The 72,089-nt window shown below is 41.7% G+C and overlaps 2 protein-coding genes across 3 annotated transcripts in view; both read right to left on the reverse strand.

Annotated features, from left to right (window-relative positions):
• COQ2 (coenzyme Q2, polyprenyltransferase) overlaps positions 1-7,157 on the reverse strand; it is a 19,246-nt gene extending 12,089 nt beyond the window's left edge. For both annotated transcript variants that reach the window (XM_032400690.1, XM_032400691.1), the window contains exons 1-2: positions 6,893-7,157; positions 2,301-2,467 (exon numbers count right to left, since the gene is read on the reverse strand). In XM_032400690.1, the coding sequence (XP_032256581.1) occupies positions 2,301-2,467; positions 6,893-7,139 (414 nt within the window). In that variant the 5' untranslated portion in view covers positions 7,140-7,157. The remainder of the gene's footprint in view (positions 1-2,300; positions 2,468-6,892) is intronic.
• A 10,123-nt stretch (positions 7,158-17,280) lies between these two features.
• On the reverse strand, positions 17,281-53,549 carry HPSE (heparanase). The gene is made up of 12 exons (XM_032400692.1): positions 53,241-53,549; positions 40,115-40,260; positions 38,242-38,367; positions 32,905-33,078; positions 30,836-31,004; positions 30,473-30,520; positions 29,657-29,750; positions 28,693-28,799; positions 27,451-27,565; positions 24,787-24,905; positions 23,821-23,967; positions 17,281-18,853 (listed from the first exon to the last, which is right to left on the reverse strand). Exons 1-12 carry the CDS (start codon positions 53,456-53,458, stop codon positions 18,694-18,696), a joined length of 1,623 nt encoding a protein of 540 aa, XP_032256583.1. The 5' UTR covers positions 53,459-53,549; the 3' UTR covers positions 17,281-18,693.
• Positions 53,550-72,089: the final 18,540 nt, after the last annotated feature.

Here is a 72,089-nt window from a genome sequence, read left to right on the forward strand (position 1 = left end):
AAAAAAGAGAACAGGCTGGTGGTTGCCAGAGGCAGGGGCTGGGGAGGAGCTGTGTGGGAGAAATGGGTGAACTGATTTTTTTTTTTTCTTCCATTTAAATAAATGGAACAAAAATTAAAAAGAAATTAGATTTTAAAAAGAGAGAGGCACATAACATTTTAAGTCATGTTAGTAAAACCTCCTCAATAGCTATAAAACACTCATTTAAGAGCTTTGTTATATGTGTATATAGAATCTGGACTCTTCTAATCAGAGAAAAATGTCATAGGGGAGATAAAAGGTATCTAATCAATAACCTTTTACCTAAGGAGAAAAAGAATCACTTAAGGGAAAACTAAAATGGTCAGATTTTGTTAATTAAAAGTTGGTTGGTTGGAATATATTATTTTTTTAATTAACCTTTTTCTTTTGAGATAATTGTAGATTCACATGCAGTTTTTAAAAAACATCTTTGCATTTTAAAAAATATAAAGATCCCACGTACCCTTTATCCAGTTCCCCCCAAGAGTAACATCTGCAAAACTTTACAGTTCAATAAAATATTACAACCAGGATTTTGACATCAGCTGCTCTAAACATGTTCAAGAATTATTTTGAAGTGATATATACCAGAAGCCTCAATCATATGATTATGCAGAATTATGAACCCCAAATCAAGAAAGTATGCATCTCCTGGCATGAATCGACTTATCCCAACTGGGTCAGCGGGGTAGAGAGATGTGTTCAGCATCAGTTCCTGCCACCTGCCACAATCCTATCCTCCAGGGACACACAAACCACAGCCCTGCGGTCGTTAAGCTTTATACTTTATCTCCCAGCCACGCCTCGTTATGTGCTGTTCCCTCTGCCCAGAGCCACCTTCACTCTCCAGCCCACGCTTTTCTTGCCATCTTATTCTGACACAGTTCATAGGTCACCCCCCTGGAAAGTTCTCTCTGCTCCCTTCAGCTGAGATAGGGGATCTTCAGTAAGTTGCCCTGTGGACACCACTCTCATAACAGTACTGCTGGAGTGTAACTATAAAACTGTGACGTCAGGAATACTGTCTTTCATCCATGAAATCTTTGAAAGCCTATCACTATGTCTCACACACAGCAAGTATTCAATAAATATTTTTTTTTAATTAAAAAAGGCATTGTGATACTGTTCTTATAAACTAAAAATCATTACAGGTGTGTCTTGCTAAAGGAAAATTTAGATCAGTATGAAAGGCAAACAAGGATGATTATTATTCACTTTATATACATGTATATAAGATTATTTATTTTATATAATTCACCATGGGTTTCTTTTAAATTGAAAGTTTACTTGATTATTTACTCAAGCATTTAAGGAATGATCTCATACTTTTTTATGGGAGAGTCGTTAGGATAAAAGGCAAACAAGATGGATGCTTCCCTTGAGAAAATAACTGTTGAGGAAGAAGTAATTATACACATGCATTAGAATAAGCATAGAAAAGGGGCGCCTGGGTGGCTCAGATGGTTAAGCATCTGCCTTCGGCTCAGGTCATGATCCCAGGGTCCTGGGATCGAGCCCCACGTCCGGCTCCTGGCTCAGCGGGGAGCCTGCTTCTTTCTCTGCCTCTCCCCCTGCTCGTGCTCTCTCTCTCTCTCTGTATCCCTGTGTCTTGAGTGAATAAATAAAATCTTTTAAAAAAAAAAAAAAAGAATACGCATAGAAAATAATCCAGAGAAACATAATGCATCAAACTGTTAAGTGAAGCTTCTCTGGGGGTTTGGAAGAGGAGATAAGAAAGACTTGCACTCTCTATACTTTCTATTTCTGTACTGTCTGAATTTTTCAGATTAAACAAGTACTATTTTTCTAAGGAGAAAAAAAAGAACAAAAATTACATTTTTTAAAGAAACAATTATAGCAAATGCTAATAGAGGCTTCCTTGGCTTATTTTAATTAAGATTTGATTTATAGAAGAATAGTTACAACTCCAGTATATATCTCAAAGGAAAGAGCGACCGTTCTTTTGGATGCGCAAAGGTTCAGGATGAACTTTTCACTTTGCTCCTAACATCCTTCCCTTGGCCTTCTAAGTTCTAATTCATTCTGTAAGAATGAAGTACACGCCCCACCTGCAGGGCCGCTCTCGTGCGGGGAAAGGAAAGGACGAGCGCTGCACAGTGCAATACCAGCTACTCAACTGAAAAACGGCACTTCTCATGCTGGATCTCAGTGAGTCCACTAAATGATCCTTTGCCACCTGTGGACTTCAAAAGTGATGCCACCATGTCACTCTGCTGAATTGAGAGGAGCCTCCCTATTCCTTTTCAGGAAGAAACTACCTTTTTATCATAGTCCCGGTCCCACATGTCATTAATAGTACAGCCTGCTCCGCGCATCAGAACAGCTCCAGTGCCAAAGAGGGATAACATGTACCAATCTGGAAAACAACCTGGTTCAGCTGCTAGCCCAATGCTCCAAGTACACGGCAGATACAGCAGCCAGGTGCCTAAGCAAAAATACAAAGACAAAAAAGGTACACATTCGAGTTAGTTAACTGTCTTCCTTTGTTCAAACACTACATCCCAAAGAAGTAAAGAACACAAAATCAAAAACACATGACAAAACTGGGAAAATAAATGAACAACTCATATCTTTGGCCCAATACGTAGGGTTCCTAGAAACTAAAAAGAGATCAATAGTCCAACGGAAAAACAGACCAAAAAGATTACAGAAGTTCACACAAAAAGAAATACAAATGACTCTTATTTATATGAAAGATCAACTTTCAGAATAACACATCAAAATTACATTGAGGTAACATTTTTCACATGTCAGACTGAGTCTGACAACACACCCTGGGGAGTCAGATACTCACACATTTCTCATGAGGTTACAAAGCAGTCCACCCCTATGGAGGGCAACCAAACTATTTTTACCGTGCATATGCACCCCCAAACACCAAATACATACACTTGAATGTCAGTATATTCATAGGCCATGTCAGGGAGGATACAGTAGAAACTGATACTTGCCTCTGGGGACGGGAACTGGGTGGCTGGGAGACAGGGGAGAAAGGCTTAGTTTTCACTCTACACCTTTGCACTTTCTGAATTTTGTATCATATGCATATATTACCTGCTAAAAAAAAAGTTAGCAAAACTTTCTTCTATTGTTAGTACAATAAAAGAAAAATGGTCTTGCAGGAAGGAGGTCATTAACCTACTGTTTTTTAAATATTTTGCAGCTCCATGCTCAGGTGGCATTAGTTCTTGGTCCTTAGCCCCTAAACTAGATGAAATTAAGCTAAAACCAAATAGATTGTACAGAAAAGAGATTTCACATGTAAACTTTGATATTCTACTTTCAAAAGAAAGTCTTTCAACAAGTGTTTGGATATGGTGCCTATTACGATAAATTCTGATCTTTACTTCCCAATTTAGATACATCAGAGAAAAAGGAGATGTGGCTAAATAAAGATGAGATCTTATACAAAAATGGCCAATTGACAAAGTGCCTATAATCATATTTAAACTTTGTAAGTTTAAGCTTTATTCATTTACAGGTATTTTTAAAGCACATACAGAAACTGAGAATACAACAGTGACTAAGGGAGAGAGGCTTATAAATAAAAAGGAAGAAACACGGTTAAACAATAATAAAATAGATCAATTCAAAAACAGGGCAAATACAGGGTCCTACAAAGGCATAAAACAGTGCCACCCAAGTCACTGGGGGAGGGACCACGGAGGACACAGCAAAAAAGACAAGGAGAGGCTGAAAACAAGAAAGGGCCAGTTCAGACTTGAGTTCAGATTCAGATTGTCCTGAACAGACTCCTATTTGGTGTGTCCCATAGAAAACTAAAGCAACAACAGCTAACATTTACTGAAATGTTAGCTACTATTCTAAATGCTTTACACACACAGACTCATTTAATCCTCCACCACACCCTTACAGAGTGGGCACCAGTACTGTTCCTATTTTACAGATGAGGAAGCAAACGCCCAGAGAGGTTAAGTGTTTAACTACTTTCTTTTTCCTGGATCTACCAGTATAGCTCAGAGGGACAGAGTGACCCTGCCCTGACAGGAACAAAAGAACACCACTTCAAAGGCATGGTTTTCCTGGTGCAATTAGAACTGAAGGGTCTATTTAAAAAAAGAATTCTGGACAGAAAAGATGTGTAGTCACCTACAGCATTTTTGCGTTAGCAACAAAATTTCCTTCGCCATCAGTCTACATTACAGGTACTATACTCACTTACCTATAGGAATCTGTAGGGCACTCCTATAGATGAGGGGGGCTTCCTATAATGAAGGGGAAAGTCAGACATTCGATTTGATATCTGCCACTAAGAAATGGAGTGATGCTAGACACTAAAGTATATTAAACTTTAAGGTTCAGTCTTCTTCACATATAAGTGAGGGGAAAGACTATCTACCTCAGAACTGCTATTAGCAAAGGATACTGGCGATGATGCAAAAACAGTAAGAGCAAACATGTACCTGTTACTATGTCCCAGGTGCTGTCACTGAACACTTTTGATTCTCATTACAAATCTACGAGATAGGCAGTTTTTATTATACCCACTTAACAAATACAAAAACTGAAGCACAGAGGAAGTAATTTGCCCAAGATCACAAAGGCAAAAAGTGGCAGAGTTCAAATTTAAACTCACGTAGCCTGGCTCTCGTCTGTCTAAGGCCAATACTATCACTGAGTATACCTAAATCTCTACATACACTTAAGGTCTTATTGCTCCTTTGCGCTCCTGATTCTCAGCCACAGTTCTTGCCTCTCTTCCCTTTGGTACTTTCATTATTCTCTCTTCCGTGAAGAAGGATGCAGAGGTAACGAGGATGCAAACAGGTTTCAGAAAGAAATGTCTATTGTAGAGAAAGGAAAAATGCTCTGAGAGATGAAATAAATTGAACAAGTTCTGAGAGGAGGTGGTGGGCAGACCAAAAAACCTGTGAAAATGGAACCTAAGATTCTTTTAATTACATATTATCTTCAAGACAACATAATCACCCATAAATGCAGTAAAACAAAAATTACACCACCAATTTAGTGTAAAGAGTGCCACCTGCTGAAACTTTCTGAAATACCGTAGTTTGTGACACATTTGAAAGAAGTTGTAATCCATTCTGAAAAACAATGAATTCCACTTTGGCTTACAAAAACAAGATCCAACTTCAACAAAGTAAAACAATGAACGTAAAATTGCCCCATGAAAGAATAATTTAAATAAAGAAATATCAAACCTGCAATTCTACTGTCAATTTATTGTCCCTGGCATATAGTAGGGGCTCAAAAAATGTTTGTTGAATGAATTGTAACATAGTACTATTAATTAGTAAATTGTCTAAAAAACCCCGCAATCATCATCTTATTTAGAACTAAAGCACGCAGGCTGGTATCCTCTTAACATACGTAAGTATTAACCCAGTCTTCTTCAATTCCCACTTCTCGAGTACTAATGCCTAACATTTCTTGAGCACTTATTATGGCAGGCACTGTTCTAAGGACTTCACACACATATGTATAAATGAATTCTCCTGACAACCTTATAAAGTCAGTACTATTAGTATCTTCATTGTATGGATGAGAAATGAAGAGGTCTGGTTCCAGAGCTTTATTCATAACCTCTTGGTAGCTAGCCTCTCATTATGTGGTGGGGTGGTTTAGCCACTAATGTAAAAGCCAGAGGTTTGTGGAAATGGGAATAATGGCAGCTGCTGATCTGTCCTGGATGTTTGTAGGCCTATGCTGTTGCTCTGTGACACAGACACCAAAACAGGATTATAGTTACGCTTCAGATGAGAACTGGGCTTGGAAATGTATGCCTATCAACTTTTATCTGGCCCCAAAATGCAAGGGGTCGTGAAGCCAGGACTGCGCTTTTAATTTGCTTTTATACTTCAATAGCTAATTGTTTTAACACCAGTGCTCTGATCCCAAATAAGTAGTGCATAAACCTAGAATACCATAAGCAAGACCTAATTTGGGGTCTTGGCTGGGCAGAGGTGGAGTGACTGTATCTAGGCATCCAAATGGATTTCCATGCATTGCCATGGCAAATGCCATCATCTAGGTTCCTGGAGTTCAGGCTCCGCCCCTCCCTTCCCACTGTCCATCCTTCTTCGGTCTTATCCAGCCTTGCCTCTCAGTGTTTTCTACACCCACCGGCCATTCCAGATCAGCTCATATCCTTGGCGTTTCACCTCTCCACCCTTGAGTCTTTGCAAAAACATCTCTCCCACCCATCAAGATTTCTTCTCTCTTCTACAAAATCTACCTGTTCTTTGAGATCCAATTTGTTCTTGACACTTTCTAGCAATGGAGATCCATGGTAGCTACTCTTTTAACTGTAGCACTTGCCATCTGTACCACTAACATTTGATCTACTTTCCTAGCTCACCCAATAATTTGTCTTTTTCAACTAGACTAGGAGTTCCTTGGAAGCAGGGAGTTTCCAGAGATCTTTCTGTCCCTGAGACTAGGCGATGTGGGAGGAATTCGTCTGATACTACTGCCAGGCTCTACAGTAGGCACTAGATAGAAATGTCCCATATATGGTTCACCCGGTCTGGCTCTGCTTTCCTCAACGTCATTACAGTTTTAGTTCTTTGCTTTGGGAGCCTTACAGAATTATGGGAAGGATCTAACAATGAATGTGGAAGTGCTTCAATACTGTAAATAAAGGGACACGAGAACGGAACTTCCGCTCGATGCACTGTTTAAACGAGGACTGTGGAATGAGCCAACTCTTTGCTCGCCGGGAGCACTCCGGATTCAGGGGGATGGGAAAGCCGGACGGCCACTCCGGAGTCCGGGTGTCCGGAGAGTACCGGGCGCCTTCGTTTCCATTACGCCCGCAGCCTCCCCGACCTGCGGCGCCGCGCGCTCCGGCCCGTCCGCCCGCACTCACCAATGGGCTTGTCCAACCGCATGAGGCGCAAGTAGGGCTGCAGAGGGCGCGGCGCCGAATTCACCACCGCCGCGGCCGACAGGCTGAGCCGACTCCTGCGCGGTCCCGGCCCCGCAGAAGGCTGCCAGTGCCCCGCGCGGGGCGCGCCACACGCACGCGCCAGGGCCAGGGCGCGGGAGTCCCGCCGCCATGAGTGCGTCAGGACCTGCAGGCCCCGCGCGACGGCCCCGCCGCGAGCGCCCAGCATGGCGCTTGGGAGGGCGTGGCCCCGCACCGGCCTGAGGTCATTCCCTGGCGTCAGGTCGCGGCAGGCTTGCGCAGTGACGTCAGTGAGTGACGGTCCACGTCCACCGGCTCTGAGTGGCGATGTGGTCCGAGCGTTTCTAGTAACGGCGAGGGAGCGTTATCGTGGTCCCTTTAACCTTGGGGGCGGCGTTCCCCGAGATACTCAGCGTTAAGAGGAATTCCTATTATCAGCTTTCCCAATAAATGAACAAGGATAGTGTTTACTCACTTGGAACAGTTATACCAGGAAAAAAAGGAAACCTCGTAAAACCTACCAAAATACTGATTTGCGGGCAGGTGTTTCCTTTTTAAAGCGGAAAGGGCACCAAGCGCCAAATATAAGAATGTAAATTAAAACCGTGCTCAGAGTTAAGGGACATTCATTCATTACACAAGTGAAAACCTTAAATTTGACAGTCAGTTCAGAGGAGTTTGTGTAATCAAGAGGCAGTGAGCTTGTGGGATGGTAAGAGCCTGCAGCTAGAACATCTGGTCTTGCTCTTAATTATAGACAATTCTTGGATAGCGCTGTCCGCCAGGCACTGTTAACAGGCGCTATGCATGTATTATCCCATTTAACCACTTAGTAACCGTAGGTAAGTTACTCATCTGCATTGTAGTATTCTAGAGAATTGAGTTAGTCTTTAAGCTCTTTTCCTTAAAACCAGAACAGTGATTCTGTGCTATCTTGAGTCTCCAGTGGTGGCGAGGAGGGGGCAGTCCTTAATAATTCTACAAAACTAGTTAACCGCTTGTTCGCTGATTGTAGACGGAGGGATCAAGGCATTGGGAAATTTTGCTATATAATTGCCTTGGCCTTTGGAAAGATGGGTTTCTGTATATCAAGGCATATCAAGGATCTAGATTGTCCCCAAAGTGGAATATATCTATATCATGTGATCCTTAGTTATATTTCTTGGAAGCCTTTCAGTGTATATTTATGTAGAGTTGAGGGGAAAATCCCACCTTTTCCTTTCCTTTTTATTTTTAAAGATTTTATTTGTTTATTTCAGAGAAAGATAGGAAGGGAGAGTGAGCAAGCGGGGGGGGGGGGGGGCGGGGGGGGGGAGGACTGGGAGAGGGAGAAGCAGACTCCCTGCTGAGCAGAGAGCCCTGGGATCATGACCTGAGCTGAAGGCAGACACTTAACTGACTGAGCCACCCAGGTGCCCCTTCCTTTCCTTTTCATCATTTTTAGAAGATTTAAATTTGGAGTGAGAATGCTGTGCATTGTCCTGTCTCTGATGAAAGGAACTCCGGGGAGGTACAGAGAAAACTGAAACTTTCAGAGCAGACAGCCCTTCCTCTGCAGCTTGGTGCAAAAGTGCTCTTCCCAGACATGATCCTGCAATTGTCACCATCAATGAGAGTGCCCTTGTCTGGAGCTAGGCTTCTAGCTTCCTTGGTGGGCTCATTACTTTAGAGCAATCATTAGACCTGTCATCAGAGCAGTTTTTGTGTTTGTTGGAGAAAGAGCCCTAGAGCTGGATTGGGGTGGGGGATGGGGGGAATGGGGGGGGGGGGGAAGGGATGAAGGTGAAAGTTGAGTTTCTGAGTTAAGTATTTTCTTTGATTACACTCTACCACTGAACGTTACATGAGAGAGCAGTAACTTTCCATTACTACTGCCGTGGCATTTGGAGCTGTAGACATAGTCCTTCAACTATATACAATTTTTCTCTCCTTAAACACTAGTAGAACTTTGCCTTTTTCTGTTTTACAGAATTTAAGTAATTTTCCTTTGTATTATATGTTCTCATTTTGATTGTAAACTCCTTAGAGTTAGATATTTAACAAAATTTAACAAAATATGTATTGAATTCTTGTTTCATGAAAGCACTGTACTTAGCATAGGGCATGTCAAGGGGGAAAAGTCCTATTGTCAAGGAGCACACAGACTAGAGGGGAAAACAGTGTTCGATACTAGGTGACAGTGCTGTGTTCACTAGACCCAGGGCACTGTGGGAGCACTCTGGAGGAACATCTTGCTGAGCTTGGCTTGGTGAGGTCAAGAAAGTCTTCCAGAAGAAGTGATGTGTGGTCTGAGATCTGAAGCTCAGGTCCAAAGTAACTAAGCCAAGATAGGATAGGAGGAGGAGAGGGATGGAGGCAGGATGTGCTAGTCTAAGAGCACATACAAAGTTCTACAGAGTTGGGAAATAGATCTTCCCGAATTTCTCGGTGCTCCTATAAAAAGCACTAACCTCCTGGCATACTGAGATGTATATAGTATAACAATAGAGAATGTTTGCCTTCACTTCCCCTAGAAGTATTTTATCTTTTATATACCAAGAAGATCAGATATATCCATCTGTTTAGTGAATTGCTCTGATCCAGAAGGATAATAAAATTTCTTATCTCCCTGAAAGGGACACATGGTTATAGCCCAAACTAGGCTCCTAGGTTAAGTTCTGTGTTGTTTCCCCAATAATTCCCAGTTCTCCTATTCTCTGAAACCACCTATGTGTCCTACAATTCAATTCAATTCTGTAACTCATTGGACGGAGTTAGTGCAGACCCCATAAGTTAAGTCCCCCAAGACTTAATCTCAGTCCCCCAAGACTGCCTCTACCTCAGATGCCAAGTAACAAATGGAGTCTTCAGTCTAACTGCACTTCTGCCTTATGGATTACAGATTTAGGCATTCCTGTGATCCTCCCTCAGATTTGATAATGATCTAGAATGAGTCCCAGAACTCAAGGAAGCACTACATTTATGATTGCAGTTTATCGTAAAAGATACAAGTTAACAGCCAGATGAAGAGGTACATAGGGCGAGGTTCAGAAGGGTCCAAAACACAGACGGGTCCCTGTGGAGTCAGAGTAAACCATCGCCCTACCACATCAACATGTTCAACAACCAGGAAGCACTCTGAATCTTGTTGTTCAAGAGTTTTTATCAAGGCTTCATTGTATAGGCACTATTGATTAAATCATTGGCCATTTGTTATGGAACTTCATCTCCAGCCTCCCTCCTCTCCCCTGAGTCTCCTGGGGCTCTTTCCTAGGTCTCTAGCTTGCTGGTCTACTCTGCAGATATTGGACTTGTCAGCCTCCCTACCCATGTGAGCCAATGTCTTAAAATAAATCATATCTATATATTTATATTTATATATAAATTCTCCTATAGAATCTCCTGGTTTTATTTCTCTACAGAATCCTGCCTGATACAGGAGCATAGTACCTAGTAGATGGTGAATAAATTCATTCACTCCACAAATATTTGTTCAAATGATGAGTCAACCAGAACATTTCACTTGTGGTAATCCTTCCGCCCCACCCCACCCCACCCCAACCCCGCCTCCATGCTTTCACTTTCCATGGTTTCACTTACCCGAGGTCAATCATCATCCAGAAGCAGATGATCTTCCTTCTGATATATCAACAGAGGTCAATAGGAACCTAATGCTACATCACAATGCCTACATAATTTACTTCACTTCATCTCATCATGCAGGCATTTTATCATCTCATAAGAAGAAGGGTGAGTACAGTACAATAAGATACTTTGAGAGAGAGAGGGAGACCACATTCACATAACTTTTATTATAGTATATTGTTATAATTGTTCTATTTTATTATTAGTTATTATTCTTAACTCTTTATCAGTTATAAACTAAACTTTATCATAGTATGTGTGCATAGAAAAAACATAGCATATTTAGGGCTTGGTACTACCTGTGGTTTTAGGCATCCATTGGGGGGTCTCGGCAACTACCTCCTGTGGATAAGAGAAGGCTAATGTAAGTGTATCCTTCAATAGATTTACATATTTTAAGTACTTCTGTACTCATCATAATATTTGATCCTTAGAACAATTTTTATTTCTCTGCTGTTTCCTCTGATTTGGGGGGTGAGTCCTAAAGAAGGTATTTTAGATTAAAAAAAATCATTTGGGGCACCTGGGTGGCTCAGTCAGTTAAGCATCTGCCTTCGGCTCAGATCATGATCCCAGGGTCCTGGGATAGAGTCCCAGGTTGGGCTTACTGCTCAGCGGGGAGTCGGCTTCTCCCTCTCCCTCTGCACTTCCCCTCTCTCCTGCTCAAATAAATAAAATCTTAAAAAATAATTAAAAAATAATTTGACTCCCCACATGGGATGTTAAAGTTGCAAAAGTGGGGCAACCCTGTTGGGACCCCTCTCGCTCTTGAGAGCTTTTTCTGTATCTTCACTTAATAAACTTCTATCTCTTTTACTCACTCTCCGTTGTCCGCGAGATTCATTCTTCAACTTCGTGAGACAAGAACCTAGCTCTCCTGCTTCAAAATGAATGAATATTGCTGTGTTTTAATAAAGTATTATGGCCCATAGGCAATAGTTCACTGACCTCTGAATAAAGTATATATGTTTAAGAATAAGATCATTAGCAATCTATCTCAATTTGGCAACCAAGTGTATACTATTCAAGGTAAGACTCAAAAATTTCTCTCTGAAGGGCGCCTGGGTGGCTCAGATGGTTAAGCGTCTGCCTTCAGCTCAGGTCATGATCCCAGAGTCCTGGGATCGAGCCCTGCATCTGCATCGGCTCCCTGCTGATCTCCCTCTCCCGCTCCCCCTGCTTGTGCTCTCTCTCTGTCAAATAAATAAAATCTAAAAAAAAAATTTCTCTCTGAAGATGATGATGGATAGTTGAAAGAAAGGCAGGCAAGGACAAGGGGGCCCCCACCCTAAGAGGAAACCACCCTTAAAAGCATTTTACACCACCTTGAAAGGAGCCCTCCACACTTTCCCATGTGATAAGTAGATGACAAAAACCCAGTTAGGTGACAGGCTCAAGGAGGGTTAATCAGATTAAAACAGTCCACCAACAAGCCCTAAAAACACCTAGACTTAGAAACTCCAATGGAAACCATCTCAGGTCCCCTCCCTCTTTGGGGGAACTTTGTACTATAAGCTTCACTATCACTCCATAAACCTCGCTTTGCTGCCCACCATTCTTCCTCAGGTCTACCTCTTCATTCTACCAAGCAGCATGATCAAGAACCACAGGCACTAAAGAAGAAATCCTGTAACAAAGATACTGATTATCCAAGGGAGAATTACTTATAACTGCTGCTTGTGAGACCCCAAACCATTCTGTCCCCACCTGATCAATCTAAAGTGAAGTTCTACCATGAAAATGTGCATGTAGAGCCTCTGGAGGACTGTCTTGTGTGAAACCAGATTTTCTTCATACACCTCAACCAAACAAAATGTCACAACAAAGTGAATACAAAAGCAGGACAGAAACATGTTAAGTTCATATAAATGGGGAGCACCTGCTGTGGAAAACATCTCTTTTGACTTCAAAGGAGCATTAAAGCCTCTGTTACTTCACAGTGAAATGATGATAAAAAAAAAAGCGAGCGAGCACAACCAGGGGGAGCGGCAGGCAGGGGGAGATGCAGGCTCCCCGCTGAGCAGGGAGCCCAATACGGGACTCGATCCCAGGACCCTGGGATCATGACCTGGGCCGGGGGGAGATGCTTAACTGACTGAGCCACCCAGGTGAATTCTTTCCACTGCCCGCACCATGCTGCCAAGCTGCCAAGCTGCCACGGGATCATCGCCCCCATCTGATAGGGAGAGACACCACATTTAGACACCACAGTGGAGAGGGACAGGAAGAAATCTCGTAGTTGTGAGTTTTCAGCAAGCCTTCCATCATGAATCTTTTTTTTTTGTCCTTACTGTGATATGTCGCTGTTAGACAAAACTGTCACCAGCTAGACCTGCCCAACTGCTTCTACTCATGGACATTTGTCCCACATTTTTCCTTAAGAGATAAGCTGGAAAGTAGAGCTTAACTCAGGCAAATGGAAAGTGAAATCACCCCTGGAGGGATCTGACTGCTCAGGCAAGACCTCCACCCCGCCCAGACCAGTTTGAGCTTAACTTCTGACTTGCATCTCTACAGACGGACAAAGAAGTGACCTCTAGAATGACTGATACCACCTAAGGAGACTCAGCCTCATTTACATAACATACAGTGTATGTGCAAGTGTAGTAAGCATGTTTACTTAAGGCGCATGTGCAACCTTATCCCCGCCTCTACAGCCCATGACAAGGCTTCCCTATCTAACCCTAAATAAAAGGAACCCATTCACCCTTGAAAAAAAAAATAAAAGTGTGAAAGTGTCTTTCAAGCTTAAATAGTAGAATCATTAACTATAATTGCTTCAGGCATTAAAACAATTTAATTTGAAGTTGATGTTCTTTATAGAAATTGTAATTGACAATTAAGTAACTATAAAATGATAGCTGCTGAGAAATCTGAGAATAATAAAAGAAAAATTCTGGGGCGCCTGGGTGGCTCAGCCGGTTAAGCAGCTGCCTTCAGGTCAGGTCATGATCCCAGGGTCCTGGGATGGAGCCCCGCGTCGGGCTCCCTGCTCAGCAGGGAGCCTGCTTCTCCCTCTGCCTCTGCTGTTCCCCCTGCTTGTGTGCTCTCTCTCTCTCTGACAAATAAAATTTTTAAAAAGTAATAAAAATAATGAATAAATAAATAAGAGAAAAATCCCATATGCTTCTCAGTTGTACCAGTGGAACTGTGCACTCATTGCATACTGCAGTAAACTCAGCAACAAACCTTAATTTTCTTTCTCTTCCACTCCACTCTCCTTGATCTCTCACCCCTGCTTCCTGAAATCTCTTTCTGAAAAACTACCTGTCCCCAAGTCCCTGTTGCAGGCTTTCTTTGGACAATCCCAGCATCTGACACCTAACCATGAGAAGAGATTGAACCCAACACTGTAGTGGTTCTGTATCCTGTTTCTAGACTCTCTAAAAACCTGATTATTGCCTTACTTGGTACAGTGGATCTGAATAGGTAATTCTGTTAACTGTGGCCAGCAGAGTAAATTTGTAACTTTGGCATAGAGAAATGGTATTTTTGTATGAGATGTAGTTATATAGATTTTATTATCATTTTGGTTTTTTTTGAGATGTTTATTTTTTTAAGATTTTATTCACTTATCTGAAAGAGAGAGTGAAAGAAAGAGAGCATGAGCAGGGTGAGGAGCAGAGGGAGTAGCAGACTCCCTGCTGAGCAGGAAGCCCCATTGTGGGGGCTCGATCCTGGACTCTGGGATCATGTCCTGAGCTGAAGGGAGCCGCTTAACCAACCGATCGCTCCTTAAGATGTTTAAATGTTTAGGGAACTTAAAAAAAATAAATATTTAGGGAACTTGATTTACTAAGTTTGTGTGTGATTTATTAGATGTATAAGAGTTTTTAAGTTGTGTTTAGAAATAAATGCTAAATATGCAATTTGCTTTATTAAGTCTGGAGTACCAAAAAAAGAACAGGACAAACTAGCCTTGTTGTCCTTTGAAAGGTCTATGGGAATCTAAATAAGTAAGTTGGATTTAACAAAGTAACCTATCCCCGAAAAAAAAAATAACCTAAAAACCAGTTCAAAAACTGGTGGGCTGTCATCAAAAGTGTGAAAGCAAAGAACAAATTTGATTTAAATCAAAGGTGTCATAAAAATCTATAGCATTTAATAGGCATTTAATCTTGTAATAATAATAATGACAATAATAGAAAAGGTTTTTTAAAAACGCTGTTAAATTTTTAAGTATCTAAATTTCTCCAGGGTTTTCCAACCCATGTCAGTAAAATTGAGAATGGAGTAAAATTGGAAAAGGACAAGACCAAGTATCTTATCCTTGAAAAAAACCCCAAATCTCTGACCCAGACATGGAGCAGGTATGGGAATTATTATTATTGCTATTATGTTTTTCTAAGGCATACACTGCATGAGCTGGTCTACACAGCATCAGTAACGTTTTCTAAAAGATCACTAAAGATATTTACAGTTGAAACTAGTTATTCATTCTGTTATTTATTTTTAAACACTCCTGCTTTGATTTTGTATTGTGTTGTCAGATAAGACAGATGGGTGTTTACATTAATTTCATTGGCAATTAAAATTCTGGTTAGAAGGATAATTAAAAGATTTACCAATCGTGAGGTGATTCAACAGCCTGATGAGACACATCAGAGTTAAAAAAAAAAAAAAGGAAAGGAAAATGAGTGCCATTACTAACAGACAAGCCCTGAATACACGAGCTTCACAACAGGACCCGGAATTTCCCGATACCAGGGAGATAAAGTGACCCACAGGGCCAAAATAAAAGACAAAATAAATTGGAACCAATATGGTAAGTTGTAGGAAATAAATGTATTTGATGAATTAAATACCAGTGGAAGGGTGTGGGCAAGAGCTTTCTCTAAGGAAATTTAAAACCTTAATATTAACTCAGTTAATATTCATTAATATAGGGGTGCCTGGGTGGCTCAGTCGGTTAAGTGGCCGGCCCTTGATTTCGGCTCAGGTCATGATCTCAGGGTCCTGGGATGGAGCCCTGCGTGGGGCTCCATGCTCAGTGGGGAGTTGGCTTCAGGATTCTCTCCTTCTGCCCCCCCAAAATGAATAAATAAATCTTTTAAAAAATATTCATTAATGTATAACTAAGAGCATTCCTTTCTTCATACAACCACGCCCCCAGTTTTTCACATAACCATCTGCCATTAGTAAGAGCTCATTAGTGATAATTTTTAAAAGACTCTTTAAAGGTAATAGACAATACCTCCTCAGGTTGAAATATCATTAACTTTTTCTGTATATTAAAAATCAAAATACCTAAGCTAGTTTCAAATGTGCTCTTTGCTGTCATTAAGGAAACATCTGAGTGCTGCTGTGTGACAGACTATTATATGTGAAGCACGGGGAATACAAAGATGATTTAAGATATTGTACCTCTTTCTTATGAGCCTAGAGTCAAGCTGGAAAGATATATGGAGGGGCGCCTGGGTGGCTCAGTCGGTTAAGCGTCTGCCTTCGGCTCAGGTCATGATCCCGGGGTCTTGGGATCGAGCCCAGCATCAGGCTCCTTGCTCTGCGGGGAGTCTGCTTCTCCCTCTGCCTCTGCTGTTCCCCCTGCTTGTGTTCCCTCTCTCTCTCTCTGTCAAATAAATAAGATCTTTTAAAAAAAGATATATGGATACAATTAAAATGCACCATAAGTGCCATAGTAAATGTACAACTGCTAAAGGAACAGAGTAATGGGACTAAAGCTACTTAAAGGATAGGGGAATTGTGGGAACTGGTGCTTGAGAAGGTCTTAATAAATGTGGAAGTTTGCCACCAGGAGAGGACACTTTTTTTTTTAAAGATTTTATTTATTTATTTATTTGAGAGAGAGAGAGAGAGAGAGAAACAGCATGAGAGGGGAGAGGGTCAGAGGGAGAAGCAGGCTCCCCGCTGAGCCGGGAGCCCGATGTGGGACTCGATCCCAGGACTCCGGGACCATGACCTGAGCCGAAGGCAGTCGCTTAACCAACTGAGCCACCCAGGCGCCCAGGAGACTTAAAATCAGTCTGCGTGGAGAACAGGAGCATCACCAAAGGTACAGGGGGCTGTAGGTTCAGACCCCCAACCAGTGTGTGGGAGGCAGAACAGAATACTTTTTTTTTAAGAATTTATTTATTTGACAGAGAGAGAGAGAGCATGAGCTGGGGGGAGGAGCAAGGGTAGAGGGTCCCCGCTGAGCAGGGAGCCTGATGCGGGGCTCAATACCAGGACCCTGGGATCATGACCTGAGCCGAAGGCAGACGCTTAACGACTGAGCCACCCAGGTGCCCAGAAGAACAGAATTCTTCGCAAGAGTAAGAGTTGAGGCTGAAGAAAGAGGCAGGTGCCAGGTTATGGAGCACCTTATTGTGACTGTAAGAGATGGGAGAGCCATTTAAGAATTTTAAGCAAAGTCAGGGAGAACAGTTAAGAGATTATTATAATAATACAATGAGAAATTAGGCTTTAAATTTATTAAGTGGCAGAGGGGACAGGGAAAAGAAAAACAGACAGGACAGGACTTTGATCATGATTAAACCTACGTGATGAAGGAGGAAATTGTGTTTGTACCTGATGATCTCTTTTCTTCAACGTCAACTCTTCTCCAGTGGGGGAGGTGGCAAGGACAGATAAAGGTAGCAGGTGTTAGTGCTGAAGGAAAATAAGGCTTCTAAATGTAGGGATCTGCAGGCTTAAGGTTTTGTTTTTTTTTTTTTCAGGCTTAAGTTTTATTAAAAGAATAATCATGCAATATTGAGGTTATAAAAATTACTTTATTTTAAATGTGAAAATATAAAAACTACTTATATATAAAATTTAGGGGTATTGAAGCATCCAAACTCTAGGTTCTGTCTTTAGCTCCTTATAAATGTACCTAAGTTTAATTGAGACAATATTCATAGCAGGCATAAATATAAAGAGAATTATATTTCTAAAAATTAAGATACAGGAGAAAATAATACCTTCTGTCACTGATAAAAACACAAAACTATAGTGGTCAGTGCCATAGACTTTCCAGCACCCTCTCCATTCCAAAAGATTAGGAGGAGACAATTATACGGATCTCATTGGTGTTGGTAGTGACTGGGGAGAGTGGCCATGTGACCCATTCCTGACCAGTAAGACATGAGGAGACGTGAGGAGAGGTTTGCTGAGAGAACCTCTGAGAAAAGGTTCTTCAAGTCTATGAAGGAGAGGCAGAAAAAGTTGCTCATCTTTCTCTAGCTGCTGCCGGGTCTGCATGGATCCATGGAATAACTCCAGACATCATGCCATCAGCTTAGAATGAAGTCAACACTAAATGTGACAGAGCAGGGAGATGCAAAGGACCTGATTCCTTGGTGACATCCTGAGCCCTCCCTACTTGAACTTCTTGTTATGTAGGATTATAAATGTGCTAATGGTTTAAGCCATTTGAATCACAGTTTTCTGCTACTTGCAGCCAAAAGTTTCTCAACGAAAACAAGAACTAAAGGTAGATTAAAAGTAAACATTAACAGGTGGTTATAATGTATTGAATTACAGTTTCTCCTCTCGGCAAATCAATTTCATTTACAGTCACTGTAAAATTTCATTTGACGTTTACATAATCCAGTCCCTCTGAATTGTCGTTAATTCTTTTTTTGTACTATCACTTTTAACCGTCTGTTGTCTCTCACAGTATTGTTGACAAAGACAGAACAGAGAAAAGAGAAGCAGCAGTTGAATTTAGCTCTCTGTTTAGGTGAAAAGAGACTGTCTCTCTCATTTATAGACAATTTGAAGATTGTGGCAGTAAACTGCATAGAGACAGCGTATAGAATAAGGAATCCTGCAATCTTTTAATAACTGTTTTTCAAGATAAAAACAACTAAGCACTTAAAATTAATCATATAGCCTTCACTTACTTGCCTTCTGGCTGTATTGGGAGCACCCACATACCTTTTTAATAACCTCAAATAAAAATAGAACATGCAAAGCACTAAGCGTAGTGTTTGGCACAAAGTATTATTAGCAGTGGTCTACTTAGAACAAAGGACCGTGCTAAATCTTGCACGGAGAGTGTCCCAGGGTCCCTGAAGCTCCCACTAGTTGATTTGTAATGTATCCGCTTGCCTTCCTATAGCTTGGGTTTTGCTTTCCTCTTATCAATAAATGTACTTGAAAAATTCAATCTCAGGGCTAGTGTATGCCTTTCATTTTCAGAGGCAAGCAGTAACTTTAGCATTTTTTATCACAAAAAATCCATATGAGAACGCTGGCAAGCCCAGAGAACTTCCTGGGCGGAGAGCTTTTTCTGTCAAAGCTGGGAGGGTGTGATCATCCACCATCTTCAGAGTTTGACCATTGAGCTGGACGGATCTGCAAAGGGGGAAGATACATCCGAGTTAGCCCAGTCATGTGTGCTCCAACTTCTCTACAAAAGTTGTGATGTCTTTTTTTTTTTTTAAGATTTGATTTATTTATTTGACAGAGAGAGACAGTGAGAGAGGGAACACAAGCAGGGGGAGTGGGAGAGGGAGAAGCAGGCTTCCCGACGAGCAGGGAGCCCGATGCGGGGCTCGATCCCAGGACCCCGGGATCATGACCTGAGCCGAAGGCAGACGCTTAACGACTGAGCCACCCAGGCGCCCCGTGATGTCTTTTTAAGACCAAAAAAATTTGTGACAGCCTATATTATATAACTTGTATTTCACTACTATATCGGGTAAATATTTGACCCAGATGATCCCTAAACAACACTGGGAGAGCTGAGTCATTGTGACAGAGACCATATGGCCTGCAAAAGCCTGAAATACTTACTAACTGGCCCATTACAGAAAATGGAACACACATAATCTATACTAGGCACTATGATGGAGGTATAAAAAAGATAAACGTGACATAACTTCTGGATTTGTGGCAATTGTATCTGTTGGTAAATCATTGGAAAAATTTTTATAAAAGGCAAATAGATATATAGAATGGAATGTAAATTTCACAAATTTAACATTAAAAATGGCAATGAAATTTCCTGCTTATAACTGTGCCCATAAACCCTTTAACTCCCCATTCCTCAGGGTGATATACATTCATTTGCATATCTTATGTTGTTGAGATATTTTGGAAGAATATATATTGCCAGAGTGAAACAAAAATAATTCTGTTTCACTAAACCACAGATTCCAAAAAAATGTATGTTTTCTTTGTATTCCACTGTTGGAATTCAAATTCAAAACCGAGTCAAAAAAATTCGAAAAATATTTTAAGGACAAGTGTTACTTTTGTGCATATTTATTATTATTTAAATCAAATTAATACATGCTCACAGCAATAAATCCAATATAAACAAGGGCTTATAAAGAAAACTTTTAGTCTGCTTTTAGTTCCACTGATAGTTAATTCCATAATTCTAAACGATGCTTATATCTCTATGATCTTTTTCTCAAGTGTTTTTTACATGATGAAGTTTTTACAATATGAAAAACAGTTTTATTGTTGAAAATTGGTTAATGTCAGAGTTATATGTATGTCATATACATAATACATGTATTTATGTAGATCACTTACAGGAGTGCCTTGCATATAGTAAGCACGGCAAAAGTAATATCTGTCGTCATCATTATTCTGATAAATAAATATAACAAAATAATCTGCTAATTCATCCTAACCATTTTTAATATTTTGATGTATATTCCTTCATCTCTTTTCATCTCTTTTATGTATACATGTGCATATTTTCATTTAAACAAGAACGAGCATACCGTACATGGTCTCTTAAAACTTGATTCTTTTAGGGGCGCCTGGGTGGCTTAGTCGTTAAGCGTCTGCCTTCGGCTCAGGTCATGATCCCAGGGTCCTGGGATCGAGCCCCGCATCGGGCTCCCTGCTCGGCGGGAAGCCTGCTTCTCCCTCTCCCACTTCCCCTGCTTGTGTTCCCTCTCTCGCTGTGTCTCTCTGTTCTATAAATAAATAAATAAAATCTTTAAAAAAAAAAAAAACTTGATTCTTTTTCCCTTAACATATCTTAACATTTGCTTACACACATCTACATCATTTTAACAGCTGTACAGGATTCCATTGTGTGAGCGTATTAGCTTAGTAGTTGTCTAGTGTTAGACATTTGGTTGTTTCCAGTTTAGAATTATTTTAATTTTCATCTTTAAAGATCTCTCAAACTCTATCCTCACTAAGTGTCCGTCAGCAGAAAAACTGGTTTCCATTTAACCTTGGTTAGCTGCCCAGCTCTGGGCTCTGTACCTACAGACTGAAAAAGATAACCATGATTGTGCTAGGGGCTATCAAGCCCATCCTGCATTTGCACTCGGTCCACACGTGCATGAGTTTTGTTTTAACGCCTATATCACATCCATTTTTAGATGGGATGGGGAAGGCAAGGCCATGACCGTCATCAGGAAACCATAAACAAAAATAGGCCTTGAAAATACCTCCAAATGCCAGTAGTAAGAGCTGTTCTGCATGAATTTGAGACCCATTTTTTCAAGGGTACGTAAAAAACTTTCAGAAATGCTTTTAGGAGAGGCCACAGAGCTTAAAGGGAAATCTCATCATTGTAAATAAATAGTGCTCTGGGTTCAGACGATGAAATATGGGCAAGATAATACCCAAGACCATCTGGCTACACTGTTTAATCAACTGTAAAAATAGCTAAAGGATGCTGTCAGTACAGTGAGAATAAGCTTAAAACGTGGATTATTTCTGCATTGGGCTGGGTAAATCAGGGTAAGGTTTTATTCGAGGGTAGTATCTTGTTTCATATTTTGATGTCAGTAACATGATGACAAGAAATAGAAGATAATGCTTGTCAAGTTTCAGATGAAACAGAGCTGAAAGGAATTAGCAAGCAAGAGGAATCCGAATTATGGATGCTGGGCAAAATTTATCTAAGATAAATATAAAATACTGCTTTTAAGTTAAAAATATATTCCCTCAAATATTTCCTAAACGCTTACTACACTGGACCTTCTGTAGACACTATACAAGTTGTTCAACTAAAAAGTGATTTTTTTTTTTTTTTAAAGATGATCATTGTTTAACCCTCTGAGGTCATTAGAATGAATAAGTGTGCAGACTGAACACTCATCAAACTTCTCTGGGATACTTTTGCAACGTTTTATTTTATTTTTTGCAACATTTTAAAAGAGAGAAAAGCATAAGTGATGTATACTCATCAAAGAGAACTTAGGGTAATAAAACATTATCCACAATTTCACCAGTTTTCCATTATTAAGCACAAAATGTGTGATCAGAATGCAATGGGGTCTGATAAATACAGGAAAGAGAAGAATCATTGAAGAAATTGGGCATAGTAAGCCTGGAGAGAACAATCTAATTGTCCTGCAGACACTGGAGTTATCCTGGAGAAAATTAGGTATTTGGCGTTGTTCCACATTAAGGGTAGCAAACTCGAGTGGCCACAAGAGCTGGTGCAGTAGGACAGGGTCACAGAGATAAGAGGGTCACAGAAGGACTAAGGAGAACCTGTCTAAAGTAAACAACCCCAATTCAACTCCATCTACTTGGGAAAACAAGCCCAGAGTTCCTAGAATATCTATTTACAAAAAATTTTTTTAAAGATTTATTTATTTATTTTAGAAAGAGAGGTGGTGGGGGAGGGATAGAGGGAGAGGGAAAGAGAGAATCCCAAGCAGACTCCCCGCTGAGCGCGGAGCCCGACGCAGGGCTCCATCTCAGGACCCTGGGATCACAACCTGAGCCAAAACCAGGAGTCAGATGCTTAACTGACTGAGCTACCCAGACGCCCCTAGAATGTCCGCTTTTAAAGAAAAGCTAGAAATCCAGATATTTTCATAATTATCAATTTTTAAAATTTAAAAATTTTAAATGTTGACAACTTAGTAAAAATAAAAATTAGCACGGAGTACATGACCATCTCCCCTACCAGAAAAAAGAGGGAAAAAAAGCCCTCTAAACCCACTTGTGCACAGGCATGAGGCATAGTTTCTGACTTCTGCTGTCGAGGACAGAACTAAAAACAGCAGATGAAAAGGCAGAGAGAGACGTTCCCCTTGCCAGAGAGGACGGCTGCTGGGAGAGCGGCCACATCCAACCGAGGAGGAATCAGGCAGAGCTGAATGGCCTAAACTCCCCATCTAAGGTTGGACTAAAATATCTCCTAACACTCTTCCAACTCTACAACTATTAGTCCGTGACTTCAGAAAAGCTTTTCCCTTGTCAGCATCAGACACAAAAATACCCATTTCAAAGTCAGAACCCAAATAGAAAAAAAGTATCTGTTAACCAAATATGCATCATTTACATTAGGGGAGGAAAAAAGGTTTAAACAGCAGGAAAATGGGTAAGTAAATCGTGGCATTTTATAAAACAGGCAGCCCATTAAAAATGTCTACACAGGCTGTGTATGGAAGAACATTTGTGGGTGTCCCCTCTTTCCCATTAGAGGCTGTATGGTCACAGATGTAGTAAAATAAAGCATAGGGAAAAAATAAGGAATGGTATCCAATGTTACTGATGTTTGTCTACAGAATATAGGTCTTTGGGGAAAGCAAGCTTACTGTCCCTTTTCAGGTTCTGATGCTAATTATCACTGAAAACATCACTCATATAGCATTTGCAAAGATGGGAGGAGATGGTGAGAATTTTGTAAACTCTTAATTTTTTATGCTCCAATGTGAGAAAATCATGATGAAAAGAGCTCCTTCCAACACACATTGGACAGAATCTTACAATGTTTGTGTGCCTGACTCTTCAAGGCTCATGGTCATTTTGGGTGTTCTGCTGAATACGGTCTTTTATAAGACATATCCAATGACTGGCTTTTAAAACTAAAATGTGTTACAACCAGCTTCAAATAACCCACCTAAAAGCTACACTTCTGGACGTATTTTTTTTTTCTTACTCTAACCAAATGAAAACACTACTTTAACACTGTGAGAGAATCACACTCAGCTCACAGGGTGTAATATGTACAACAACCCCCATGCCCTTAATACCAATTATACATAAGTATGTTCGCTTCAGTGACTGTGTTACCAAGAATTATAAGTTTTTGTAGAGCAAATAATCTACATGCCTTGAGGGCATCTTGACTTATCAAATTGTTTTGAAATGCAAACTATTCCCTACAATAACTGCTGACTTGTGTTCATATCCTTCTGCTTTAGACTCTGGGTGAGTTTTACCTGTATTGATAAATATTCATATATAAACTTCCTGAATATTAGGAATTGTTAGAACTTGAAATAGTTGACTTTTTTTTTTTTTTTTGCTCTCTAGCAACACTCTCTTTTCTGATAAATACCAATCAATTTGGCGAAAGTTTGAAATGAAAAAGGAAAATTACTCACTTGGAAAGTAATCCATCAGGCCCTAAAGGTTTTATGAGGTATTTGTCCACTTGTTTGTCAAATAGATGATAGGGCAACCGCAGGCGTTTGGTGACGTTATGGAGGTTTAAGGCGTACAAAGTTAGATCTCCTTCTTTATACCTTGGGCTAAAAGCAAATAGATTAACTCCATAAAAATATTCATCTAATGTAAGCAATTAAAAACTCAATTACAAACATAATCATGGATACTAAGTATTAGTATGTGTAATGATGCTGGGCCTTCTTTTTATCCTCCTTTCGTGATTACAGTAGACAGCTGATGTGGTCCTATTGGAAAAAACTATTGCTCCTCACACTACCATTTTCTGGGTGAGGGCATTCTGAGATTTTTGCTGCTTTGCCAGGCTGAGCTGCTAGGAAGCTGGTCAGCCCAACCCTGTTCAAACATAGGAAGGTTAAATAATAAAAAGCGAATTTTGTGGGTTCCTAGGAATTCAAATTATAAACCATGTAAACAGGAGCTTTTCCTAGCCTTACGAAAAAACTAAAACAAATAAGAAAATTAGATCTATGGACACTTTTCAGAATTTCCATCCAAACCATTCTCCTACTTCCTAGTGGGTGCTCAGTATTTCAAGAGTTCCCACTCACCAGAAATCATGGTTGTCTTTATTTTGACTAGAATTATTATTTTATTATTTTTTTAAAAGATTTTATTTATTTATTAGAGAGTGAGCGAGAGAGAAACAGCATGAGAGGGGAGAGGGTCAGGGGGAGAAGCAGGCTCCCCGCTGAGCCGGGAGCCTGATGTGGGGCTCGATCCCAGGACCCTGGGATCATGACCTGAGCCGAAGGCAGTCGCTTAACCAACTGAGCCACCCAGGCGCCCGATTGACTAGAATTATTATTTTAGTATCATCCTATCAGGAAGAGCATATTACTGATTAAACTTGTTGCCTGGGAAAGGGTGTGTCACACACTTACTGGTTGACGTTCGTACAATGAAGGTACACTCGGAGTTTACTTCCGTCTGGACCTTTCACACTTGCCATAAACACACGGGTGCCCACCAATTTCTTGAACAGAAGAGATAGCCAGTAATCCTAGTTGTGGTGGTTGGGGAGAGAAGGAACAAAAATAGATCTTTTTTTTAAAGATTTTACTTATTTATTCGTCAGAGAGAGAGGGGTAGAGAGCACAAGCAGGGGGAGCGGCAGGCAGAGGGAGAAGCAGACTCCCCACTGAGCAGGGAGCCCGATGCGGGACTCGATCTCAGGACCCTGGGATCATGACCTGAGCCGAAGGCAGACGCTTAACGACTGAGCCACCCAGGCGTCCCCAAAAATAGATCTTTACTTATTTCTTTATTTAACAAAAACAGCGAGAGCAAATAGTCAATCCTACAAAGACAGTGACTGTTATTCTAGAATATTTAAATGGCCTACATCTTTTGATCCATGTTCCCACCATGAATCTCAGAGCAATTTCTTGTTTGCTGCTTTTTATTATTGGAGGACTATATTTGCAAAATTCAGAGGGCCATGACCACTAGGAGATATATTTCAAGAATGTAATTCATTGCTGAGAGAGTTTAAATATCCTTTATTGTCTATCATCCAAGAATTCAAAGCAAAGCTCAAAGCAGAACTTTTAGATATGCACATGTACACACTCACACACACACAAAAGCAAGTCTTACAATAAAACTTCTACCAGTTTAAGAGATTAAAATAATTTCTTTTTTTAAAGATTTAAAAAAAATTTTTTTTTTAATGTTTTATTTATTCATGAGAGTCAGAGAGAGAGATAGAGAGAGGCAGCGGCAGAGGGAGAAGCAGGCTCCCCGCTGAGCAGGGAGCCTGATGCGGGACTCGATCCCAGGACCCTGGGATCGTGACCTGAGCCGAAGGCAGAGGCTTAACCATCTGAGCCACCCAGGCGCCCCAAGATTTTTAAAAATTTTTAAGTAATCTTTACACTTAACAGGGGGCTCAAACCCACAACCACGAGATCGAGAGTCGCCCGCTCCACCAACTGAGTCAGCCAGGTGCCCCTAAAATAATTTATTTTAGAACCTTATAACCCCCCTTCCTGAATAAAGTAGTGGATTAGGCAATGGTCATTACTAGCTATCAAGGTAAAAAAAAAAAGAGAGAGAGAGAGAGAGACAACCAGACATTATGTGCCTCTTGTTGGAAGCATGTGACATCTCCTATAAATAATTATTGCAAAACAAAACACAAAACAAAAATCTGAATAAGCTCAAGCTTCTAGGTCTAACTGCCAGTTTACAAGAAACAGAGGAACATGCTAAAGGATAGCACAGGAATGAATTTAGCAAAATCCAGAACATGGGAAACACTATAGAACAAATTACCTGCTTTCTTTAATTAATAAATTCCACGGGACAAAAAGGGGGTGGGAGGGGAAACTTCAAGATTAATAGATTTAAGAGATATTTCATCCAAATGCAATATATGGATCTTGTTTGTATTCTGATGTGAACAAGCAAACTATTAAAAACATTTGAGACAATAAGGAAAATGTGGAACACCCACTGACTCAACATCTGATGATATGGAGGAATTACTGTCAGTATTTTACAGTATAATATTTAGTGTTTGTGTAAAGGAGATACATCCTGACTTACTCACTTAGGTGCTACAGCTGAGATCTGCTTCAAAGGAATCAGTGGGTGGGAGGTGAGGAGTGGGGAGGACTAGAGAGTAAACAGAAGTGGGGATTTATATGCTTTTCTCTCTACTTGGAAATTTTCCATAATAAAAAGTTTTTTTTTTTCAAAGAGCCCTACTCAGTGTATACCCCAACTCTTCCCTCTTCAGCTGAAGAAATGTAGACCCAACAGGGCAAACACGTTTTGTTTCTCTGTTTACATTCAAATTTTTCACTGGAGAGAAGAGTAGAATCAATTAAGCATTTATAAAGGATATCTAACTTCAGTGTGGTTTGGTGACTGTTCGAGTGGAAAGCATTCAGGCCTCGGAGCCGGGATCTGTATGGGATTCTAGAATAACATGGGACAGCTGTGTGACTTCCCTTACCCAACCTTGTCTCCGTTTGAACGTCCTCATCTGAAAAATGGATCAAAGACACTGCCTTGCCAGCTTCCAGGATGGTTATGCAAATCCAATAAGAAAAGACCTGTAGGGGTGCTTGGGTGACTCATTCAGTTGGGCTTCCGACTCTTGATTTCAGCTCAGGTCATGATCTCAGGGTCGTGAGATCAAGCCCCGCCTCGGCTCCTTGCTCAGCGTGGAGCCTGCCTAAGATTCTCTCTCTCCCTCTCTCTCTGCTCTTCCCTCCCCCACCCCCACGCTCGCTCCCTCTCAAATAAATAAATAAAATCTTTAAGAAAATAAAATTAAATTAAATGTAAAAACCCCATACTACGTTCCAAGTGGCCCACATTAAAAACATTATTCTGCTTCTCAATTTCTTCTCTTGGGACACAAAAATATTAAAATGGATGGTCTCTAAGGTTTCTTCCAATTCATCATTCCACGGATTGGCTACCTACTGAGAGTACTGAATTTCCTGAGAGGATTGACTCTTCATAGGAGCTTGGTACAAGGGGCACTCAGTATACTCCCGTCTCCTCACAGCAATGGGAAAATAACGATCACTTACAGGTAGAGGTTTGAAGTTTTCATCCACTAAGTGGTAGTTTCCGGCTCCGAAGAGCACTTGCCTCATCACCACTTCTATGCCCATTCTGGCCGACAGGCCCAATTTATCCAGCCACCTGGAATAGAGTGAGGCCCAGCTCTCTTCAGGTTTGGAAAACAAAAAAACTCAATTCTAATTACACACTATTCTGATTGATTCATCTATGTGGGAAGAATTGACAGGAAACCAGAAAAGTGGTATTAATTATAAATAAGTCAATCAAATGAAATGGAGATTATCCTTCCCTTCACATGTTCCCACACTTGAGTATGATAATAAATCATAGAATACTATTAATATGCCATAGGAGTTCCTTTCAGGGTAAGAAAACTTCTACAAAGCAGAGTAGACAAATTCGCACCCTACAGGTAATCACTCTCCATCTTGCTAGATACCTTCCCCACCTCCCCACCCCCAGGCCCATGTGAGGAAGAACAGGGTGAAGAAGAAAAGGCAGCTTGTAGTCATCAGTAGTAAAATGTGAAGTAAGTAGAATCACACCTCGACTTTCATGGCTATCTCCCTGCACCCCGTCCATCTTTGGCTAATGGCAAGACAAACATCCTTATTCTTAACTCTCCTCCTCATGCCCCCATGAGCAAAAAGGATTTGTTCTTTATTCTGGATTTACAAGAATGAGGGTAGGAGGGGAAAGAGAATTAAGTCCCAGTGTGAGGATACAGAACTATAGATTAAGAATGTTAACGGAGTTACGGAATATTAGTAAACCAGTGGCTTAAAGCAATCAAGTTTGTGGTGGCTGGATGATGAGGGTGATTTAGTAAGTCTTTAAACTCATTGGTAGCTCCTCTGATGTGACCTCATGCTCTAAACTCCTTGGGAATCTATGAATAGAGCTTTATGTACACTAAGGATCCTTCTCAGACTCAAACCTCTAGATGCACTCATTTACGATCTCTCTCAGAAGAAGGAATCCTTGGCATATTTATGGGCCAAAATTAAGGAACAGCACTTCTAAAGCAATTCATTCATACAGTGATTAATTTGGGACACTCATTAAAGATGTCCAACAAACTTTAGTAAAACATGTTCTTGCAAAATCTGGCATGCATTTGGGGTCTCAGCCATAGAAACCGTCTTTGATCAGCTTTTTGGCTGATGAACTGTCTCAACAGAAGCTGTTTAATAAAAGGACAGGAGAATGTTGCAGCCCGATCCCCAGGGCGGTGCTGCTTCACTCACATAAAGCCAGCCGCAAAGGTGTTGGACAGCAAGGGTGCTCCACCCCCGTACGCAGAGCTCGTTTCTCCTAACCAAACCTTCTTGTGGGGTCTGGTCGCCTCGACAACCTATGCAACAGGAGAGTCCCCGTTATATTTGCAAACAAGCTGACCAGCTATGGTATTGAAGATTAATGACATTCAAAACCTTGTATTCCCAGACCGATTTGTCCAATATAGTTACAAAATATGTCTGTGGTCATTTAGGTCTTGGGCAATTAACTTTTATTGGAATTCTAAGTGTGGAAGGAACTTAAGTCATCCCCTTCCTATGGCCTTGGAGAGTTAATGCTACCAAAAGGCTATTGGAAGTATTTTTAATTTTTAATCGATACACGTGAATAAGACCTGATGCTGAGGGGGACTGAAGTGAGTAAGTGCCTGTTATCTAAAGAAAAACATGTAAATGTATAGACATATAGAATTTAGAATTAGCTAGACTGCAAAAATAAAAACTCTGGATTTACAAAAGTCCCTCCTTATCCATGGTTTTGCGTTCTGCAGTACCAGTTACCTGCGGTCAGCTGTGGTCTGGAAGCAGATGATCCTCCTTCTGACTATCTTCATTAGGTCACTAGTAGCCTAATGCCACGTCACAACACATGTCATTCCCCCCACTTCATCTGGTCACATATGCATTATACCATCTCACATCATCACAAGAAGAGTGAGTGCAGTCCAGTAAGGTATTTTGAGACAGACCACATTCACCTAACTTTTATTATAGTACACTGTTATAATTGTTCTATTTTATACTATCGTTGTTAATCTCTTTCTGTGCCTAATTTATAAATTAAACTTTATCATAGGAATGTATGTATAGGAAAAAGTATATATATAGGGTTTGATAGTCTTGGACCATATCCCCTAGAAAGAAAGGGGACCTCTCTCCATTAGGAAAAAAAAAAAAAAAAAAAGACTATTACCTGAAAAATTTTTTGCACAGATGAAGTAAAAGTGTCCAACACATCAGGGTTTAGGAAATCTTCTTTGGTAGCAATTCGTCCATTCAAGTAGTAGCTAAATTATTCAGAAAATATTCAGAAAAAAATAGCGAACTATGCTTTCTGCTTTTAAGTTAATTGGCTACCTTGCTCTCCTTTCTACCTCTTCCCACCCCTCTGTTATATTTAAAAAAAAAAAAAAAAGGCAGAAGTTCTAGCAAGAAGAGACAAAGATGGAAGAGGATCAGTTATTCTGTCTTCTTTTTTAAAGATTTTATTTATTTATTTGACAGAGAGAGAGAGCACAAGCAGGGGGAGCAGCAGGCAGAGGGAGAAGCAGGCTCCCTGCTGAGCAGAGAGCCGGCCATGGGACTCACAAGGCCGTGGGACTCAATCCCAGGACCCCGGGATCATGACCTAAGCCGAAGGCAAACACTTAACTGATTGAGCCTCCCAGGCATCCCTCAGTTACTTTGTCTTGAAAAGACATAGTCAGAAGTGCAGGTATTTAGAGGTTACCTGGTCTTTGGCAAGCATATTGATTTTAGCTACTTATCTGCTCCACGATTTAAATGATAGTGTGCCTTCATCTTATAGAAACTACCACATTATTTAAAATAAAGTTTAAGTGTTTGTTTTATTAATATTAAAAGTCTAGTACACTGCTGCTTGAGACACTATTTGTTTCTTATTTGAACTATGTCAATTAGTAGTTAAATGGAAATGATTTTTTGAAAGCTAAGTAGTAAGTAAAACTAGCATTAGTTTCTTAGTACTAAGAGCAGGAGACATACTTACTGGTGCCATGTAACCGAATCAATCACTTCACCCCCAGCCTTCAGGAAACTAGAAAAAAAAATCTATTATGATCTTTACTTAATCGTCATATGCACAACATATGCACAGGAGTTTCATTGCCTAGAAATGGGCTGCTTACTGCCTTAGCATCAGGCAAACACAAACTTCCTAAATCTGATACAAATTATATTGTAGGTTCCATTGGCCCCAGATCCTTGGTATTCTGAACCAGTCAGCATTTCCTCTTTTGGTAAAACATCTGCTTAGGTAGCAAATGGTTTAATAACAGGTGGACTATTGAATTCTCCACCAGAGAGAAGTATTCTTTTTAAGAAAAGTGGTTCTGCTTTTTCTAGTTCCTACCTTCTCAGTATCTTGAGAGTCTTTCCTCGAGGCTGGCCAACATCAGGACCATAGAGATTCGCAGTTTTGAAAGTGGTTTTTCCTAGAAGCTTATGCAACTTGACAAAATCTTCTCCTAACTGCAATCCATCGATGAAAATACCAGCCTTCTTATGGAAACTGTTAGGTTCTGAAAGACAGTAGTTCTGAAGGTAGTCACGTACCTAGAAATTTTGTATTTGAAAGCAAACTTAAAAGCAGCATATAAAAGCAAGAAAACATTTCCCAGTTACAAAAACTTAGAATTCAAAGGCAAGAAAAGGAAAAGCCCTCATTATGAAGAAGTTATTTCAGTTAAACAGAAATGTAAATGGCATAACTAAAGTGTAGGGGGTATTACAATGATTTGAAGTTAATAATGGGGATATTAAACTAATGGATATTTGAGGAATAGTCTATATCCAGTATTTAATAAACTGATTTACTTAAAAAGGACAAAAGTTTGGGTGGGAGGGGAAGACACTGAAAAACCGATTTCTACAATGCCATTAAAAGCCTTATTGAGACTGTTTATTCACAAATTATCTGTGCAGGTGAGCCTGGAAGTAGCCACGCTGAAGACATGGGAGGGAGGCACAGAAGTGTTCGATCTACTTCCCCAAACACCTTGCCCAGGCTCTCCCTTGCTCCCTTCTCCTTCTTCCTGGAAAGCAGACCTTTCCTTTGCAAAAGGGGGCCCAAGGAGGAGGGAAACAGGATGGCATGGCTCTGTTACATTACTCTGAAGAGCAGAAGGAGTTGGGGATGGGTACAGTAGAAAAGTAGGGAGGGAGGGATATATAGAGATGGGTAAGGACGGGTTCAGATGATCCATTATTCATGTGGTTGCCATTGAAGTTGTTCAGCATCTAGCCAAGATACGGTTCCCTCTGCCCCTATGCTGTGTGCTGTGCTTCACTTGCCAGTCCCCCTTAGCAACCTCATCCCCACATCTGCCTCTAGACATTACTGCAATACATGGCCAGTCCCCCTTAGCAACCTCATCCCCACATCTGCCTCTAGACATTACTGCAATACATGGCCAGTCCCCCTTAGCAACCTCATCCCCAAATCTGCCTCTAGACATTACTGCAATACATGGCACTATATACATGTATCTTATTTCTTTGCTTGCTTTCTTGTCGGTCTGGCTCCCTTCCTCTAGAATGGAACTCCCAAGAAAGCAGGGACCTTGCTCTGGAGTCAGACTACCTGGGTTCAAATCCCAAGTCCTCCACTTGGTAGCCCAGCATCACACAGCTATTTAACTAACCTCTTTGTGCCTCTTTTGTCTTCCTTAGAAGGAAGGTCATAATTGTATCCGCCCCAGCGTGGTTATAAAGAGAAAATAATACTTATTGAATGCTCAGAACATTGCCTGGAATGTAGTATGTGCCCATCATATTACTACACCTCATTGCCCATTTTGGTTTCAGTTCCATTGGCTCATGTGTGGAAAAAGCTCTATAAATATGTTTAAATGAATGTGGCTAATCATTAGTACTTTAGTTAGAATTTACAAGTTCTTTGCCAAAAAGTGAAGAAGGAAATCATCAGGAGCTTGACCTGGGTAGTATTCTACACTAAGAACTTCTTGCTTAAGCGTATCATGATGGTTGGGGGATGGAGTTGCTGAAATTAACCGACAAGTTGAGAAACAGAGAAAGACATGAAAGGGCAAAAGCAAAAGTGCCTGCTTCCCAGTGTTGCTGAGTCCAGCCTGCCAACCGTAATAGGTTTAAGCAATCCTGAAAATGTCAAGTGAGCCCAGGAGCTGTGGAAGTTTCTGGGTCCAACCAGTTGTGGAAGTTTCTGGGTCCAACCAGTTGTCTTTAGCTCAAGTGTAACATAAACTAGGACTCACAATAGGTCCTAGGATATATAAAGGAGTGTTCTGACATAAGCAATTCCAAAAGTTGCATTGTTGAGCGCTGGTACAAGTATGCTGAGCCAAAAGTATATTTGCTAATATTAAAAAGAATGTCATAAACAGTTACAACTAATGCCAAAGGGGAATCTCCTTACTAATGAAATGTCCCAGGGGCACTTACCATTGCCTAGTTCCCAAGAAATGTTATAATTCTTGGAAGAGCAATAGTCCAGGAGCAACTGAGCGTTAGAACTGTTCCACTGCAAATCTGCTGATCGTAGTAAGGCATTTAGCCCAAAGATCAAGTCCAGTCCTGAGCAATTTGCAAAAGTATACAGCATATCCACGGAGCTTTCTAAAAGAAAAATGTTGCAATTTAATGGCTAGGTCAGCACCACATAATGAAGGCCTCCAGATCTGTTCTCCAACGGATTACTATTTTCGTTGTTAAACTGAAGGAATTACAGTCCTAATGAGTGACTATAATTAGACAGGCAAATTAAAAAATTAAAAAATTAAAAATTAATAGGACTTCATTTACTTCAGCTGTTGATTCAGCTTTCCACGCTGAACCACGTAAAGAACGAGAAGCTTTGGTCTGGCACTCTGGTTTCGTTCAAATGACCTCAGGGGAATTCATGCCCAGGTCACACTGTCATTAGTCAACAGAAGCCACACTCTTCATAATTGAAACATCTCTGCTCACAAACTCAGTCACAGAATATTTTTGGTAAATTTCATTCTATTTAAAACAATTTTTTGGAAAATTCACGTATAGGGTTTGTTAATTTTAAATAAGTAAAATTTGACATTAAAAAATTGGCCTAAGGCTATAGATCTGTGGCTTCCAAACTAGGTGCCAAGACATCCTGGCAAGGCTCAAGAAATTCACCACCTTGTTGTGAGATTTAGCAAAGGAAAATATAGACAACTAGTTAAGTTTGGACTTCAGATAAATGAGGAATAATTTTTTATTGCATGTCTATGCAATATTTGAGAAATACTTACAGTAAAAAAAAATTAGTTTATCTGAAATTCAAACTCAGCCAAGCAACCCTATTCACACAGGCACTACAGGATCCTTTAGATTTGCAAGGGAAATATCAACTCTGTTGGACGTGACAAGAACTATTACTAGTAAGTTTTTGGACTTAACTTAATAATTGAAACTCTTAGGTATTTACTTGGGGCTAGGTAAGATAAATTTAAAATTAAAATAATTGGGGCACCTGGGTGGCTCAGTCGTTAAGCGTCTGCCTTCGGCTCAGGTCATGATCCCAGGGTCCTGGGATCGAGCCCTGCATCGGGCTCCCTGCTCGGCGGGAAGCCTGCTTCTCCCTCTCCCGCTCCCCCTGCTTGTGTTCTCTCTTTTATGGGTCTCTCTGTGTCAAATAAATGAACAAAATCTTAAAAAAAAAAAAATTAAAACAATTTAAAAAATTACTGAGTCCCTTAAGTGCCATAAAGGTCTGGGAACTTTTGAACTCAGCTTCTCTAACCATCAGCTAGTCCAAAATCACTTCTTGAGAGTAGCGACAATGTCAGTTTGAATATCATCTTCAAGTCAGGTATCAAATGCATAATGTCTGTAATTTTCATATATATTTAGAGTGGTTGAATAGAAATTCACTCTTGAACTTTCCTAGTTTAAAAAATTCTAAGTGAATTACTGGGTGAGCATAGCAGAGAAACCCTCAATTTAATATTGTCGGTAAAGCCTGAGGGGCAGGAACGTCTCTCGGGAGTCGTTTGAGGTGTTTTAGGTATTTGCTGTGTCACGCACAGCTGCAGAGCTGCCGTCTATCATCAGGGAGTTACGGGCAGCAGGGGTGGAAAAGCTCTCTGGAAAAGCCCAGCATTCCACTGGATCCTGAGCCACAGTTTGGGATGGCACAGAGCCTTGGGGATTGTTGAGTTCTCCCCAAACCTCCACCCTCATGTTTCCATGAGGAAACTGACACGCAAGGAAATGAAGTGCTTTGGCCAGTACGGCATAGCTACTTGGTGGCAGCGCCATTACTAGGGCCTGTTGTAAAGGGCTGACTCGAATGTCTTAGTCACAGCTCCACGTTAGACATACATATTGGAAAACCACGCTGTAGAAAGTTTCCTGGATCAGAAATCCTAAGACCTGAGCTCCAGGACCCAGTCTCCCACTTATAGACTGTATGATTGAGGTGACCGCTTTACCTGGCATGAGCCTCAGCTGTGGATCCACGATCCTGGAATTAGCACCATCATGTGCCTACTCACAAAACCGAGGTTGAAAGGACATATGTGAAAACCCTTTGTAAACCATAAAAAGCCTTTATAGGTATCAGGCACGGCCACCACCTCGTCCCTCAATGGCATTTTCAAAAAAACCTAGAATGCTTGCATTTCAGAGTATTTATTCAACTCATACTTGATTCTTTGTCTGTTTCATTTTTCCAAATGCACTTGGAATTTATATAGCTTAAAATTCTATTATATGCTTCCTACAACATAATAGTAACATCTCCTAGAATAAGGGCTGTATATTACTGAGTTAGAATCTACTCTTAAAAAAAAAAAAAAAACCCGGGCGCCTGGGTGGCTCAGTTGGTTAAGCGACTGCCTTCGGCTCAGGTCATGATCCTGGAGTCCCGGGATCGAGTCCCGCATCGGGCTCCCTGCTCAGCAGGGAGTCTGCTTCTCCCTCTGACCCTGCCCCCTCTCATGTGCTCTCTCTCTCATTCTCTCTCTCAAATAAATAAATAAAATCTTAAAAAAAAAAACAAAACAACCCAGTCAGCCTACTCTGTCCTCAAAATAAGAACAATAAGAAAACTCACAGCTAAGGGGCGCCTGGGTGGCTCAGTCGGTTAAGCGTCTGCTTTCGGTTCAGGTCATGATCTCAGGGTCCTGAGATCGAGTCCCACATCAGGCCCTTGCTCAGTGGGGACCCTGCTTCTCCCTCTGCCTGTCACTCCCCCTGCTTGTGCTTGCTCTCTCCCTCTCTCTGACAAATAAATAAAATTAAAAAGAAAACAAAAGAAAGGGGCGTCTGGGGGTCCCAGTTGTTAAGCGTCTGCCTTTGGCTCGGGTCATGATCCCAGGGTCCTGGGATTGAGCCCTGCATCCGGCTTCCTGCTCGGCGGGAAGCCTGCTTCTCCCTCTCCCTCTCCCACTCCCCCTGCTTGTGTTCCCTCTCTCACTGTGTCTCTCTCTGTCAAATAAATAAATAAAATCTTTAAAAAAAAAAAAAAGAAAGAAAGAAAACTCACAGCTAAGTATCCAATTCCCAATCATTACCCTTATTCTACGAGAGGGTGGAAAGATCCCCGGGGCCGGATAATCTAAATGACACACTAGGATTGGCACTGATTCTTTCTCTGGCCTTATGCCATGTCTGTTTACATAAGGGTGTCCATTTCCAGTGTGGGACTGGGTGATGGAGGGGGAGGACTCAGGTGATGAGGAAGAGAGGTGGAGAAGACGGAGAGCAAAGAATTAGCTCATTAAGTAGAACTATTTGAATAAGGAAGTTCTTTTTGCAGTCACACCCGGAATTACATCTGTAACATTGCTTCCTCTACCTGCCTAAACGGGCTTACAGTTTGTAGTCTCGTGACAAATGTTTTTGTCATCTTCTACTTAAGTGAAACCCACCATCCAATGGGTCCTGTAATTGGAAAACTTGCCTGTATCTTCTAGGACACCTGTTTTAAGGGTGTGGGCCACTGACTAAGCAATCAGTCGGTGCCATGATAGACACATTAAAGGACTGTCCTTGCCACCAGAGACTTTTGCTATCTCTTCCTTTGGCCAATGCCAGCCCAAGTTCCTCAGGCATCACCAACCTCAGCCATCAGTGCAGAACAATATGTGGAAACACCTATAGGCTTCTGAGATACTTCCTACTATAATGAGTTGGTGCCCAGACTAAACACAGTGCATTCCTATCTATATGTTTCTAAGACATGTATGTTAAAACAAAGAATTTCAAACCAGGAGTCAAATGTTTCCAGATGCAAATAAACTATCCGTATTTGTTAAATATTTTAGCCAATAGGGTGGCTGCAGTTACAATGACCTAGTTACATAGTTAGTGAAGGAACTTTCTTCTGGTGGAGGAACTAGGAAGGTCCTAGTCCCAGAGGCAGGGAAAGATGGTGGAAACCTACCATCTTGATTCCAGAAAGATTGTGTGAGGTAGGAAACTGGTATAAACTGGTATAATGTTTAACATGAGGCAAAATAAAGTAGAAATCAATAGATTACCTAATACCATGGAGTCTTCTCTTAGCAGACCTATATCATATTGATTTATTATAGGTGAGACCTACTGCTATGGGTCTCTTGTACTCTTGTCATTCCCTTCCTGGGATTGAGATGGCCCTGTGTTATGTCAAATTCCATTCAACCATAGATCATGTTATTAAAGTGTCAGAGTTGTTCCCCTACCCCCTTTAAAATGCAATAAACAATTTAGAGGACTGCATTATCTATTAACATGTAAACTATTTTCTGATTTCTTATGTGTCACATCTTTTCTGTACCTTAGAAATAAAAAATATAAAAATAAAAATCCATTGGATACATTGACATCCAGATAATATCCAGTAAAATCTTTCAAAGATAAATGATCTACTTCCAGTAATGTTCTCTTAGAAATGCCAAGTGACCCAAATTAACTACAAGATAATTTATTTTTCAAAAATCAAAAGACAGTTGTAGAGTATCTGAGCAGGTTATTCCCTTAACTGAGATCTGGGGCAACATCATCCCTTAGTTGGGTCTAAAACATCAACTTTCAGATAAAAATATTTTTCATAGTTAAATAAGGATGGCTTGTTTCAGTTATTTTAAAGCCCTGCATGACAACATCTTCCCATTTTGAAGACTGGATAACTGTTTCAGTGAATGGAAATAAATTCCTGGTTCGTGGAGCTAGTTCTATGTCTGCAAAGCCACAGAGGAAAGAAAAAGCGAGAGCTGCTTGATGGCCAACACTGTCTGGCATGACTCAGGCTTCCACTGCCTAATGGCACACCAACTCATAATTTAGGGGTTGCTTCTGGGAGGAGAGATGGAATGGATGACGAGGTGTGAATGGTTTTCACATCTTGCTCTTTTTTTTCCCCTAAAGATTTATTTTTATTTTTAAGTAATCTGTACACCTAGCATGGGGCTCGAACCCTCAACCCCGAGATTAAGAGTCGTAGGCTCTACTGACTGAACTAGTCAAGCACCCCCATTATTTACTCTTCATACTTTTGTACTTCACTTTTACATAAGGAATGTATCTGTGTCTTCCTTGACTTCCTAGTTCTTCAGAGCAGTAAAGGTCATTATTAGCTCGTGAATGATTTCTAGATTTCACTTCATGGCTAGTAGGCAAAGTCAGGTGAAGAAATGAGAAAAAAAAAAAACAGAAGTTTTGGGTTCCATTAACTCTTAACACAACTGCTATAGGGCTTACATGGTTCAAGCCCAAGTTCAAGCTATCCATGTATTTTGGGGGCTGGGACACCTGCAGGTGCCTTTCATCTCTTACTTGAGTAAGTGCTGTTCTTGAACTCTTTCTGATACTGTTCTCTGAGCAGCAATTGTTCCTGGAAGGGCCATTCCAACTGTAACCTCTTCTCTACATCAGAAGGGATGGATCCAGATTTGCAAATATCTGCAAATGGAAGAAATAATTTAGAGGATCTATTTTCACAGTGGTAAGGTTGAAATCCCATACATTTATTTCATTACCTATTTATGTGCCTAAAGCAGTATAATTACATTCCTGGTATGAGATCAGAGAAAGATATATTCTGTTACACACGTCAAATTTGTTGGCTAACCAATCACCACACAAAAAACCACCAAAGGGCAGGTTTCCTAAGAAACACTGGACATACCCGGGACACAGATACACTGTACATGACTTCAGGTTATTTAACAATTCAGAAGGCTCCTCAGAAACTTAAAATTGCTAGAGAACCCCACCGAAGAAAACATAGTTCAATTCTCTTAAGATTCACTTTCAAAATACACAGAAGTTTGTTTTGCTGGACACTATCTGCTTTGGGTTGATTTCCTCTTGCCATAATGGTGGGACAGGAAAGGTTGACTTTTTTTTTTCCTTCAAATATGATATCCTCAAAGCTTCTGAGACCACAACATGAGCGATTGGAAAAGTCAACCACTATGCTGTCAGGCAGACCGGACTTCTTTATCACAAGGGCAGCAGAGTTGTTGGGCGTTGGCTACCAGGGCGTGCTGACCCGCCAACAACTTCCTTTCTGGGAAGCTGCACATTCTGGCTTTCTGGCAGCTGGTGCCTCATCCATCCCTGTGCTCAAAAAGGATGTTTGAGAGGCACTTGACACCTCCTATCTCCCACCACATATACACACAGGATGAGGAAAACTGTTGAGCAAAGGAGAGTTTCTGGTCTGAACTTAAGAGACCTTTCAAACACACATGACTGATGGGAATGGATCAAGTCTAAGCATAAATGATTCCAATATGTCACTTTAAGAGAATTCTCCTGCTTTTTTTCAATTTTTTCTAATTACTCTTCTATCAATTTTGGCCCAATTACTGATTAACTGTTCTGGACACTTCCTACCTGAAGAAAATAGAAGGAAAATATGTAATATATGAAATAATGAAATATTATTCACTAATATATGCATGATGCATACATTATTATAATTCAACTATATATACACCGTATTTTTCATAATTGTTAGAATAATGATTTAACTTCCATTTGATGTCTGTATAGTACTTATGAAAGACATAGGGCAAATCCTCGTCGCTCCCTAAGGCAGGTTTCTCAGGGGGAGCCAACAGACTTCCAAATATCAGAATCACCTGAGGAGCTTGCTAAACTCGTAATCTAAGGTTGGAACACAGAATCCAAATATTCAAACTCACCCCAGGTGACTACGGGTAGTCAATCAAGTTTGACAGTCACTGCCCAATAAATCAAATCTTAAAATCCAGTCTAGGAAGCAGAGCATATCTCCACACCCTCTTGGTATACCTTCCATTCACATTCTATTTTCAGAATAAATGGGTTGCAATCCATTGCTTGTGTCTTCGGCTGGAAATACTCTTTTCAGTTTGACACATTTCTGCCCACATGCTCCCACTAAGCAGCTGTGTCCTTCAGCTACAATCATTGTTCTATTTACAGCACAATTAACTCTCAGTTACGCCCAGCACAATTTTTTGTGTGAGGTCTCACATTCCTGAAAACATCGGGAGGAGGAAACCTGGCCCCTACTTCCTCCTTTTGTGAGAGTGCCTCCATCGGGCAGCCGGGAGCCCTCGGTTTCTTACTGTTAGATGGCAGCCGGAACACTTCTCTGAGAATGCTCAAGACTGACTCAAGTGAATTAAAACATATTGTGAATCTTTAAAAAGTTCACCCTGGTTGACTTGAGACTGCCAGTAACTCCTCTCTTCAAAGGTCGGTTCTTTTTGGGGATCGAAAATGAGAAAGTCCGTCTTGGTGCCACCAAATCGCAGGTATGCCGGAGACAAACCTCTAGCCAAAGTGCGAAGCTTTGGAGAACTGTTAGAAGACAAGCAAGAAATTAAAAGTATGTTTTCCAGGACACTCCAGTCTAACATGTTTACTCTTGAGGTGGACCTATTTCTTAATATGTAGCTGTACGGGGCTTGGAGGGAGACGTCCTATTGCTATAACGGGGACGTCTTCTTAGTTGGAATCTTTCTAAGTGCGAGGTTGCACATCTAGGCGCCTGCAGGCAACTTGGAGCTCTGACTCTGGCAAGAACTTATATTTTAATTTGACAAGTAGGATAGTGTTCAGTACTTTCAAAAGACTCATAACCTTTTATGATTGATGGAGGAAAAGAGGTTAAGAGAGTGGGCACTATAGGAAAGATGACTCTGTGTTTCTTTGAAAAAATAGATTGTCTTCAAAAATGTATGTTCTCGGGGCCCCTGGGTGGCTCAGTAGGTTAAGCATCGGACTCTTGATTTTGACTTGGTCATGATCTCGGGGTCTTGGGATGGCCCCACGTCAGGCTCCACACTCATCAGGGAGTCTGCTGCTTGGGATTCTCTCCCTCTGCTCCCCACACTTGTGCTCATGCTCTCTCTAAAATAAATAAATCTTGGGGCGCCTGGGTGGCTCAGTCAGTTAAATGTCTGCCTTTGGCTCAGGTCATGATCCCAGGGTCCTAGGATGGAGCCCTGCATCATTGGGCTCCTTGCTCAGCAGGGAGTCTGCTTCTCCCTCTCCTCCCTGCTCGTGTTCTCTCTCTCTCAAATAAATAAATAATCTAAAAAAATTATAAAATAAATCTTTTTAAAAATGTAAAAAAAAAAGTTTATGTTCTCAGATAAGTTCATAAATGAGTTAGGATTCTTCCTCTTCTCCCTAACTCTGGCTTTCAAGGAAAACCATCCTTCTAAATTTAAGTCAAATGAATTAGAATTAGATAAGATTCTAATTCCTATCATCAACAACTCTAATTTGAGCAATTCTAAATGCATATCTCATCAAGTCAAAAATGCTGCTGGTAGGTGCCTATTATTGCTCAGAATGGCACCAAATGCTCTAGAATGGAATCAGAATGCTTTACAATCCCTTCCCTCAGAAAGATGAAGATGTCATGAATATTTAAATGAACAAAATGAAGATACCAGAAGACACAGGTAACGGGGACACCTGCCATACATTTCTGAAGTTTCATACATGTGATCCTGGCCACACTATTCTCTGAATTCTCTTAAAACACGTAAAACCAATGCCGTATAGTTCTTTGGAATGGTCCAATTAATTAGCTTCCATGTGGGTTCTTTCACATTGGAAAATCATTCCAGGAGGACTAATTGGCAATATGTCTTAACATCTGAGGAATTAGAGACCTGACCTAAAATTTAAAATTTTTAAATTTTTAAATCTAAAATTTTAGGATACTGCTGAACTATATATACTGCTATGTAAAATGTTCTAAAGATGACTTTATTTATGCTTAAGAAAGAGAACTTAGAAGATGGAAATAGACCAAAGGATAAGTCTCCTGCCTTAAAAAACTCCAGCAATTCCTCCTCACCATTCTTTTGTTTGTTTGTAACTTGAGAGCTTTTCACTGTACTACCTAGGCATTTTTGCCTTCATGATCCTCTTCCTCCATTAAAAAAAAATATATATATATATATTTAAATTTATATGTCATGATGATATTTCTATAAAGACAAACATGTGAATATTATATATTAAAACATTTTCTTGGACCTAAAAGTTCATTTTCTTTGGATCCTACAAGAAGTTAGAAGATTTTCATGGGCCCCTAAGTGCGGAAACACAGCACAAAGTGAGGCTTCAGAAATGTTATCGGCCTGGGATTCAGCGTTAACTGAAACACCGGGCAGCACCAAAGAACGCCAGGAAGGACGGCCTGTGCTGCGAAATCCTCACAACCACTTGAAAATAAAGGGAGATGCTAACTTGAACTAAGTAAGGATTCAGAAGAAAGCCACTTCCACTTTGCTACAAACCCAAACAAAAATAAGCGGTAGGGAGGGCAAGAGAGCGCTGTTGTTTGATGGGCAGAGTTTCCTTTTGGGAAGATGAGAAAGTTCCAAGATGGGTGGTGGTGATGGTTGCAGTGTGAGTATACTTAATGCCACTGAACTACACTACACACTTAAAACGGTTAAATGGTAAGTTTTATGTTTGGTATCTTTTACCATAATTAAAAGAAGCTGCAGACATAGTGTGATTTCAACAATGAAAATAATATATATATACAAGGTGATAACAGGGGTCATTCTATGTACTGAGATGGATGGTAGACTCTCTTCTGTATTTTATAAGTGTTCCATAATGAGCATATGACATTTTAATTTATACAAGGTGGTTTTATTTTTTAAGGATAAACAAAGAAACCAAAATTTAGGAAGGGAGACATAGCCATCCGTTAATCAATAAATATTCACGGCAGGCCCACTCTGCCAGGCATTATGCTAGTTGCAGGGGATACAATAGGAAACAAGACAGAGAGAGCTGCTGTTCTCATATAATTTACAATCTTGCATATATATATATATATATATTTATACATATATATTTAAGGATTTATTATTTATTTATTTGAGGGAGAGAGAGAGACAGAGAGCTTGCACAAGCGGGGAAGGGGCAGAAGGAGAGAGAATCCCAAGCAGACTCCCTGCTCAGCACGGGGCCTGGATTGGGGAGGGAGGAGTGTTCGATCCCATGACCCTGAGATCATGACCTGAGCTGAAATCAAGAGTTGGACACTTAACCGACAGAGCCACCCAGGTGCCCCAAGTGCATACACATGTATTTAAACAGGTATATAGGCAATTCCAAAACAGTGCTATGAGAACACACAATGGGGATCCTAACCCAAACTCTGGGCTGGGGGTAGGGTGTGGTTAGAGGGTTTTGGGGGAAATAGCTTCACTGTTTGACATTCAAAAGGAATAAATCTTATCCAGGTCAAAGATACTGAGGTGGGATTGAAGGAAGCGTTCTAGGTGTAGGGAAATGTCCGCAAAGGCAGAGGTAGGAGAGAATATGGCACCAGTGAAGACCTAACAGATGTGGTTAGAGCCTACAGACTGGGGGCAGGGAGAGGGTGGACTATAGAGGCTAATGGCCGCACCATGGAGGGACTGGGAGCCACCATGTCCTGGAATCCAACTTTGTATGAGGGCAGTTTAGAGCTATGCAAGGATTTAGAGGAGTGAAAAGGCCTCACCAGACTTCTATTTTAGAAGAGAATCTCAGGCTGCAGTGTAAATAACTGAATAGAAGGACCAAGACTGTGGTCACATTAACATAAACAGGAAGTGATAGGCTGAGATAGGGTAACAGCCCTGGGGATGGAGAGAGGTGGGTAAATTCAAGACACCTGTGGAGGTAGAAATACTGGATTTCGTGTTTAATTGGATATTACAGAAGAGTCAAGGATTACCCCCTGGGAAGCATCTTGGAAGATGGTAATATTTGCTGAGACGAAGAATAGGTGATAGACTGGAGATGGGGATGAGGGCAGGGGGGAGAGGCTCAGTTTTGTAGAATTGGAAATGTTAAAGCAACACCAAAAAACATATTTCCATCTGGCCCTTGGCCATGTGTAATGGACAAGCTGAGGGACACATCCAGGTGAAATGCAGAATGGAGAGTCCTCGGTTTAAACGTCAGTGACTGGTAACCCCCAGGCCACGGGTGCAGACACACGGCCCCACAACTAATACAAGGAGCTTCCTCAGAGTCACTTCAGGCTGGCTCTGTCCCCCTGCCTTTGGTCAGGCATTGATTCCAGCCCTTGGCATTTTGACTGTGTTTGATGATAGAGGAAGCTCCTTTAGATTTTTTGTGTAGCTGGTACCAGAGACTGGTGCTCTCTGACAAACAGAAGGAAAACTAGCACCATGGAGAAGGAGCTCAAGATACCTCAAGATACATATCTGCGCACAGCCTAGGTCAGATGCCCAAGTCCCGAGCCTACCTCCCAGAGATAGTGACTATACTACCTCAGGTCACTCTCAGTCACATTACCCTGCTTTGACTTTCTTCAAATCCTTCACCATTCTCTGAAATCAGCTTCCTTCTTATTGGCTTGGTTTACTGTCTATCTCCCCTCCACGCCATGTAAGCTCTCACCTGGCTGGCTCATCAGAATCTCCTCAGCACCTAGACAAGTGCCGGGCACACAGCTGGGGCTCAATAAATATTTGTTAAGTGAATGAACAAGTGAGTCCACCCTGACGAAAAGGCAAGTGGGGCCAGAGAAAGATTGTTTTCTGAACGCAATTAAAACCCAATGCTATGGCTCCTGCCAAGTAAAGGAAATCACGTGTTTCAAAAGTATTGGTAGTAAAGATCGTTTTATTTGCCTCCTTTGCCAGGGAACATTTTCTTGTTTTGAGAATACGATATCGATGCCCTCTGACAAAAACCAGATTTTAAACAGCTGCAAAACATGTCATAAAAATAAAACTGATCAAAGGTATACTATTTCTATCATATCCGGGGGAGGGGAAAAAAAAGGTGGTGGTTGGGGGGGTATCTACCAGCACCACAGTGATATGGAAATAAACCAAAAAGCCCCACGTCAAAGCAGCTGCAGATATTTCACTTCCGGAGCAGTTTGTGAGGGGAAAGCAAAGTCTGCAGGTATTTTTATTTTACCTTCCGTGTAAAAATAAGCTGCTTATCTCTGACACCAAATCGGAGGTGTGCGGGAGCCAGCTTGTACCGGCTCCTATCAGGTGTGAGAGCCAGTTGTTATATTTTGAGAACAAGTTGTTAAACCGTTGGCAGTTTGAAATCAGCTGCGGTGGGAATATTTATACCACAGAAATCAGAAAAAAAAAGAAAAAAAGAAAAAAACCCCACAAAAAACCAACAACCCATAAATCCCATAGGGCATGAATTCAAGCCATGGAAGCCAGTGAGACCACTCAGGAGATTATGTGAAAAGAAGGCCCAAGTCAGAAGTCTGAGGAACATCAAACATTAAGACAAGCTAGAGAAAGAGGAGAAGTGTTAAAGAGGTGGGGGAACCCGCAGAAACGGAAGCAACATAGACCTGAAAGGATGAGAAGGTTCCATTGTCAACCTCGCCAAATGCTTCCAAGAGACTCCAGAATCGAAGTACCACAGACCAGGGCCTTAAACATGGAAATTTACTCTCTTCTGGGTGTGGAGGCTAGAAATCTGAAATCAAGGGGTCCGGCAAGGCCGTGCTCCCTCTGCAGTGACCGGGGAAGGATCCGTTCCAGGTTCCCTCCCAGCTTCTGGTGGTTCCCTGCAGCCCAGGAAGCACCGCTGCAACTCCAGTCTCCACACAGCCTTCTCCCTGTGTGCATATCTGTCTCCACATTTCCTCTTTCTGTAAGGACATCAGTCAGAATGGATTAGGGCCCCCTCCATTCCACTACAACTAGTTCTTTTTTTTTTTTTTTAAGATTTTATGTATTTATTTGACAGAGAGAGACACAGCGAGAGAGGGAACACAAGCAGGGGGAGTGGGAGAGGGAGAAGCAGGCTTCCCGCTGAGCAGGGAGCCCGATGTGGGGCTTGATCCCAGGATCCTGGGACCATGACCTGAGCTGAAGGCAGACGCTTAACGACTGAGCCACCCAGGTGCCCCTCACTCCAACTAGTCGTTAACTAATTGTATCTGCAATGGCACTATTTCCAAATAAGCTCACACGCTGAGGTATAGGGGTTACAACTTCAGTGTATGAATTGTGGGGGCAATACCCAGGAATTCAACCCATGATGGACACCAAATAAGATACAAACAGAAAGGTGTTCATTGGATTTTGTAATAAAAGGTCACTGGTGATGTTGGAGAGATGGATTTTATGACACAACGATAGGGACATCGTGAGAGTGGATCAAGGAAGAAGTGGGCAGTAAGGAAGGCCGCCAAGGGGAGGAGAGAGAGAGGGAAGAGCACGTTTGAGATGGGAAAGACCTGAGGATGTTTCCACGCTGTGAGGAAGGACCCAGTCAAAAGGGAGGTTAAAGACAAGGGAGAGAAGAGATGACTGACAGAGCAAAGTCCTTGGGGAGGCAGCAGGAGAAAGAGAGGAGAGAGGCGCTACTGGCCTGAGGAGAGAGAAAGAAAGCTAGACGTGGCCATGGTATGTGTGCAGGTTTGGTGGTTAGAAGAAAAGGAAGTTCTTGTCCAGTGACTTCATTTTCTTTGGGAAAAAGAAACGTGGTCATAGCCTCAGAGTGGTGAGGTGGAGGTAGGATCGGAGCTTTAAGGAAGTGGAAGATGAGAGAGGCAGGGAGATGAAGAGGTAAGGGGTGGCACTAGGGCCAAGTAAGTCTGGAGGCCAAGAATGTATAGTGCAACCCATGTGCTGGGCCCTTCCCCTGAGCCCCAAGAGCTCACAGCCCGCTATTCAGGGCAACCACTGAGACGGGAGGTAGAGGCAAATACATAAAAGTGGCTTATTAATACACACTACAATTCATAATTAGGTAATAGTTCTCGTTCCCAGACTTTACGGCCACCTTATAGATTCCGAAGAAGGAAACTACAGCTGGACTGAGCTAGGTTTGGGTTTAGCAGGAAGAACAGCAGGGCAGGAGTTTGGGGGATGTTATCACAAGAACGACTTGTGTGGTAAACCAAGAAGCCCAAGTGAGCCGTGGAAGAAGCAGAGACAGGAAAAGGCTGTTCAGTGGAGGGACCTAACAGATGGTTGTGGTGGATCCACAGAGTGAAAGTTTAAGGGGGTAAGGAGTGTCGTCCAAGAACGGGAGACTTTCACTTAAGATTTCAGATGTTAAAAGGTTCTTAGTGATAAAAAGAGTCAAGGCATGGCCATGGCATTAGGTGGCTGGAATGGGGTGAAGCCGTGTGTGCTAGTAAGCTGGCTCCCTAAAAACAAGTGCCCTGTTTTTTCACATTTGCCGATGTCCATGGTGCAAACACCCACGGGGGCTGATTTCAAGATGGCGGTTTTGATGTCAGTGAATGCGGGGCTGGGAAGAGATGCACACAGTTCATAAGATGGTACAACCCAGTTCCAATTGGACACCAAGAGAAGAGGACTGTAAAGTGTGGATGTGAAGAAATTGAGAGACAGTTTATTCAAGAGGACCTGAAGTCATCTAGGATGATGGTGGGACATGGGAGTGGAGAGAAAACTGTGAGATCAACACCAATCTTTATTTTTTTATTTTTTAAGATTTTATTTATTTGTCAGAGAGAGAGAGGGAGAGAGGGAGAGCCCAAGCAGGGGGAGCAGCAGGCAGAGGGAGAAACAGGCTCCTGGCTGAGCAAGGAGCCCAATGCAAGACTAGATCCCAGGACCCACAGACCATGACCTGAGCCGAAGGCAGATGCTTAACCGACTGAGCCATCCAGGTATCCCTAACACCAATCTTTAATCAATAAGGAGACGTGAGTAAGAGCAAAGCACAGTGCAGGGATGGGGAGCATAGGATGAGGGCCAGACATGGAGACAGTGAACCTCATACTGGAGTCATGACAGTCATCTCTAGCATGCGTTGGGTTCGTGCAAACTCAAGTGTTTTAGACACTTTGCATACATTATTTCACTCAATCCCAAAACGACCCAGTGAGGTAGGTTATTATCCTCTTTTTACAGACAAGGAACCTGAACAAAAGGAGGCTATTGCCCAAGGTAACAAGCCAGCAGGGATTTGAACTACATTCAAAGTGGTGGGCGATCACTGAGAGGCTGTGTTGGCAAATGGGAAAAGGGCTGCAGTATTGTAGAAAGCACAGCTTCTACTCCCAAGGGCTCCCTCAGGCAGCCATGTCCACTTCTGCACTTGGGTCTTCAGAGAAGAGCCAAGTTTTAGGGAGGGCGGGCCATGCAAAGGGCTCCAGGGAGCACTGTGAAAGATTTGGGAGGGAAGGGAACGAGGAGCACTTAATCAGGGAGACAGTGCTTCTCAGGGGTCAAAGCATGTGAGTCTATGGCTCGTAATTGTTCTCAGTTCTCTGTTTCTCTGGCTGTGGTTATTCTCTCAGCAATAGGCACGTAGAGGGCCTGAGGTTATTTCCAATATTGGTTTTCAAAACGTGCACTTGACATTGATTAGAAGTGATTTTCTGAATATGAAAAGCAATTTTGTCCATGACAATGCAGGGATCTGATTATGGAAAGTCATTATTAATAACTATTTATCGAATTGGCAAAAAGGAATGAACGTTGCTGAAAAAAAATAAGCAAACCCGTAAGAAAAGTAAGCATGGGTTACCTGGGTGGCTCAGTCGGTTAAACGTCTGCCTTTGGCTCAGGTCATGATCCTGGGGTCCTGGGATGGAGCCCCACATCGGGCTCCTTGCTCAGCGGGGAGCCTGCTTCTCCCTCTGCCTCTGCCGCTCCCCCTGCTTATGCACTCTCTCTCTCAAATAAATAAATAAAATCTTAAAAAAAGAAAAGAAAAGAGAAAAGAAAAGAAAAAGCACAACTGCAGACTTACTGCTGTTGCTGTTAATACCAGCTTGTCTGCTCTGGAGTACTTAGGGTCTCTAGCACTGACTCTGCACTCTACTTTTTTTACCTTGTATTAGAGAATCCTGCTTGTGTGTGTGTCTTTTTTTTTTTAAGATTTTATTTATTTATTTGAGAGAGAGCGCGCGTGCACACGAGCACGACGAGCGGGGGACACGGGGGTGGGGAGAGGCAGAGGGAGAAGCAGACTCCCCGCTGACCAGGGAGCCCGACGTGGGGCTCGATCCCAGGACCCTGGGATCATGACCTGAGCCAAAGGCAGACACTTAACCAACTGAGCCACCCAGCCTCCCTGTGTGTCTTGTTTGAAGTGTGGACCTCACTGCAGAGAAGGTAACCACTAGCCACATGTGGCTAGGACTGGAAATGTGGCTAGACTGAATTGAGATGTGCTATGAGTATAAAATATACACCAGATTTTGAAGACCTGGTTTGAAAAAAATGTAAAATATCTCATTAATATTTTTATATTGATTACATGTTGAAATGATAATACTTCGGATATTTTGTGTTAAATGAAATATATTAAAATCAACTTCACCTGTTTCTTTTACTTTCCTTTTTTTTTTTTTTTTTTTTTAAGAGAGAGAGAGCATGAGCAGGGGGTGGGGGCAAGAGGGAGAGGGAAAGAGAGAATCTTAAGCAGGCTCCATGCCCAGTGCGGAGCCAGAGGCAGCTCCATGGCATGACCCTGAGATGATGACCGGAGCCAAAATCAAGAGTCACATGCTCACGGGATGCCTGGGTGGCTCAGTCGTTAAGCGTCTGCCTTCGGCTCAGGTCATGATCCCAGGGTCCTGGGATCGAGCCCCCCATCAGGCTCCCTGCTCAGCGGGAAGCCTGCTTCTCCCTCTCCCACTCCCCCTGCTTGTGTTCCCTCTCTCACTGTGTCTCTCTCTGTCAAATAAATAAATAAAACCTTAAAAAAAAAAAAAAGAAGAGTCAGGATGCTTAACTGATTGAACCACCCAGGCGCCCCTCTTTTACCATTTTTTAACATGGCTACTAGGAAATTTTAAATTGCATATGTAGCTGGCACAGGAAGCTCACATGACATTCCTACTGAGCAGTGCTGGGCTCGGCCCCCCTCCCCCATCTCTGAGGGTCAGTGCCTCTTCGGAGCTCTGCACATAGTCAGGCATAGGAAATTTTTGATTGCGTTGTTGATTAGTTACCTCTGGGAAGAAGACACACTGAAAAGATGCTTCTTTCCAATTCTAGAATGTTCTACCACTGGCATTTAAGTTCTGTGTACTCTACGTTCTCTAATTACAAATGTGAAAAAAAAGAAAAACCACATCTGTTTGCCATCGTGGGAAACCAGAACAATGCCACCTGATTAAATGTGCTCAGGCCTCTGTTGAAGCTCTGAGGTCTGGGCCCTGATTCTCCCACTCTCAGGTCAGTCCTTCTTTTCATTACATCAGTCTTCTCAATTTGTTTCTGGGCATTCTTTTTCCTCTATACCCTACCCTACTGCCTTTAAAAGATATAAACTGCTTTTAAGAAACAAAACAGATGAACATAGGGGAAGGGAAGGAAAAATAAAATAAGATGAAAATAGGGAAGCACATCATAAAAGACACTGAACTCTAGGAAACAAACTGAGGGTTGCTGGAGGGGAGGTGCGTGGGGGGATGGCGTAACTGGGTGATGGGCAGTAAGGAGGGCACATGGTGTAATGAGCACTGGGTGTTGTATGCAACTGATGAATCACTGAATTCTACCCCTGAAACTAATAATACACTGTATGTTAACTAAATTGAATTTAAATAAAGAATCTATATCTATATACTGCTTACTTTATTTTTGTGCACTCTTGTACCTGCAATTAGTATCTGGGCTCAGACTCTGCAACTTCATGAACAGCTGGTTGACTAGGGGTCATTTACTGAGTCTCCCTAAACCTCACTCTTCATTTTTTAAATTAAAATTTTTTAAATTTTTTTTAAAGATTTTATTTATTTGTCAGAGAGAGAGAGAGAGCACAAGCAGGGGAGTGGCAGACAGAGGGAGAGGCAGGATCCCCGCTGAGCCAGGATCCCGATGCGGGACTCAATCCCAGAACCCCGGAATCCCAGGATCATGACCTGAGCCGAAGGCAGACGCTTAACCTACTGAGCCACCTGGGCATCCTTCTTCATTTTTTTTTTTTTAAATGGAGATAATAATAGTCCTGCCCTCATAGTCTTGTAGTAAGGACTAAATGGATCAAAACCAGGAGATGCTAGGAAGAGGACCTGACATGCCGAAGGCTCGGATAGCACCAGCTATTTCTATTACCCTCTCCCTGTTCCTTCAGCTTTCATCTGCTCAGCTCTTGCCATCTTTGCCTTAGCATCTTCACTTTTGAGGAACTGGAAGAGAACAACACCCATCTCACAGGTATTAAGCTTAGTGTTGCCATCTGAGATGGGCAGATCCCTTGGGGCACTGTGCTAACCGTCCTGGGGAGGTGGACTCTCAAAGACCCTAAATCAGAAGCCAGGTCTTAGCAGACAGCGAGAGGAAGCTCCTGCCTATTCGAGCGTCCGTCTTGTAAGTCGCAGCTGGGAATAGCTGGAAGTGCTGCAGAAGCCCCTGGGGAGCAGGCATTGAAGACAGCCTTTGCCAAGGGAGTGGACTGGAGTGGTCAGGAGCCAGCCCAGGAGAGAAGCCCATATGAAGAGGGATACACTGAGTTCTGTAAACCAAAGAAATACTTTTATCTATTGCACACTATACTCTTTTGGTTTCATTATCCTCCCGCCTTTAACCAAAAGGTGGGGGCCAGCGGGGAAGAAAGAGATAGGGGAAATGAAGAGACAAAGTATCACCCCTGCTGAATTGCAGACCGGAAGTTCTGTGTGTGTTGGGGGTGGGGAGGATGAGGGTGGTGCTAGCCAACTGGTTAGCTCCACCGCAGGGTGTTCAGGCCTGGATCCCCAAAGTTGTGCTGTAGGTTTTTTCTTTTGGATCTGTTTCTCCAGGAAGAATCCCCAGATGCCTTCCTTGGGGAAGGGCGGGGCACATGGTAGCCTCAGCATCAGAAAAGGCCTGGCGTTCTCACATTTCAGTAAGCGGTTCAGTTAGTGCCTCTGTTTTCAGCAGGGCACCTCACACTGTCTCTTCCCCTCCCATGCCCCCACCCCACCTCCGAAGCTAGGCCCGGGGTCCTCAGATACTGAGCCCACAGTTCAGAGTTTCTCCAGAGTCATCTTTCCGTCTCTCCCAACCACCTGCTGTGTGATATCAGCTTCCTAGCCCCAAGAGGAAGGGCAAAAAGTGGGGCTTCCTCTGCACCAGGCAATTCTCCCTCCCCTGCCAAAGGGAAAGATGGAGGCTAGCTATGATCAAAAGAGACACACAGAGAACTGGTGAACGGTTAGTAAATACTCATCATTTTCCAGGAAGAAGCAATGAGCTTAAATTTTGAACACTCTGTGTCAAACACTTGCTCCCTACTTATTTATTATCTCATGAAATCCTCATAACAGTCCTACAAACTGTTTAGAAGTTCTATGCTACAGGTGAAGGAATGGAGGCTTGGAGTTGCCAACCTCCTATAACAACCAAGCCACCCATCTTTGGCGGAGCTGGGAATCAAGCCAGGGTGGTCTGACTGCCAGTCTCTTCACCATTAGGCTACCTGCTTTTCTTTACAGAATACATGACCAAAATTAGCAATAGCAGCTGACAGCATGGGCGTAGGCAGGAGAACATGTAGGTGTCTGGGAATGAGGAGATTCCCAGCTGTTTGGACTGGTTGAGGTGTGGCCATCTCTGGAGGCTCTCATGACCTAGATAAGTGGCCTAGGTGACCCGGGACTGTCCCTGCAGCTCCCTGTCCTGGGATCAGCCTGCACTCATGGGGCAACGGCCAGTGAACAAGCACCAGTTTGTCTCTCTCAGGCGAGAAAAAAAAATTACGGCTGATTTTGCAGCCTCGTGTTGGAAAAATATCTTTTTATTCAGGCTCTGTAAGTCACTGCAATGGTCTCCTAAGTCTCATTTATTTAATATTTAGATTAAAAAAAAAATAGTCTAATACTGGAAATCTCTACCTTGTGCTTAACTTTGCTGTGAACCTAAAACTGCTCTTTAAAAGTTTATTTAAAAATATATAAAATTATATTTTATACACACACACACTTATTTTCCTTTGAGATCTTTTCTAACTTTTTTTTTTTTTAACCTTCCTAACAGAGTTTAAGAGCGGTAAGCCTGGTCCACGATCTTACTGTTCTATACTGTGCTGCAAATTCAAGGGCTCATAGCCCTCCAGCGCACTTGCCTGGGTCCCCTCCTCCAGGCATGTTTCTGGGGTCGGTGGGAAATTTCTTTTCCAAATTTCCCCGTAATACCTGGCCCTTAGTTGGCGCTCAGGCCACACTTGCTGAATGAATGAAGGCGGGAAAGAGCGGTTTGGGGGCGGCTGCCTCGGGAGAGGGAGGGAGGGCAAGAGAGAGACAGAGACCGAGAGACGGAGGGAGATAAAGGTCGCCCCCGGGCGTGGATGTCAGGAAGGCAGGACACAGGGACAGGCCGGCCGGCGCTTACCCCAGGAAGGTGAGGAACCGCGGGTCGGTGGCCAGGTTGGCGTCGATGGTGAAGGACAGGAACGCGGGACTCACCAGGTGCACCGGCCGCTCGGTGGAGAAGCGGAGCTCCACCGCGTCCTCGGCCTGCGCGGGTCCCGCCCGGGCGCCCGGGAAGAAGGGACCGAGCGGCCCCAGGAGCAGCAGCAGCGGCAGCCCCGGCTTCCAGCGCAGCGGCATCTCGGGCTCACCTGGCTGGCCCACCCGCCAGCCGCCTCGCAGCCGGAGCTGAGAACTCGCGCACTTCCTCCCGCCCCGTCACAGCGCCCTTTTCTCCCTCGCTCCTCACCCCTCCCACTGCGCCCTGCATCCCTCCCACTCCTGCCCTGCATCCCTCCCACTGCTCCCTCTTCCCGCCGCCCCGCCTCCCCCGCTCGCTCCCTCTTCCTTGCACGCTTTCCCCTCGGGGCCGGTCACGCCCACTTACGGAATCACCCACACCCACCCGGAGGGTGCGGACCTGGCCAGGAGCCAAGTGCCCAGGAGCCCTGGAGAGGGAGCGCCCGCGGACCTGCCCTGGGCATCCCGACCCCAGAGCACAAGGTCCTTGCGCACGGTTCCCACTCCAGGCCTCACCTGGGTGGCGCCGGGTCTTCTGACGCTCAACTAGAACCTCCAGCTGGGCATTCATCGCTCCCCGCCTCATCTGGCTTATAAACGCTTGCTTGTCTCTTGATTAACCGTGTGTCCTCTGACCAGAGAGCTGTTTCCCAGACGTCTTACTTTTACCTGAGAAATCGGACCTGGGCGTTGGCTCACCCACAGCTAGAAAGAGATCAACCTTCAAAAATTCCTACCAGCTTATCATGAAAACAGCACTTGGCAGAGCCTTAAAGTATCAGGTGCTCCAGCACCTGAAATTCAGGACGCCAAGCCTGAGTTTGGGATGGTGACTATCTCTCGAATTTGGAGTCTTCGCCAAATTTCTCCTCTGTAAATTTATCTTTAGCTGTTGGGCAATCTCCTTCAGTTTTCCCTTGATGCCTTACATTGATAGATAATTGTGAAAAGCACCACGCACTTAGGGCTCACTCTATATGCCTGATGCCCTAGGAGATGCTTTCCTTGTATTCTCTCGTATTTCCACCTCCCTGCCAAGTGTGTATTATGCTCAGTTGACACAGGAGGACTCAGGCTCTAAGACATTAACATGTCCAAGTGTCACAGTTGGGATGTGAAGACAGTTACACAACCCCGGGCAGATGGTAGCCTGTCTCAGCTGAAATATAACTTCCTCAAAGAAGCTGTGCTTGGAACGCCAGGCAGCTGAGAGTCTCCATGATGCGTTCTCACTGCATCCTGACCTGGCTAGAACTTGGCACATCTGCTAGTATTGTGATTATTGCTCCCACGTTGGCCTCACCTGCTAGATTACAAACTCCATGAATGCAGAGATGGCCTTTGTCTTGTCTAGTGCACTCATTAAAGTTCATGGCATCCTGCTTGGCACTTAGTGGCCATCCAATAAGTATTTGTTGACTAAACAAATGACACCAAGACCCTTAGGATTTTCTACTGAGATTGCACCACCTATAAAACAATACATAAAAATGGATGGGGGATGGGGCGCCTGGGTGGCTCAGTTGGTTAAGCGACTGCCTTCGGCTCAGGTCATGATCCTGGAGTCCCGGGATAGAGTCCCACATCGGGCTCCCTGCTCAGCGGGGGGTCTGCTTCTCCCTCTGACCCTCTTCCCTCTCGTGCTGTCTCTCATTCTCTCTCTCAAATAAATAAATAAATAAATAATAAAAATTAAAAAAAAAATGGACTGGGGACACGTGGTTGGCTCAGTCCATAGAGCATGTGACTCAATCTCAAGGTCGTGAGTTCAAGCCCCACGTTGAGTGTAAAGCTTACTTAAAAAAATAGGTAAATAAGACGAACCATGAGAGACTATGGACTCTGAGAAACAAACTGAGGGTTCTAGAGGGGAGGTGGTGGGGGGATGGGTTAGCCTGGTGATGGGTATTAAAGAGGGCACGTACTGAACGGAGCACTGGGTGTTATACGCAAACAATGAATCATGGAACACTACATCAAAAACTAATGATGTACTGTATGGTGATTAACATAACATAATAAAAAAAATAGGTAAATAATGGATTGTTGGGGTGCCTGGGTGGCTCAGTCAGTTAAGTGTTTGCCTTCAGCTCAGGTCATGATCTCAGGGTCCTGGGATCGAGCCCCGCATCGGGCTCCCTGCTCAGAGGGAAGCCTGCTTCTCCCTTTCCCACTCCCCCTGCTTGTGTTCCCTCTCTCGCTGTCTCTTTCTGTCAAAAAAAAAAAAAGAAAAAAAGAATGGATTGTTTTGAAATGTATATCTAATTTGCATAGATCTGTCTATTCTCAGGCAACTTAAAAGTTAACTATATAGCTAGCTGAGGAAGGTGACAGTTTGGAGTTTGTGTGTGTGTATCAGTTACTATTTTGCAACCTGAATCAAGTTTATATCCGGAAACAATACATAAGAAAAAAAATCATACATAAACACCAAGTCACCAGGAGACTATATGGTGGTAGACACGGAGGTGGAAAAGCAGACGCCTAGGCTCTTTCTCTGCCTTTGCCATGACATTGACCCAAATGCAACCTCAAAGAGCAAAACTCACAACAATTTCTTTGGAATATTTGGGTGATTTGAAAAGTGGATCTTTGCAAGTTTTCTAAACAGTGAGTCCTCGTGACATCCTGAGATGTGGGCAGTGCAGTCCACAGATAAGTTACTAATATGGAAACTGGGAAAACATAAATGAGGAAGCGAAGAAAAGCAACTTGCACACGTGATGGTCTGTGGTTGAGATTAGATGAGTTTCTGGCTCCTGGATCTAAGTTGGTTTGATCCATTCTGCAAGAGAAGCGATATTAATAGAAATGATCCTTTCTTTCAGAGACACTTTGCAATTAGACACCCTACATTCTTATGGCAAGTTCCAGCTTACATACATCCTAGCGAGAGCCCTTTACATGCATCCTAGCACCGCATCTTGAAAGGTTGTGGAAAGCTGGCCACTTTTTCCACCTCCCAGAGCCCCCATTTCCTCGTCTGTAATGTGGGAATAATGCTGCATATTTCACAATGGTTTTTTTGAGAACTTACTTAATATATGTAACACATCTAGCTCCATATACAATATGAAGTAGGTGTTCAACAGATGTTTTTACTAGTAGTAGTACTTCATTTAATCTTCACAATAACCTTGTCAAGCAGATTTAGACCTGGCCTTCTGATTCCAAGTCCAGAGTTTTCCCACTGTGTCACACAGATTTGGTGACTCACAAATTATGTGATGATAATGAATTAAAAATAAAAATTTGCAGGGGTGCTCGGGTGGTGCAGTTGGTTAAGCATCTGACTCTTGGTTTCGGCTCAGATCATGATCTCACAGTAGTGATCTCACACTTGTGAGATTGAGCCCATGTCTGGCTCCACTCTCAGCACAGAGTCTGAGATTCTCTCTCCCTCTCCCTCTGCCCCTCCCCCATCAAATAAATAAATAAATAAATAGATGAATAAATAAATAAAATCTTTAAAAAAATAAATAATAATCTTCAAATTAGGACAGTTCATGTGGATCATTTAATAATTATAAAGTGGTATCATTTCCATGTGGCCTTTGGGTTGATTTTCTCTAATGGCACTGGGCTTTTAGGGACTCACACAAGGTCAACAACTGGTCAACAACTAGAAACACTCGTAAGACAACAGGCTGATTTCAGGGCATCTTCAGAAAATAATAATCTTTTTACTCAACTGTACAGAAAATTAAGATTTTCTTAACGTAGAAATCCCTTACTGGGGGTAATTTCTTAAGCATTTTTTGTTCCCTTTAGACTGTGTAAATAGTTCACATAAACTATATTGTTTTGAGATATTGGGTTAGACTTACTAAATTTAAATTTTAGTTTAAATTTTTTGGTTCTCAAGCTATAGTCTAAAACAAGGAAAAACTAAAAGCAAATATGTGCTAGAGTCTGGAAAGAAGGACGTTAACCTGTATTGTACACGCTGTTCTTCAAGGTGCTTTCACATATTTGTCTATTTGTCTAGTCATTCAAATATTTATTGGGTGCCTACCATGGGCCAAGCATTCAGCTAAGCAGCAGTAAGCTTACATTCTCTTCTATTAAGTTTATGTCTAAGGCTGCTTGCGTGGCTCAGTAGGTTAAGCACCTGACTCTTGGTTTCAGCTCAGGTTATGATCTCAGGGTTGTGGGATGGAGCCCCACATCGGGCTCTGGGCTCAGTGCCAGAGTCTGCTTCTCTTCCTCTCTTTCTGCCTCTCCACCCACTCACTCTCTCTAAAATAAATAAATCTTGAGAAAAAAAAGTTTATGGGGTGCCTGGGTGGCTCAGTCAGTTAAATGTCTGCCTTCAGCTCCTGTAGTGATCTCAGGGTCCTGGGATCGAGTCCCAGGTCGAGCTTCCCTGCCCAGTGGGGAGCCTGCTTTTCCCTCTCCCTCTGCCCCTCCACCCTGCTCGTGCTCTCTCTCTCTCAAATAAATATAAAATCTTAAAAAAAAGTTTATGTTTATATATACCCTATAAATATGTATTTCTCTGAGTTTGTAAGAAAGTGGCTACTTGGAGCCAGTAAGTGAGCCAGAGGGTGTCAGAGAAAGCAGGAAATGTCCTTAGAATAAGGACTCATAAGTTCCAGCAGTCACACACACACACACAATAACCAGGTGGGTTATTAGGGTGTAGGATGAAGGATTATCCAGAAGTCCTCAGAGGAGAGCTGACTGCCCTATTTTGGTCACCTGTCTCTGGAATGATGAAAGCCCTGGAGACCCTATCAATTATATTCATGACAAAAAGGCACAATAAAGTGAATTCAGTGGGACATTATTTATTGTTACCCCCAGGCTCTGTAAACAGTGTAAACAATATAAACATGGGACAGAAAAGGAAGAGTTCCAGGAAATGCATTGGAAATAGGGAAATGGTTCAGGTGGGGAGATAGGGAGGAGGAATCCTATCTTAATGTTATGTGTTACATAATACACTTATTATGTATTACATTATTACACATATTACATAATACATATGTAGGCAAGACTCTTTACTCTGTTCTTGACTTTTGACCAGGCATCAGGTAGTTTTGGGCTCTTTCAAGAAATAAGTGCTATGCTACTGGGTATTTACCCAAAGAATACGAAAACACTAATTCAGAAGGATATGTGCACCCCAATAAACAAAAAATATGTTTATTGCTGCATTATTTAAAATAGCCATATTATGAAAGCGGCCGAAGGGTCCATTGATAAATGAATGGATAAAGAAGAAGTGGTATACACACACACACACACACACACACACACACACACACACACACACACAAAATGGAATATTACTCAGCCATAAAAAAGAATGAAATCTTGCCATTTGCAACAACAGGGACAGAGCTAGAGAGTATAATGTTAAGTGAAATAAGTCAGTCAGAGAAAGACAAATACTACATAATTTCACTCAGATGTAGAATTTAAGAAACAAAACAAACAAAGGAAAAGAAGAGAGAGAGACAAACCAAGAAACAGACTCTTAACTTAGTAGAGAACAAACACATGGTACCAGAGGGGAGGTGGGTTGGGGGATGGGTGAAATACATGAAGGGGATTAAGAGTACACTAATCTTGATGAGCACCGAGTAATGTATAGGATTGTTGAATCACTATATTGTACACCTGAAACTAATATGATACTGTCTGTTATCTATACTGGAATTAAAATTAAAAACATAAAAAAGAAAAAGAAAGAAGAGCTATGAAGTGGGATGAAAGTATTTCCTGCTTTGTTGGCTCCAGATAAGGAGTTAATAAGGAAGGTGGGGTATGTAGGAAATAGTCCGTGCAGTGGAAGCGATTTAGTGGGAGGGACTGAGGCCTTATAATGGCTGCTGTTTGCATCGAGACCGCAGCTGAAGTCCTGTTGACTGGTCAATGAGTTGGGAAGGCAATTGCTTCTACAACTTTTATTGAATAGTCGGTTCAGGCATGATTGTGTGATTATTGAATATTGCATTAGACTTTGTCATTAGTTCATAATAGGAATAGAAAACGAGGGGCGCCTGGGTGGCTCAGTCGTTAAGCATCTGCCTTCGGCTCAGGTCATGATCCCAGGGTCCTGGGATCGAGCCCCGCATCGGGCTCCCTGCTCCGCGGGAAGCCTGCTTCTCCCTCTCCCACTCCCCCTGCTTGTGTTCCCTCTCTCACTGTGCCTCTCTCTGTCAAATAAATAAAATCTTTAAAAAAAAAAAAAAAAAAAAAAGGAATAGAAAACGGAAAATACTATGGGTGAGAAACATGGGTCTCATTAAGTCCCTTCATTTGTGAGCAGGTGGGAAATTGTTAGGTGTGCTAATAGAGACAAATCTTTCTTTGATGTGATGTTCTTCAGATGTAAGCAGCCCAAATGTGTATTTATTTCTGAAGGAAAAACTCATATTAAAGAATCTATTCAAAAATGTTAGAAATAACCTTATTATAATTCCACTTGGACAAATAAACTTTATTTAAAAATTATGAAGGAATTGGGGAAATATGGATATCCCCTGGATAGTTAATGGTATCAAACCAGTTATTGTTAACTTTCTTAAGGCGGAATAATGGCATTGTGGCTATTTTTCAAGATTCCTTATCTTTTAGAGCTACAGGCTGAAGTGTTCGTGGGTGCACTGATATGGTGTTTGGGATTTGCTTCAACATAAACTCAGTACAGGTATGGGCGAAGTAAGACTGCCCATGAGTAAAAATTTTTGCAGCAGAGCAATAGGGAAGTGATGCTCGTGACATCTCTGTTACCTGCGTGTCATGAGGAAGCATGTGTTGTCTTTTCCCAAAATGGAAATGGCTTTGTCTTATTTCTGCTTGTAAAATGAATTCGTGTACTTTGTTAAAAATTAGTGTATCTAGAAGCAACTCAAATGTCTATCGATGGGTGAACATAAAATAAACATATTATATACTTACAATGGAATATTGTTGAGTCTTAAAAAGGAAGGAAATCCCATCACATGCTACAGCATAGATGAACCTTGCAAGACAAGTGAAATAGCTGTATGATCCCACTTACATGAGGTTCCTACATGAGTCAAATTTATAGAGATAGGAAGTAGAATGGTCGTTGCCAGGGGCTGGGGCAAATGGGGGATGGGGAGTGGTTTAATGGGTCAGCTCCAGACTTGCAAGATGGAAAAGTTCCAGGGGCGCCTGGGTGGCTCAGTCGTTAAGCGTCTGCCTTTGGCTCGGGTCGTGGTCCCTGGGGTCCTGGGATCGAGCCCCGCATCGAGCCCCGCATCGAGCCCCGCATCGGGCTCCCTGCTCCGCGGGAAGCCTGCTTTTCCCTCTCTCACTCCCCCTGCTTGTGTTCCTTCTCTCGCTGTGTCTCTCTCTGTCAAATAAATAAATAAAATCTTTAAAAAAAAAAAGATGGAAAAGTTCTGGAAATCGAGTTCACAACAATGTGAATATACTTAGCACTACTGGACTGTACACTTGAAGACAGTTGAAATGGTGAATTTTATGTGATCTTTTTTACCACACTAAAAAAATTTTAGCTACTACATATAGAAAAGGAATAGAGAAGAAAATAAATATCTCCACAATCTTACCACCTAGAAACAATTAGCATTAACTGATATGCATCCTTCCATACAGTTTACTTATGGGTACACACACACACACACACACAATTTTAATTAAATATGGGATCATACCCATTTAGTAAATATGTTTTCATGCACCATTTCAATGGCTGCAGAGTTTTTCACCATATTAGATGTATGGCAAAATAAAACTTTGGCGGTCGTTCTCAAAGTTTTTGGTCTCGGGACCCCTTTATGCAATTTTTTTTAAAAAGATTTTATTTATTTTTTGACAGAGTCAGCGGGAGAGGGACCACAAGCCGGGGGAGTGGGAGAGGGAGAAGCAGGCCTCCCGCTGAGCAGGGAGCCTGATGTGGGGCTCCATCCCAGGACCCCGGGACCATGACCCCAGCCGAAGACAGACACTTAACGACTGAGCCACCCAGGCACCCCCCTTTATGCAATTCAAAATTACCGAGATTATCAAAGAACTTTTTGTGCATTACATCTGTGATATTTAATGTACTAGATATTAAAACTGATAAATTAGGGCACCTGGGTGGTTCAGTAGGTTAAGTGTCTGTCTTTGGCTCAGGTCATGATCTCAGGGTCGTGAGATTGAGCCCCACATCGGGCTCTCTGCTCAGCCTGCTGTTCCCTCTGCCCACCCCCCTGCTCATGTGCTCTCTCTCTCAAATAAATAAAATCGTTAAAAAACCTGATAAATTATTTATTAATTCATTTAAAAATAACTATAATGAACTCATTTCATATTAATATAAATATAATTTTTATGAAAAATAGCTACATTTTCTTTCCTTTTTTTTTTTAGAAAGAGAGAGTGAGCACGGAGGAGAGAGGGAGAGGGAGAATCCCAAGCAGGCTCCACACCCAGGGCAGAGCCTGATGTGGGGCTCGCTCTCACGACCCTGAGATCATGACCTGAGCAGAAACCAAGAATTGGATGCCCAACTGACTGAGCCACCCAGGCGCCCTAGCTATATTTTCTAAAACTAGAAAACTAGTATGAAGTGTGGCATTGTTTTACATTTCTGTAAATCTCTTTTATATCTAACTTAATAGAAGACAGCTAGATTCTCATATCAACTTCTGTAATCAATCCGTTATGACATTACATATGTAGCTTCTAGAAAACTGCTCTGTACTCTTATGAGAGAATGAAAATGGAAATTATTATGTATTATTATGGACAGAATTTTGACCTTGCAAGGATGTCTGGACTTTTCATGGACTGTGGACCACATTTTAAGAACCATTGTTTTATAGATATTGCTCTATGTCCTTAAAAATTGGTTTTTAATTTCAGCATGATTGAGGTATAGTGATAAATAAAATTGTAAGACGTTTAAGGTGTACAATGTGATTTTTTGATATATGTATACATTGTGAAAAAATTTCCCCATCTAGTTAATTAACACATCCATCACCTCACATATTTATCTTTGTGTGCATGTGTGTGAACATTTAAAGTCTACTTTCTAAGCAAATTTCAATTTTACAACACAGCATTATTGACTATAGTCACCATGTTTCACATCTTATAGCTGCAAAGTTGCATCCTTTTACCAACCTCTCTATGTTCTTTTTTTCTTTCTAGTTAGTCTTCCCTTTTGAACAAGTAGTCAGCCAGGCTCATTGCCAGGGTTGGGGGTGGGGGTGAAAAGTCAGGGGAAAGAAAAAAAAGCTTTCATTTCCAAAAGCCCAAAGCTAAATCCATGAAGGAGATTGTATGAGGTGCATGAGAGGTAACATTTCATCCTAGTGCAGTTTCCCAACCTTCTGCGCATCTTGACATACATAAACAATTACAGCATTTGCAGGGCACTCTGGGGGAAGCTAGTGCTTTGGAAGAAATCTATATACAGCCTTGGTGAAAAATGCTTTCCATTTTATATGTTATATAATTATGATAAGAAAAATAAATACAGAGCATATGTTTGCTAAATAACTTCTAAATATTGTCTCTTCCATTTTTTTAACAAAAGACTGGAGTCTGATTTCATGAACAAAACTTTTTAGTATCCACAGTTGTGTTTCAAATGGCTGATCACCGTCTTGATCAAAAATTTTAGATGATAATCTCTTCAAACTCTTTTTTTTAAATTGAAATATAGTTGACACTCAACGTTCCATTAGTTTCAGATGTACAACGTGGTGATTTGACAACACTGTATGTCATGCTGGGCTCACCGCAAGTGTAGCTACCATCTGTCACCACACAACTCTATTACAGATATTCCCTCTGCTGAACTTTTTATCCCTGTGACTTATTCATTCCCTACCTGGAAGCCTGTACCTCCCACTCCCCTTCACCCATTTTGCCCATCCCTCTATCCCCAAATTCTTGATCAGATTTTGCTCACACAAGTAGATCATAAGCAATTTTCAATTTTTTTAAAGATTTATTTATTTATTTTGGTGGGGGAGGGGCAGAGGGAGAGAGAATCTTCAAGCAGATTCTCAGCTGAGCATGGAGTCCATCAAGGAGCTTGATTCCAGGACCCTGAGATCATGACCTAAGCTGGAATCAAGAGTCGTCTGCCTAACTGACTGAGCCTCCCAGGTGCTCCAGCAATTTTCTATTTTTTTAAACAGTTGTAATTGTATTCAAAGAATCTCACAGCAATTCTTTTTCTCTGGTGGCAAAGATAATGCTGGAATTTCCTGATAAAGTGAAAGGACTTTTAGATATAATAAACTTTTTCACAATAAGTATTTCAAAATAATGAAGCTACGATTGGCAGAAAGAGCTTGCAGATAGCCAAGGGGCAGATGGACCAATAGATGTTCCAGCCGATATCAGGGTGGGCAGATGCCTGGAGGACCAGTCCTGCCCATCCCCTGCCTGCTCCCTGCATGCACCCCAGAGCTCAGATCTAACCATATAGACGAGGGAAAAGTCTTAATTGACTGAGATTGCATCTACCCCTTCTATGGAATGGGCTCAAAATAAAAATTGTTGTAGGAAATGTAAAGTTTTACATGTAGTACACACCTTAATTTGTGCTTTGAGATTCATTTCTGTCACAGTGTCTATTTAGTTTGTTTACAAATGTTTTGTTATGATAAACAACACTTTGGGAAACTTCTTCCCATACACTTTGTTTTTTCAGCTAAGGTATGATTATTTCCTTAAATTAAGTTGCTGAACCAGACTTGCTGGGTCAAAGGTTTATGGCATCTATCATCTATCTCTCACCTATCATCTGTTTGTATTTTGCTTTTTATTTTTTTAAAAAAAGGTCTTTGTTACATATTGGTAGAATAATCTTAAAAGTTGTTAACTATTCATAATTTTTCTATCATTTTATTATAAAATTTGCAGATACATAGAAAAGTTGAAAGAATTATACAGTGAATACCCATATAACCACCATCTAAATGCTGCAATGAACATTTTGCTATGTTTGTTCTACATATGTCTATCCATCTAACCGTCCCTCCATCAATCTTATTTTTTAATTGGGATATAATTCTCATAAGTTCCCCCTTTTAAAGTGCACAATTCAGTAGTTTTTTGTATGTTCACAAGATTGTTCAACCACCACCACTAATTCCAGAACATTTTCATTACCCCATTCACCAGTCACTCTAAATCACCATCTACCTTCTGTCTCCATGGATTTGGCCATTTTGGACATTTCATACAAAAGAAATCATACAATATGTGTCTGTCTTCTTTCACTTAACACACTATTTCCAAGGTTCTTCCATGTTGTGGCTTTACTCCTTTTACTCCCTTACTCCTTTACTCCTTACTCACTTTACTCCTTTTCATGGCCGAATAATATTCCATTGTATGGACATACCACATGTATTATCCCTTTGTCAGTTGATAGACATTTGTGTTGTTTCCATTCTTGGTTATTGTGTCTAATGCTCCTGTGAACACCAATGCAAATTTTTGTGTGGATATATGTTTTTCAATTCTCGAGAGTAGGAGTGGAATTGATGAGTCGTATAACAACTCTATGTTTAATATTTTGAAGAATTGCCAAACTGTTTTCCACAGTGACTATAATATATTACATTCCCACAAACAATGTCTGAGGGTTCCAATGTTTCCACATCCCTTTGAACACTTGTTATTTTCTGTCTTTTTGATTATAGTCTTGTAGATGTGAAGTGATATTTTCTTGTGGTTTTGATTTGCATTTCCCTAATGATAAATGATGCTAAGCATCTCTTCCTGTTCTTTTTTGGCCATTTGTATATTTTCTTCGGAGAATGTCTATTTAAATTCTTCACCCATAATCTTTTTTTTTAAAAGGTATATTTATTTATTTGAGAGAGAGAGAGAGAGATAGAACATAGGGGGAGGGGATAGAGGGAGAGGGACAGAGTGCTGAGTGCTGAGCCTGACTCGGGGTTTGATCTCAGGACCCTGAGATCACAACCTGAGCCCAAACCAAGAGTCAGCCACTTAACGCACTGTGCCACCCAGGGGCCCCTGCCCATAATCTTTTTTTTTTTTTTTGATAGTGCAATGTAAAATGCAGACTGTATACTTTACTCTTAAAGACTTCAACATGCATCATTATTTTTTTTTAATATTTATTTATTTATTTATTTGACACAGAGAGAGAGAGAGAGAAAGAGCACAAGCTGGGGGAGTGGCAGGCAGAGAGAGAAGCAGGCTCCTCAGCAGGGAGCCTGATGTGGGGCTCATTCCCAGGACCCTGGGATCATGACCTGAGCCAAAGGCAGATGCTTAACCGACTGAGCCACCCAGGCGCCCCAACATGCATCATTATTACTGAGAGTTCAATATTTGTTTATGGTTCTCTTTGTTTTTAGGTAAAATTTACATATGGTGTGTTAAAAACAAGACAGTAGGCCCCAAATGGAGTCGCTTATGCTAAGTCCCCTGTCACTAAACCTAGACTTAATCACAGTTTCAGCTCTCCCAGAGTTGGAATCTTAAACCAGTTAGTTAGGAATCACATGATCAGCACTAGTTAGGTAATCTGCCTGAGAGACCCCTGCCATGCCCCTACAGAAAGACCTTGCAGTAACTAACCCACTTTTTCTCTTTTTACCTAGTGTAACTTCCTTGTTCCTGCTCCCTTCTGTCTATAAGAGTCTTTCATTATGTATAGCTCCTTGGGGCTCCTTTCAATCTGTTAGATTGGATGTCGCCTGATTCATGAATCATTGAATAAAGCCAATAAGATCTTTAAAATAGACTCAGTTGAATTTTGTTTTCTAACAAATGCACAAACCTTAAGTGTAACATTGCATGAATTTTGACAAATGTATGAACCCGAACCTCTATCACTTCAGAAAGTTTCTTCAAAGCCTTTCCCGGCAAACCCCTGCTCTCATCCCAAGGCGATCACTCTTCTGATTTTATTCATTGTGTATTAGTTTAGCCTGATCTAGAATCACATATTACATAGCCTTGTGTAAAGCTCCTTTCACTCAGAATACTGTTTTTGAAATTAGTCAGGCTGTCGCATGTCTCAAGGTTCATTTCTTCTTTTCCTAAGCAGTTTCCATTGTATGAATATAGCACAGCTTGTTTATCAATTTTCCTATGGATGGGCATTTGGGGTTGTTGCCAATTTGGGGCTAATATGAATAAAGCTGCTAAGAACACCCTTATCTCAGTTTTTTTGTGGACATGTATTTTCATTTCTCTAGTGTAAATAGGAGTGAAATTACTGGGTCATGGGGTCGTTATGAAATTGCCAAAAGTTCTTCCCAAGTGATTGTACCATTTCATACTCCCATGGACAATGTATGAGAGTTCTGGTCATTCTACATCCCCACCAACAATAAACATTGTCAGTTTTAAGAACTGTAGCTTTATATACCAGGATAGGACAGGGCATATAATCCTATCTCATTGTGGCTTTAATTTTCATTTCTCTGATGACTAATGATTTTTTTATGTGCTTATTTGCCATTTGAATAGCTTCCTCTATGAAATGACTGTCCAAAATTTAGTTGATTGTACAGCTTTTTAACATATGTAAGGGTTGTATGCCCTTCCAGATAGCAAAAAAAAAAAAAAAAAAAAAAAGAATACATAGTGCTGTGAATTCAGATATTTAAATATTTAAATTAAATAAAGAGCCAAAGAAATGCAAAAGGCATTGGCATGATGGGCCGTCTAGGTGGGGTCAGTCAGAGTTCTGTAAATTCATTTAAGAATTAGGGCCTGATAAAACTCACACCCAAGGATGTGTACCGTGACCAGGGTCACATTATGACTTTCAGAGGCTCTGGGGCCCTTTTGCCTTTGTGAGAAAAAATATTAGGAATTGTATTCTACTACTGCATTGGTATAAAGATGAATATAATCCAACCTTGATTTGGCATTATATATTCACTTTTGTTACATTAATATTTTTCTTCTGATTTTAAAAGAAATTCAGGGATGCCCGGCTGGCTCAGTCAGTAGAGAATATAGCTCTTGATGTTGGGGTCGTGAGTTCAAACTCCACGTTGGGTGTGGAACCTACTCGAAATTTAAAAAAAATAAAAAGAATAAATAAATAAAATAAATTAAAATTGAAGTATATTTGTGGGCACCTAAAAGTATGATAGGTCCTAGACAGTGTGCCACTCTCAAAAATGAAGGTCATTCCTGTTACTGACCACCTCCTCCTTAAATTATGGCATATAAAACTATAGTGATTATAAAAGGGAACTCACCCTAGGTCTGGGTTGTAAGAAAAGCAGGCCTTGAGGTCTGTAATCCAGGCTGAATCTTCTGGTTGTTCTGCAACCTTCCATGCATCTGAGAGGGTAATTCCCCAAAGTGTGGGACAACGTAATCTTTTCCCTGGTGGAGAAGCATCTATACATAGCGCTATAGGAATGTTCAGGAAAATCACACCTATAAATGAATATTTTGGGGGGGAAGAAACTGTACAAATTTGATATTTAAGGGTTTAAGAGATTTGGGCCTGTTAGAATAATATTTCAGCTTTGAGAGTCCCAACTAAATGTACAACTGAGCAACTGATTCAGCCCATGGTTTTAAGTTCAGGTGTTGTAAGTTTAATCTGTTAGATTCTAACTTACCTAAGAACATAGAAAGGTTTGTTTGTTTAAGCAGTACTTGAAAGAAAATCAAATATGTTAAATGTATAAATATAGTTGGAAATACGTAAGGGAATCTACTCACTTTAAAAATTCTTTAAGGTGAGTGCTAAAGTTGTCTAGATTTATCAAGAGAGTTATAAATTTTTTAAAACTGTGACTTCTTAAAAGCTTAAGAAATAGGTTTTGAATTATTTGAATATTAATTTTTAAAATGAAAATAACTCTGTGCACAAAAAACCATCCATGAGGACATTAAAAAATTGGTGTGGTCATTGTATATTGCGACAATGAAGGAAACTTGCTTTGGATAAGTGACGAGGACAGGCTGCATAAAGCAGGGATCCCGGGAGCCAAGTGCGAAGAGGAGCCCGCTCCTCTTACCCAAGCCTCATATTCGCCATGTTTGGACCTTGGTCCCAAGCTCAAACATGTGTCTATGAAGTCATGTGGCATATGTCCTAGATGCTGACACCCCAATGTCAAAGCCCTGGGTCAATTTGCTACAATCATCTTCCTACAAAATACACTTTAAATCTTTCCGTCAGTACCTGGTCTCTGGAATATGACTTCCTCCTTGGCCCAGACTCTCTGCTTTTGCATTATTTATCTGGCTATTTATTCCACCCAGATTCTTCTTTTTACTCCCTAGGTGCAAATGAGAGTTTTGGAAGCAGCCTCAAATTTTTCAGTCACTAGGGTCCTATTTACCCTCATTTAACAGAATAATAATTCCTTAAATGCTGCCCTGGTGGCCTGAATAAATAGATGCCCCCTTTCAAATTGCCTAATTTGCATCCTGAGCATGATTTAGCCACCCGGCAACATCTAGAATTCTATTTTTATTTATCTCATTAGTTAAATTTCTAGTTAACTCTGAGAACTATTCTCAGAGTAGCCATATCATCTTCCTTGGATAAGGGGAATACTAAAGCCACTGAGGTAATGTGGGTTATTTTAAGTTGCTATCTGAGGTAAAACGTATACGTATAATATGTACAGATTCATATGCAAAAAGTATCATTTTTTAAATGTGAAGGTGATGATATTCTGATATACAGGCAGTTTAAGTTATATTAATTTCACCTTAAAATATTTGTTCCCTGGGATATTGTCATGCACACATTACTCTTCACACCTCTGAGAACTGTTCCTCCCACTCGTCCACAGAGTTGATTCTGGGCAGAAAATTTGTACTACGTGATGGCCACTGTTTCCTGCCGTCGTTGATTGACCAAGGACAGAAATGCAGTCTCAACTTGGTCATTCTTTTTTGGGAAATTTAGATAGAAATCCGGGAGAGTGTCTGCTGATATGCACGTGGGAGGTCCCGTGAACAGGGTTCAGAATCTACTGCTCTGGGGTAGCCAGGCTGCCCCCCATCTGTAGAGCCCAAGGAGCCCATCTACAGAGAGAGAACCAGATGTTCAGAGCAAAGTAAAGGTAGATAAGGCCAAGGTAGCAAGGGAGAGAGATGGAGCAGCTGATTTCTGATGGCTTTGTGGTTCCTGGTTCCAATCCCTTGCGAACCTGAGGGCACATCCTCTCCTTGGAATCTGTGAAGTGACCCTGCATTTTATAATAAATCCTCCCGTTTGGGGCGCCTGGGTGGCTCAGTTGGTTAAGCGACTGCCTTCGGCTCAGGTCATGATCCTGGAGTCCCGGGATTGAGTCCCGCATCGGACTCCCTGCTCAGCAGGGAGTCTGCTTCTCCCTCTGATCCTCCCATCTCTCATGCTCTCTCTCTCTGTCTCATTCTCTCTCTCAAATAAATAAATAAAATCTTTAAAAAAAAAATAAAAATAAATCCTCCCGTTCATTGTGGGTTACTTTGCTTGGGTTTCTCTTACTTGTAACCCAAAGAACTTTGACTACGAAATAAAGGCCACTTACTAAATAGTAGGTACAGAATCTGAATCTTTTTTTTTAAAATTAACTTATTTAGGAGAAGAGTACTGCAATCTTTTTCTCGTTTTTGTTTTGTTTTTTTATTTTAATTCCAGTATAGTTAAAATACAGAGTTATATTAGTTTCAGGTGTACAATGTAGTGATTCAACAATTCTATACATACCCAGTGCTCATCACGACAAGTGCCTTCCTTAATCCCCAGCACCTACTTCACCCATCCCCACCCCCACCCCACCCCCGCCTCTGGTAACCATCAGTTTGTTCTCTGTGGTTAAGAGTCTGTTTAAGAGTAATCCAATATTAAATAAAGATCATGATCCAAACTGTTTTATTAGGTTCTACTGTTATTAGGATTTTCCTTCCTATCTTAGAGTAAATAAACTGCACAAAAAGTTCAACCTAAATTACCAGAGGGAACATTGCATAAAAATAAGCACATTGTCATTTTCATTTGATTTCCTCAGAAACTTTTCCTTTCCAGTGGAGATTTGTGAATTCTGTAATAGACCGCATTCAACAACTCAGTTCAGATCTTTTAGCAGACATTTAATAGGCATATAATAGATTATGCCAATATTGGGAATACAAGATGAGTAGGATTGGTTCTTGCCTCTAGAGGAGTGCCAAACGCATAAAGAGGGAATGTCAATACATGTAAGTTCCCTTCCTCCCCTATCTCTGCTGTTGGGGTTCTATGGGAAGATCGGGTGTGGCCACCAGGGTCAGCTAGCTGGTCTGAATGAGCCACCTTCCTTGGAGTCTGAGCTAGCAGAAAAGTACTGAATTGGGGCACCCGGGGGGCTCAGTTGGTTAAGCTTCTGCCTTCGGCTCAGGTCATGATCCCAGGGTCCTGGGATGGAGCCCTGCATCGGGCTCCCTGCTCCGCGGGGAGTCCACTTCTCCCTCTGCTTGCTGCTCCCCCTGCTTGTGCTTTCTCTCTCTCTGACAAATAAATAAATAATCTTTTTTTTTAAGCACTGAATTAAAAACCTGCTTAAAAAGCTGGGCTTTGCCAGTACCAACCCAGATCTGTGAAGCCTTTTCCTAAGCCAGTTTCCTTGTTTATTTTCACAGCTGTAACTGGGGTAAAGGGAGACTGAGAAGGGCTCACGTGGGTAGATCACTCAGGATTCAGTTGTCAGAAATGGATGCCACTCTATGTATATTTTGTGGAAAGGGATTTTTTAAAAAGGCAAGAAGTGCCTACAAAATTGCTGCTGGGACTGTAAGAGAGGGCTCTAGGCTGGACGTCTGGGATGATTCTCCAGAACATACTGTAGAATTGGCTCACCAGAGGGAATCAGAGGCTGAAGCGGCACTTGTTGATTTCAAAGACACACTTCTATAGTCTTGGTCCAGGACCGGCTGCCTCTGGACACCCACGAAGCTACTGATGGCCATCAGAACCCTGCTACAGAAAACCCCAGGACAGTACTTGCCGAAGACAAGCTACACATCAGGAAGATGGCCTCTACCTCACTTCTGCCTTCAAAATAACAACAATGATTATTCAATGTTAGTAGAACTAACACTTACTGGTATTAGGTACCAGTCTAAGCAATTCATATGAGTTACTCACTTAGTCCTCATAACAACTCTGAGGTAAAGGCTGTTATTACCCCACTTTCCAGACAAGGAACCTGAGGAAAGGAGAGAGTAGGCCTATTCAGGTCACAGAGGTAGTAAGCAGCAGTAGAGATGTGCATGCATCTTATTGGTGTAATCGATTTCCTGTTCAGACCCTAGCTGCAAGGAAGTCTGGGAAGTAAAGCATGACTTTCGTTTCTCCCACCCCTGCAGCTTTTGCGGGCACACTAGAAGGGAGCCAGGAAGGCAGCAACAGGGCTGTCTACCACATCCGTCCCCACAACACAGCTGCAGACCCCCGGCTTACAGCCACAAAAATGCCACAGCAACAGTGATTCAGTACAAATAGATTCAACGCACTGAATCTGTCATCTGGTCCCCAAAGATTAGCTCACCACAAAACCCTATCAAAGTGATACGGACAGCTTCTAGATGGTATCTGACACAGCTCCTGTTTGAACAAAGCTTCATTTAGTTTGTTGTCTGTGTTTATTTCATTCATACAGAGTTACTAACTAAAATTTAGTGTTTCAGATTCACTCATTTTTGGCAAAATACAAAGTGTTTTTCTTTAAAAACAAGCAAACCGACTCTACAAAATATCACAAGCTCATTGGCTGTCAACGATTCCCCTTCATTTCTCAGAACCAAACTTAAAAGT

This window comes from Phoca vitulina, unplaced genomic scaffold (genome assembly GCF_004348235.1).
Source record: "Phoca vitulina isolate PV1807 unplaced genomic scaffold, GSC_HSeal_1.0 scaffold3, whole genome shotgun sequence".
Taxonomy (NCBI): Eukaryota; Metazoa; Chordata; class Mammalia; order Carnivora; family Phocidae; genus Phoca; species Phoca vitulina.

Coding starts and splice junctions, on each gene's coding strand:
- HPSE (XM_032400692.1), bottom strand. CDS start 53,458: ATGCCGCTGCGCTGGAAGCCGGGGCTGCCGCTGCTGCTGCTCCTGGGG. Junction 28,800..29,656: donor CTGTGCAAAAAATTTTTCAG/GTAATAGTCTTT, acceptor CCTGTTGCATAG/GTTGTCGAGGCGACCAGACC. Junction 27,566..28,692: donor ACCTTTGCGGCTGGCTTTAT/GTGAGTGAAGCA, acceptor ACTCTATTCCAG/GTGGCTGGATAAATTGGGCC.